Genomic DNA, 71283 nt, shown 5'->3' with positions numbered 1-71283 from the left:
CACAAAGGAGGACTTGCAGACCTGCTTCAGAAGGCAGCAGGAAGGATGGGCTAAGTGTGTTCCAAGTGAGGGAAACATTTTAAGGAAGCGGAGTAATCACCATGTGTCTTTTTCTGTAATGATTTTTAAAATTTAACCATTCACTGTATTTTTTTATCACATTGTATTTTTTTAAGGTCTATGGGGGAAATGAAGGAATTCATCTACAGTCCATTGGTTCCTTGGCTTTGTGATCCAAAATGTAGATCATCATGGCCTGGAGGAGGATTCCAGGAAAACTGGGATGGGTCCTCCCTGAGACAGCAATAACTGCATCGCAGGAAGAAGTAAATGACAGCTGTGTCCTGGGCTGGGCAAAGGACAGCAGGTGACCAGCACAGGCAAAATGGAGGCCCGGCAGCACTGGGCTTCAGGGAGGTGTGCCTTGCCCTCCCCGCTCCTCTCTTCTCCACCCTCTCCTTCTCTCTCTCTGTCTGGTTTTGTTTTATTACAAAAAATGTCTGTGCTAAATTTTTTTAAGTAGAAAATACAGATAAGCAAAGTGTGAAACAAAACTTACAAATCACACTTGATCTGCTACCCAGAGAAAAGCTTGCTGATATTTTTGTGATTATCGGTTGGAATTGCTGTCTATGCAAGAATGTGTGTGTGTGTCTGCACACACATGTGTTCTTGTGTTTTATTGGTGCTCACTACTAATGATGAGCCTCGTTCTGGTACATTGCATATACATGTAACACTGTGATTGCTTTCCTCCCCTCCCTTCCGTCTCTCCTCTCCCTGGGACCACGCTGTGGCCGATGTCTTATAACTCCTTTATAAACATATCTCGGCTCTCCGGAAACCTATTTTCTTCATAAAGTTCCACACATTTTCTAAAGTGTAGCGAATATATATATATATAACTTTTCCTTTAGTGGTAAAATATATACAGTTGTGTTGCTGTGGTCATTGGGGTCTTTTTTCTATTAAATTTTCCAATAAAGCAACAATAGCAACAGCTATTGGAAAATATTGATTTTTGTATGTATTTTAACCAGCTTCCTTACTGTACTCTTGTTAGTTCTAATAGATTTTTAGTTAATTACTCTGCATTTTCCACATTGTGAATTATCTTAGCTACAAATAAAGATCATTTTATGTCTTTTAAAATTAATGGTTCTATTTTCTTTTCTTGGGGGACCTGAGTGCAGGAAAGAAAACCAGTTCTCAGAGGAACACAGCTCATCAGTAACACCCTGGGCTTTCCAGCTCTGTTCCCTCGCTCCCTCGGGGGCAGACTGCTTTGACCCTCAGCGACAGATGCAGACTATTGACTGCCCTCCCTGGAACCCGGCTTCTGCCCTGCAGGTGGGCTTCTGGAAAACTTCACAAAGCTCAATGCCTGAACCATGTTTTGCTCCCTGATGAACTCCAGGTCTCTGTGCCCAGAAGACAGGCTGCCGAGCACCAGTGCTGTGCTCTCTGGTGGGGCAGTCAGTCTGAGTCCAGACGCGTCGAGCTGGCAAATGCTTAAGATGCTTACTGCAAAGTAAAATGCAAGTGTTTCTTCCTCCTAGTGTAACTTTGCCACCCTATTTTCAAACTTGCCAAGTAACTTTGTTTGAATTGTGTTTCTTGTATACAGCATCTTATGTGTGTGAAATACAACATAAAATTGGGATTTTCTCTGTGATCCAAACTTTTGTCTTCTAATGCCTGAGCTTAACACATTTCCCTTTATTTCTATGAAAGATATGCTTAGTGTTAGTTCTTTTTAGCTTATATCTCTGCTTCAAACTTTTGCTCTATAAAGGCAATCACTTGTTCATGACACATCTTGTCATTATTTTATCTGTTCGGTAGCAGCAGATTTTGGTAAATGTTTTTCATCCCTGACATTTCCTCTTTGTTTTGTTACATCTTTGTAAGGAGCGGTTGTTCCAGCGTGGGCTCCTGGGATGCGTTGGGTTGTGCTTTTCCCTGTCATGCAGCCATCCTGTGTATTGTGTGACGTGACTCTGCACCTCTGGACTCCTCTCCAGTTTGATGACCAAATTTGTCTCCAGTTATTTCCCAGTGTCCCCTAAGAGGAAGTATTCTAACTGAAAACTGCGGGTATAGACCATGGGCTCCTTTGGGTTCTCATCTCTGCTAGAGGCGAATAATTCTTCTGTGGAGAGGAGCCGTGCTCAGGAAAGCAGGAATTTTCTGTAAGGCGTGCACCAGGGGGTAAATTCCCGTAACTCTACTGCTCATAGCCTCCTGGGCTTGGCCGCTGTGGGGACTCGCAGTGCAGTCTCTCCCCTCCATCTGCCTTGCCGACAGCAGCCCAGTGAGCTTCTGAAACCAGCACCTGGCCTTGGGCACCCCAGGGAAGGTGTGAGCTCCCCCCAGGGAAGCTGTGAGCTCCCTGTTGGTGCAGACTCTTACTGTCCGCTCTGTCTTTACCGCTCGCCCCGGCTTGCTCTCTCCGCTGTGGTCCAGACCTGCCCAAGTCCTTGCTTCTCTGGGCGTCCAAGTCAGTGTCTTTGCTCAACCTTCTTTTCATCACCTGCCTTCCTTCCCTGCAGCCTTTCGGGCCCCATCTCTGGGACTATCTCCTTGAAAAAGACTTCTCTGAGATGGGCAACACTATAAATGCTCTTAGAAGGTTTAGCAGACACTTGGGCCCATATGCAATTCTGTGGCAGTAAGCTAGCTCAGAGCTCTAAGTCATCCCCCACAAATATCCCCTCCCTACCGCCACCACCGTTCACAACACCCTCCTGGAGCTAGGACCTTGATCAAAGCACAGATCTGAGGACAAGGTAGGAGTATATAGTGGTGAGTGAATGTATAAATGACAATGTCATTCCGGACAGTAGTTTGGCTTACTGAAAAATGAATGGATGAATGATACAACTTCCAGCTTACATCATCATTGAGATGAATGGAGAAAATTATTGTGCTTAATAAAAAATCTGGAGAAATAATTTCTCTGCATTTAACAGTCACTTGAATAATAATTACAGCAAACATCATCGACTATCTGCCATATGCTAGGAATAACAAATGATCTCCAAGGTTAGCAGGTCATAACAACACACATTTATCATTACAGTATCAGTACAGTATCAGTAAGAATTCAAGAGCCTCAGCCTGGTGGTTCTAGCCTAAGGTGTCTAGGTAAGTTGTAGTCAAGCTGCTGAGTAGGGCTAAGGAGAGAGAATCAGATGGTTCTTTGCAGCTCTTGAACGCCACAGCATGCCATGTCCCTTGAATGTCCTGGAGTTCCCACAGCCCATGTGGTCTGCAGGCACAGCGCCAGCAGGAGCAGCTTGCTGAGTGGAGGTCATGGTTCAATCCCAGAAGTACAGCTGGGCTCTACTGACACTCCTTTACTGCCATCTTGTGGTCGTCTCTCACATTGCTGTAGTTCTAAGAAAAAATAATTCAAGTATTCAAGAAGATGCTAACTACAGTACTAAATGCAGTACTTTGAGTGATGTTTATTGGGAGCAGTGCTAGCTACACATCCATGCTAGCTGGATTTAGAGGATTTAGTCCTACTAGAAGTGAGACAGCCCCAGAATTGTGTGAAATTATGTGGCAGTGCATAGTGCCTAACTTTATCCCTACGCGTATCACCTTCACTGCCACCAGCATCATACCACCATCATCCACCACACTGACCACCCCCAGTACACCAGGTCACAAACACCAGCACCATCCGCGCTATCTCTGCCATCACCACCGCTATCAGAAACACCAGTATTGCCAATATAACCAGCACCACTCCCCTCTGTACCTCCACCAGCATCATCAGCTCCCCGTCACTGCTCCCCAGCACTCCCCTCGCTCCTATCATGATCACTAATCTCACAGTCACTGCCAATATCAGCGCACATTTGGACATACCAAACAATGCACCTCTGAAGTGGCACGTTATGGTATCTGTTTCATTTCTGGGACAAAATACCCCACACTCAAAGTTAAAGCAGGAAAGGTTTATTTTAGCTCACAGTTTGTAAAGGTTTCAGCCCATAGGCAGGGTGTCATGGCAGAAGAGCATAGCAGACCATGCAAGGCAGGCAGTAAGCCTTCTTTTCCTTTGTTATTCCATCCAGGCTTGGGACCTATTGGTTGTGCCACATACACCCACACTATGCTAAACCATTCTCCATATGCAGAACCATGCTAAACCAATCAGTGGATAAATTAAAGTATCATACCCGTAACCCAGTGTCACACACCAGTGACCTAGTCACTTCCCATAACCCTCTGCCTGTGTGTGAGACCTGGTGGGACATCTAGATACAAACCATACAGAAAGTTAATAGAATTAATAGTAAATAGAACACGTTAGCTATGAAACTTCATATTTGTACAGAACTTTTCACTTTGATGAGAACGTTCACAAATACTTTATTATAGAAACCTTGCGGTGACCTAAGAAATGAGACAAAGGCTAGTGCATCCTTGTATTTACTTTTCTTTTGAAATTTTTTTGTACAGCAAAGTACAAAAGGTGACAAAACACCCACAAACTTGCTACTCAGAATTAACAAGTGCTAATATTTTGTCATCTATACCTCAGAATTGTTTAAAAATAAAAAAGAACCCTCCACAGATGCGATGGAGTGCCCACTGGATCCCTTCCCATCCCATTTCCTTCCCACCATTCTGAGAAGTAATCTCTTACTTTATAACTTTACATACGGTGTTTTTATAATTTTACCATGTACATTTACAGCATATACAGGTACACACACATTTTTCCGTAAGTTACACAGAATACTGTTTTCTGTATATTTTTAGGGAGTTGTGTTTTTAGGGAGCAATCACACTAGGAAATTCTGTAACTATTTTCATTCTTTGCTATGTTTTGATGTCATTTCATGCTGCTGGGCATCTCCAAGTGCAGGAAAGTATTTCACATATAAGTAGATACATTTTGTTTTATCTGGTCCTTGGCTGAACTGTGTTTCCACCCAAATTCCCATGTTTAGATGCAAAGACCTGGGAGAAAACAGCCCACTCCAAGCCATAGAGAGGACAGAAGGAACCGTCTCTGTGGAGACTCTGAAATCCTGGCTCCAATCTGTGTGCACATTCATTTTTGTCATGTAAGCTGCCCCATCTGTTTGCACTTGGTTATGCCAACCTGGGGATAGAGAGGAGCTTGGCACAGCAAGACACAGCCCTCCAGGGTCTACCATGGTCTGGGGTGAATAGCCAATGACCACCATCACCCCTTCTCTGATGACAGACTCCCAGAGCACCAACTCTTGTTTCCACATTGGTACTTGGAAGTTGTCCTTGGTAAGAGTCCTAGTATTTTTAGAAGTGGTAATGTCCATGTCTCTCAATCTTATAGACCAATCAGTGAGCTCTAGTGGGTGGAGTCTACAGGATTGACCTATCATTTCCTATGGTAATAATGTGCTTTGCTATCCAGCACTCTAGCTAGCCAGTGGGTCCCTGTCATTTTGGTATTTTAATGTCTGCCAGCAAGAGCTACAGAGTTAGGAGAAGAGCCCATTTCCAGTCCATTTTGTGCAAAAGTTCCCTTCTCAGTGCCCTTCAGCTCCTGTCCCTAGTTGAAACTATCTTTGATAGAAATTTTCATCAGGAATGCATGGAAATGATCTTCATTTATTTTGCAAATGAACAAAATGACTTTCATTTACTAGGCATATAGCTTTGGGAAAAGTTTATTAAATTCTCTGTTCCTCAATTTCCCTGATCCATGACATAGGAATAGTTATGTCACGGAGCTGTTGTGAGTGTTAAATGAAATGCCACACAGAAAGCACTTAGAATTCTGCCCGGCACATAGTAAGAACAAACAAGTTTCTTTTGTAGTTATTAGAACTGGTGCAATAGCAAATACCTATCAGGAAAAATAGGGTTAAGACGTATACTTCCTCCTATCTTCCCTTACCCCCTGCTTCTTACTTTCTATTTGCTGTTTCACTGTTTCAATTATTAGAATTTATCAAGTGTATTAGAGATAGATTCTGCACGGTTGCCTGCACTCAGTTGTATATTCAATAGGTAAAATGCCGTCTACCACCTGTGCTTCCTGCAGCGGCTTCTTGCTCTCCCTGGCACGATAGAGCTTATTCAAGAATGGCTCATGGGACTCCATCACCTGGGTTCCTGCCAGTTTTAGACCAGCCACCCACCTTTCTGTTTTGGTTTACTGCAAGCCAACCTCCTTGTAGACCGGATTCCACCACCTTCTCCCAGGCTCTGTCATGAGAAGGTTTGCAATCCCATGAAATCTTTCTCTGATAAATGACTTGCTTTTTGTCTTCTTTTGTTCTTGAATAGCTTTTGTTGATCATTTTACTATCTCTCCCTGACAGTTCTGTGCTACTGATTCTGTTTTTCTGAAATGCAAGACACCCTCTTAAACCGAGGTTTATGTCTTTAGTTTATGAGAGCTTTCTTTTCTGTCTTTGAGATCAACAGTTCTATTTTCTTGAGGACACTGAGAGTCTGTGTGCTGAATACCCTTTGTTGTACAGATCTCTCGGGCTGTTCCTTGTGGGGTGATCTCTTCATCTGTGCCCTGACTTACTTGGGCAGTTTCCTGTGGCCTCTGCTGTGACTTCAGCAGACCAGCTTCTTTTGTGGCTTCTCCAACCTGTCATTTCTGGGGTGGCTTCTTGCCTTTTCCACACAGCTCCTGAGATCTGACAGCCTCCTTTCATCTCTTTCACGGTATTCAAACTGTTTCTCCCATTCCATGTGGCCCTTTTCTGAAGTTTTGTTGCTTTTTCCTCCTTTTTTAAGAACATGGAAAATGAATGCTTACGCAGTTCGGCTCTCTGGGTAACTCTCCTGAAGACAACTATCTCATTAAGTTCCAGACTGTTTCCCCTGATAATAGGCAGTGTGCACGTAGTTACCAGAGGAAGCTGCATGTGAAACCTGTGTCTCCTTTGGCCAAATGTTAGCCTGAGAATGCAAACCTGAGGAAGGGAAATAGCATCAAACTGTGTTGTAATCTCCAGAATTATAAGGGCGCAGCAGTTCTGAGGATATGGAAATGCTCATGCTCTAGAATTAAAGTGAAAGATGGCTGCTTCCCACATAACCCAAAAGTACCAGTGTGCAGACCTCTGCTTGGGACAGCTCGTCTTTTACTGCTGCCAGGGCTGGAAAAAGTTCCCCCCAAACTTGCTCCACAACCTGTCTTTCAGCTGTGTTAGACTTGGCTTGGTGTAAGCTTGGCCAACAAGGTTCTACCTGCATTCTTACAATTTTCCCAAAGAAATGTCCCAGGGGAATGGTGTCACCTGTAGTTCTGCTCCAGCCAGTGTCTGAGCAACCACGCACCTATGCACCTGGCTTCTTGGTGCTCCAGGGGTGACCATTAACACACACAGCTAAGGATGCTCACACTGTCATCGTGAGGTCAGCACGAGGAGTGGAGTTGTGCAAATGCTGAAGTGCAAAGGAAGCTAATCAAGGTGAGACATCCACACAGCAGCGGTCAACCCTCTAGGCAGACCCCAGAAACAATGGCCAATAGACTTCAACTCACCACGGTTTTCCCTGTGAAGCTGAACCTCGGGCAAAGAGGAAGTTAGGCTGCTAGGCTCCCTGTCTCATCCCACACAAGATTAAAGCCTGAAGTCCAACTTTGTGAGCCTGGCAGATCCAACGCTCTTCACCGTGTTCCCAAGCTGTGGTTCAGGACAAGGATTTGGATCTGTGGGAAACTGACCAGGTCCCTGGGCCAGGGAGGAGGCAATCATGGCTTCTGGAAGCCCAGTGAAGGTGAGCTGGGATCACAGTGCCTGCGTGAGGAGCATTTCCTGCTGGCCCAGCACAAATTCCTGATCACAATAAACTGCTGAACTGGTACTGTTTGTACCCTTGGGAGAAAACCAACAGTTTCAAATGTCTCGTAGTAAGGAGGGAGATTCTGGTGAAATATCTATTTGAATGTCTCTAACTCCTGCCCATTCCTGCCAGAGTGCTGCTGAGAAGTCCCAGTTTAATCTCATTTGCAGGGTTAGTCTTCCTCTCTGGAGCCGTTTGGAATTTTCTTTTTGCCTTGGGTATTCTTAGCATCATTGTAATGTGTCTGTGTGGGGTTTTACCTTGTCCGTTCTCAATCCTGTCTGTTGCTCTGTGATTCCTTCCCGTCTGAGATCTTTCACTTTTTTTTTTTAATTCTGAGGAATTTATTTTCATTATTTCTTCCAGTATCTCCTCCTTTCCTGCTGGCATCTCTCTTGCTTTTATCGCTCTTCCTGCCTCCCTCCAGGACGCTCATCATCTGCCCCTGCACCGCCACCTCAGCCTTTTCCTCCTTCCTCTCTGCTGCCTTGGGAAGGTTCCTTAGAGCCGCCCCCTCGCCCCCCACTACACACACACACACACAAACACACACACCGTGTCCCGTGCTGCCTTTATGTCTTCCCGGCAGTCTTCATTTCTCCTGTTATGTTTTTCATATGTAACATCCCCACTTGGTTCTTTCTTATAAGTATTTGTTACAGCAAAGCATTAGTAGTCCTCTTCTTTAGCGTGTTTATCACGTAACCTGCTTCTATTGGCCACAGAGCTTGTTCACTGCCTTCTCTGTGGCAGCTGCTGGACCCTGCCTGTGGCTGGGAGTCATGAGCCAGCGAGTCTGGCAATAGGTATGCAGAAGGTTAAGGGCCAGGCCCTGCCAGGGTCTCCAGAGAGTGCAAGGAAGGGGGGCCCCAGGACACAGGATCACAGTGGGTGAGCGTATTCGCTAACGGTATGTGACAGCTTTGTCCAAAATTCACTTGCCACTTAAAAGAACCCAGCTGGAATGAAAGTAGTCTTCAGCCTAACCCTGTCCCAGGTGTGACGGGAAGGGACTGCAGCAACACCCCAGGTGTGGGACTGCTCGAAGCTGCCCTGAGCCTGTGAGTCGCCCAACAGCTGCCACTATTGGGGTGACAAGAAGACTGGGCAGCCCAGAACATGAGGGCTCTCCTCGAGGTCCCTCCTCAGTGCTGCTTAGAACCGCTCACCTGGGCCAGTTTCCCCAGCCAGGTGTTGAGGCTGCTCCCCAAAGGGTGGCTGTGGTTTCTCCATCTTGAAGTGGACAACGCTCAATGGACAGGCGCCGCTCTGAAGAGGATGGAAAATGTCACACACACACCTCCACACAGGCACGCGGCTCCCTGCTATCAGAGCCCAGGGCAGCTCAGAACTTGTTCCTGAGCGCGGCTGCGAGTGGAGACTCTCCCAGGCAAGCTCCAGACTGTAGGGCTGGGACTGGGTGGTTGCCTTGCGTGCAGGTGAGAATACAGCAATTTCAGTTACTACGCCAACTGCTTGAACTATAACTTTCAAAGTTAAAAGAATGCTTTCAAGTCTTTCACAATTAAAGATGCAACGCAAATATATTCTCTTCTTGCAGGCCGACTGTACAGGGATCCAGATTATAAGTGAGAGGTTGCTTAGTGATCCTAGGGGAAAGCCTGACCTTTTCTCCTCTTGACCACACAAGTCACCAGCCACCCAGGCCTCTGCCTTCTGCAGTGGACATGGTTACCAAGAAAGAGGACTCTCATGGTGAATCCACTTCCCAGAAAAGGAACACAGCGGATTGGCCTTTGCTACAGCCAGCAGTGGCAGCTTCATTTTCCATGAACAGCAAGAAAGCCTCCAGCAACTCATGACCACACAGCAGTTTGTAACTATATTCTACTAGGGTGTGGCTCAAGAAAATGATGTCTAGCTTTAAAGTTAATTACAGTAAAAGACACATTGCCCTCCACGGCCCCCAAGATCCTCCCCTAGCTGCAAACACACATCTCTTTCTTGCTACTTTCTGCAGCAGCTGAGTCCTCGCATGCCTTTCCCGGCACTGCTGGTGCTGCCTTGATATCCTATTGATTGGAAACACTTGATTTTTAAGAGGTATTTTGACTTTGACAAAGAGCCAGAAATCTTAAGGCACCAAGTCTGGTAAGATAAAAGAGGACACACTGTAGTGTTTCCCAGTCTGCCTCTGCGATGGCACCCGGCAGCAGCTCTCACCGCTCTGCTCATGGACACTCCTGAAAGGGCTCTGGAAGGAGCGGGAACAGTGGATCAGAGGGTTTGAAGCCACAGGGAGGATTCTGGGGGGACTGACAGCAGTGTGTCTTACTGTAACAAGAACTTTCATTTTTGAAAAGTCTAAACATCCACTGTATATTTCGATCACACCATGTATAGTTTTTATGATTCTTACATAACCTCCAAATACACAGAAGCATCTCAGAAAAAAATATGACCCTTGCTTGGGTTCAGTCACATTAGCCAAGCACACACATAGGCAACCATTTTTTATTTCATTTTAAAGGTTTCATCACAAAAAGGTAGACTACTTCTCCAATGAGCAGACCACATCATCACTGCGCTCCAGGAGGGCCCGAGGAGCTGCTGGTGGCAGTGCCAACGAGGACGGGTATGAGCGTCCCCTGGCCTCACCACCAGTGCGTTCGGATGTTCAGGTCCATCGTGGCCGGCTGGGCAGAACGAAGAGCAGGAACCGGGTGTGCTCTACACAGGCTGTGCCGGCGCTCCAGGCCAGGGAGCCAGACATTTCTGTCTGCTCTGAGGACCTGCTGCATGCTGAGGCCCATGCCTCCCCGGGGGCTGTGTATCTGCAGTTTTATTCCACTCTCTCACTCTTGTTTATAGCTGTCTCAGTTGTCGGGTTGTAACACATTTTCCCAGGCTGGGTGACTTATAACAACAGAAATACACTTCCTATAGTTCAGAGGCGCAAAGTCCGAGATTAGGGCAACTCAGGGCCACTCTAGTTCCTGGCTCACAGATGGCCACGTCTTCTGTCTTCAGCTGGCAGGAAGGGCAAGCTCTCCCTCTGGCCTGTTTTACGGGATGCCGACCCCATCCTGGAAGGCTGAGACTCCTTCACCTCCCTGAGGCGGAGGCCTCACTCCTACCTCCACCCTGCGGTTTTTCCCTTCCTTCTTCCCTCTCCTTTCTCCCCATTTTGAGACTGTAATGGCAGGAATATTTACAACGGTTGAGGGGAGTGAGGGAAATGAAAAGGTGAAGGTAAAGGCCCAAGACTAGCCACAGCTGACACTGTTCCCAGCCCGCAGCCAGGAGCCGTGACTGCCAGAGCAGACTGCGCAGCTGGTCTGAATTACCCCGGAAGTCACTGTCCTCCCCGTTTGGTGACACTTCAGCAGCCCCTTCGGAATCTGCAGGAAGACTTTTAATTTAAAAACAAAACACTGCGTCTCTGGACATGCCTCCAGGCCATCTGATCCCGGTCTGTCCTGAGCCTGTTCTGGTTTCCACAGAGGACAAGTCTCCTAGCTTGCGGATATCAGCCTGGTCCACCATTCACAGCTACTTCACAACTTGGGTCAGTGTGCGTGTTTCTTGAACTCTCTTTTGAGCATTATGGGCTCCACTTTCCTCATTAATATAAATTTTTTTTTACCTGTGTTCATCTGATGCTAGTATGAGCCTTGATTTTACCCTTTTGTTTTAGAAAATTATCTTTAAAAATAAGAGCAGCCCTCCCCACTCCATTACTCTGTGGACAGCGCCTGACCATGAAGTCACCGGGCCTTGGCAAGGTCCCTCACATCACAGCTGACAGCAGTGGCGGCATTTCAGCAGCCATGTCCTGGTTTAGGGGCCAAGTCCCACTGCATACCTAGCTTCACAACTACTTTCTGGAGAAGCGCAGCTGTTTCCTGAAATGCATGGTATGGAGCAAACCACACTGCATCAGACATTTTCTTGCAACTTTTCTTCCTCTGAATAATCCTGAATTTCAGTGGAAAGCAGAGGTCCCCTCTCTAATCAGGGAGATTCTCAATCGCCTGAGCAAGCAGATGCGCCTCCACCGCTTCAGCTGTCAGCAGCATCTAGGCCTTGGATTCAAATGGATTTCATGGGGGCGCTGGGGATGGCAAAGCCTGTTTCTGCTGACCAGCAATGCTTAGCTCTGGTCCCTGCTCCCCTGGAATACTGCTGAGTCCACCTAACAGGCCCGGAGCTCAGCACCTTGCCTGAGATGGCACATTCAGCATGTGGTAGACATGGATTCGAATCCAAGAGAGGCCCGATCCAGTGCCCCCACTCAAATGCCAGTACTCAACATCCCTTCCCACCAAGGTGCCCAGACTTAAGGGGAGTGGAGCTCCCAGGGAAACTGAGAACAGAGCTGTCATCTCCTCCCTGGGACAAAAATGACTAAAACCCAGGGCTTAAAGCAAAGCTTTATTTTGGTGCACATTTTGAAGTTTCAGTGTTTGCACAGCTGGCAGGGTAGAAAGGCAAGGCAGAAGAAAGCTGCTCCTCTCAGTGGCCAAGAAGTGGAGAGAAGGGAGGCAGCAGGGAAAGGTGTGCACCCGTCCTAGTTACACCTCCAGGGACCCTGGCTCTGCCACAAAGTCCTGCCTCTTGACGGCGAGTTTAAATGGTCTAACCCTCCGGTGAGTATCCCACTTGTGACCCAAGCCCTCCCCAAAGCCACTCCCATGACTACGAGAGGCTCTGGGGCACATCTGGTTCAAACCAACAAGAACAAAGCAGCACCCTTTCTTCTTGAATACCCTCCAAGAGATACATAAACACTTGACATTTCTAAGGTGATGTCTACAATTTTCATCATGAATGGGAAGGAAATAATTTCTGGCATATTTTAAACTTGAAAGTTTTTTGTTTTGGGGTGGGTTTGGTGGTACTGGAGGTTGAACTTAAGCTTGAAATTTTAAAAGTCACATCTCTCCATCTAATGATCACATGGTTTAACATCTACCATCATCCATAAATACAAGCTCACAAGTTTCCATCTTTCCCTGTCCCTCTTCAATTCAAAGACAAAGGTTCAGCACTCAGTGCCTTGCTCTGAGCTGAGAAGGCCCTGGGTCCACTCAGTCCCTAGCACCTTATCCCCCACAGAAATGAGTTTATGTAAACCTTACCTGTTAACTCAATGACTGGGGCAGGATTTCCCCACCAGTCTGTGTTTTTATGGATGAATGATAGTTATATAAATAAAACAGGAAGTCACCAGCAATTCTTTTTTTTTGTTCCCATGAAACAGTGAACAGTGACATCAGGAGCTTTGAGTGATGCTGTGTGCAACCTTCTCAGTGGCTGAGATACCTCTTCCAGGCAGGAGGTTCCCTGGGCAGGGGGAGGGGGTAGTGGGAAGTTAGGGGCTTTGAAAGTAGGACCGTGCCCTGTGGATCGCCAAGGGGTGGACGGGATACACAGGAACTCCACAGTGCCTTCCACTCTACTCTGGACAGTTAACAGTCTTTTCTATCTACCCAGTGTTTAACTTTACAACAGGAGACAGGAAAGAAACACTGTAAAAGCACATGGAAGACAAGCAGTGTCTATCTTCCAATCAAGTCAATCAGGTTATGGATGTCTTGGGATAGTTTATTTTGCTCTTACTTTTTAATTAATTTTTTTTTTTTCCATAGCGCAGGGGACTAAAGCCTGCTCGGACCTCTTTCCCCCAGTGCACTACCAAGCACCTGCCAGACAGCTCCGGTGTCAGGCCTCTCAGCAGGTGTCATGTAGAAGGCGGCACACTGTCCTTCCAGACCTCGGACAAAGAGAGTTCGTTCCTCCCTCTTGGCGCAGGGAGGTGGTCCTGCATGGAAACCCAAGGGAGGGCTCTGTCTGGTCAGTGGCAAGGCCCAGTGGGCGGTGAGGCACAGGGCAGGGGTATTCCCACGGCAGGGCTGGTGACTGACAGAGCAGAGCCTTCCTGTTCCGGTCCCCATTCCTGTCTGGGAGGAGTGACTGAACCGGCCCGGTCCGCACCTACTGGCCCTGTGTCTGCACATCCTGTGCTCCCCTTAGGGCTCCAAGCTCTTCTGGGAACAGGAAGAAGCCACACCCATGTAGGTGCTCACAGGTGTCTTTTATTGGCCCAGCCCCACCTGAGAGATGCAGGGCCGGCCAAGGCTTACTCCTCACCTGGGTCCTGCCTGTATGGCTGACATGGCTGTGCCCAGGATAGGTGGATGTGTGTGGCTGCTTCAGGGCCCGGCTTCCTCAGTGCAGTCTCACAAGAGGAAAGGCCAAAGGGGAGAGCTCCACAGCTCTCCAGAGAACCAAGGCACCATGGAGCAGAAGCCAACCCCTAAGTGGTGCTGGAGGCCCCAGGAGGGGCCCCGAGGTGCACCCACTGCCCTCCCAAGGCGTGACCCCTGCCTGACTGTAAAAGGTCCTTCCAGTCAGCACTGCACAGAGAATGCACGCGACGCCAGGAGACCACTGATTTCTTTGGGCTCTCGGTGGGGTGCGAGGATGTGGTGTGCAGAAGCCTGGCACCTAGAAGCTGCTCCAGCCCGAGGTCTCGGCTAGGAGTGGACCGCACGGTGAGCAGGCCTCTTCTCTGTGAAGAAGCTTTTCAGCAGCAGCACCTGGCTGAAGCTCACCACGAACAGGGCGATCGTCTCACCGATGGACCAGTAAGACACTCGGCTGTTGAGGTCTTCAGCTCGGGCTCGGTCCTGCGCCTCCCGGAGCCGGTAGTGAGTCTGGGAGTCGATGACTGTCTTCAGGGCCTCGTGAATGGTCACACAGGCAGACTCCATCTGGGTGGAAGACATGGCAGTCACAGTGCTGGCTGAGACATGGGGAATGCCTGCCCGCGGCCCACTGTTATGGATATCAGGGGAGCCCTGGGAGTGCTAACGTGGTATTTGTGCAAAGGGTCTAGCAGTCCTGTGTACCATGAGGAGAAAGTGCACCTGAGGCACAGAGAGGGCAAGAGACTTGCCGGTGACACCGGCAAGGGAACAGGTCAGGACCTGACTGGGCTGTGTCCTGAGACCATGCTGGTGAGCACTACCTTCCTTCTTATTTAATCCTTGTAAAGCACAGACATGCAGGTCATTGCCCCTGTTGCTAAGCAATACTAGCTATGCACCTGATGTGCTGATGGGGAAACTGAGGCTGGAACTGGTCACATAAATGGCCGGGGTACAGGACTACTGCAGCAGAATGAAGCAGACCTCAAGCATTCAGATTCTGCCTCTCCCTCCCTGTTGTGTAATGGATGCCTATGGTTTTACACATTAATGCAGACTGGAAAGGAGTCCTCTTCTCATGTCACAAACACATGAACATACAGGTACACACACACACCTGTGTTCACACCCTACCTCCTGTTTCTGTTAAAATACCGTGTGAAGAGGCGGACTCTGAAAACGCCAACCAGAGCCCCAAGAGCCCCACTCCACACCCAGAAACCCCGAGGCCTCTGCTCATACAAAGCAGCTTCCTCCAGCCAGCCAGGGAATTGCCACTTGTGGGGCTAGCAACCACCCTGTGAGCATGAAGCAACTGCTCCCCAGGGCCTCAGCGCAGAGCCCCGCCTGGCCTCATGGGACCTTGGAGAGGGTGTACCGAGATGTCCACTGCCCACGGCCATGGGAGATGAGTAGGCAGCCAGCTGTGTGTGGGGGCAGGGGAATCACTCAGTAGCAGACAATGAGAACACCATGGCCCTGAAACCTTGGAAGCCGCCGGCATGCAATCCTTCCCAGCCATGACGCCAGACTGCAGACATTACTACGCACTGCACCCATAGTACCTCAGACCCAGTCTCAAAGGCAACCTGCTTACAGTGCACGCATGAGAAGCTGCAGAACCTGTTTCTCACCAGGCTGCCTTTTCTCAAGTTGCTGGCACCTTTTCCTCTGGCCCTGTAGGAGCTGCACTGTCAGCCTCTGTGCTACCAAAGCCAGGGCTTCCTCTGTGGCTGGCCCTCTGCTGACTGTGGCTGGGAGGGGGGAGACAATGTCACCTGCATAGAAAAGCAACATGATCTGAAGGGTGGATGGGGCACCAGCAAAACCCAGTGAAAAGGAGCCCAGGTGCGCTCTGATGTGACCTCTAAGGGAACCTGTACCTTTCTTCTCAGCAGCTTCTAGAGTGTCACGAATACCTACCATATACCACACGTGACCCTCTCGGGACTACAGATGTCTGACACTGAGACAGGAACAGATGATCCTGAAGGGCTCCTGACACAGGGCTGACTACAAATATCAACCGCCAGATAGGGTCCTCAGTGCAGACCAGCCAGATGGTGAGTTTGCCGCCTGGTCCCTCGATAACCATGCCAGGGCCTACCACGGCACATCACTGTCACAGAGATGGAGTAGGGCCTGAGCAGGGAAGAAACTAAGAAGAGGCTGCGCTGTGGGGTCAGGCTCTGGAAACCTGCATCCAGGTGAGTCAAGGGGAGGTGTGTCAGAGCCCCAAGGACCAAGGTATGACCTGGACACAGGCAAAAGGCAAGGCAAACTCGCTCCAGACATACACCACCCAGAGATCCTGGGAGACCAGCACAGCAGGTGGGGCTGTGGCTGCAGAGACATGAGGCTCCAGGCGTTTCCAACCAGGCTCAGGTCCACTCGTTCATTCAAACCTCATTAAACGCCGCTTGTCTTCCAGGCACTTCCAGGTGTGAGGTTTGGGGAAGCCAGACTCAGCGAGACAGTCATTCACAGATAAAAGGAAAAGCAGACCAACTGTAGTGAAAAATGGAAGCACTCACCTGAGGGGTGTGCAGAGCTGCAGGAACCCCCAGGAGAAAGCAGCCGATCCTACCAGAGGGGAAGAGAACCAGGCGCAGGAAGCACAAGCTGCAGCCTAACAGGGGGGCGGGAGGCGCTCCAGGTCTCAGAAGCACCAGCAGCACAGGCCTGGAAATCACCAGGTCACCTCAGTCCTGCCAGAGATGAGACCCCCACTTTTGGGTACCACATCAGGGAGAAGCAGATCTGGGGTGCTGAGATCAGGGGAGTCGACAACAAAGGAGGCCTCCTGCCATTTGTGGGAGGGATAAACGTGCGCACCAGCATGCCTGTTGTGCACATATGCATATGTATATAAACATGTATGTATACACATACGTACATACACGTGCGTTTTATTTCTGCAAGCCCAGAGCCTCAGGTCCAGAGATGTGGGTCCTGGCTAGGACACAGCAGTGCTGGCCTGCGACTTCTTGGCCCTGCTGCCCTGGAGGCCTCCCAGACTACATTCACACCCCAAAGAAACCCCGAGGCAGCAGCTTATCGAAGGGGTCACAGATGCCCCAAGCACAAATGCCTGCTATTTCATCATCTGCTGGGACCCTGTCAGAACGAGTCAGAAAGAGACCTCTTTCCCTTGGTAGCACAAAACAGTCAGGCAGACTCCCCAGCCTGCTTCAAGGACTATGGAGACAGCAGTCACGGGCTAAAAGGCGACCCATGCCCAGATGACCAAAAAAATGGTCAAGGCCTTCCTGCCCCATGACCAACACAGTCCCAGCAAGTCTGCAGCTGACTCTGCCAGGAAGCCTGTCGGCTCTCCTGCAAACATGGATCAGACCTCCTGAGACCCCTGGCCCCTCAAGCTCCGCCCTGGCAACAGCGCCACAAGCAAACTGGCCAGCAAGGCCACCTCCCACAGGGCTGAGGCCAATCCCACCGCACTTCAGGCCCCGTAGGCAGGTGGCATGAAGGCCTGCAAGCAGCAGAGATGCCTCTCCTGAGGCTAGGCAGGAGCAGGGAAGTGCTGCGGGATGTGACAGGGCCAATCTGCCTTGCAGCAGAGTCAGACCCTAAAGCTCAGACTCCAGGAGAGAATTCTCCACACACCTCGCTCCTCACACCCTTCTCCACCTAGCCTGGCTAGGGCAGATTCAACAGGACTTTGTCTTCAGTTTGGACCTGCAGCATCTTCCACGTGCAGGCTGCGTTGAATGCTACATGCAGCCCCTACCCTCAGCTGGACACTCTTACTCAACCAGTCCCACCAGCCATCTGCAGTCACCTGCCACCAAGGATGACACTCCCACAATGGCCAGTACAGAGGGAGAAGGGCACCTCTACATGCCTTAACTTCAGGGAAGAGGGAAGACCTGGCAACCCAATGATGCCATGATTATGCCCCAGGCCACAGAGGAGCAGGACTCAAGGCCACCCTGGAGGGCAGCCAGACGTGACCCAGCCTCCAGGGCCTCCAATCACCCTGGCCTTGGCTCTGAACAAACACAGCTAGGGCCAGTTGATCCTGCCATACAGGTTTCTCAGGGCCCTGACAGTCACTCAACACCTGGTGAATTGTTTTTAGCACCACACCTTCTGCACAGGGAGGATCCAAGGTAAATTCCAGGGCCCTAGCCCCCAGAACTTTGGGCCTAAAGATAGAGAGGAAGGAGGGATGATTAAAAGTAGGAGGCAAGATGACAAGGATGGCAGGGTCTGGTCCTGGCAGAGCCCAGAGCAGGCAGGTACAGAGGTGGCTGGCTGAGCTCCAGCAGTGTCCACAGTGCACCACAGTGTGGAGCTGCTGCTGAGAGGCCACTGCCAGTTGGGACCATTTCACCTGCCCAAAGGGACCGAGAAGTGACACATGTGACTACTTGAAGACCTTTCTTGTTCTTCCCTCCTTTTTGTGGCTACAGGCAGAGAATCTTGAAGTCCTGCAGGGCAGAAATATGAGGTAAGAGTCAAGCCATGTTGGAAAGCCCCCACCAGTCTCTCTAGGTTATCAGGAGCAAGGAAAACCTTCTACTGTGAATGCACTGACACTGGGCTGTGCCACAGCAGCTGTACTGCCCTTGCACAGCAGACTTTGGCTTCAGTCTCTGTGGTAGGCATGTCACACAAGCAGAGGCACAGGACCTGAGGACTCTGAAAGGGGCATGAAAGACAGACTGATGGGAATGATGCAGAGGGAAGCTGGATGCTTGGGGACTAAAGAACAGCTTGGGAGATGGGAAGAACCAGGTCCTTTAGGCTGGACATGTGGCCGTCATTAAGAATTGGGGTTTCACTCACCTGGGTGAGAGCTGTGACCTTGTTCCCCATGTCTGGGAGAATAGGGGGCTCATCGCCCACCTGGAAGTCAAAGTAGACGGTCTTGTGCGAGAAGGTGGAGAACTCATTGCTGAAGCAAAACTGGTAAACGCCCCCGATCTCAGTGCGGTAGGTAAAACTGTCATACTGCTTCTTGGTTTCCCTGTAGATGACGTTGCCCAGGGGATCCTCCACATAGCAGTCGACATCATAGTGGCCTCCGGTGATAACCTGACACACAGACAGTGAACTGTCACTGAGGGACAACCAACACATACATACTGACCATGCACTGAGGTCGGATACCACAGACTCCTGTCACTTAGTTTTTGCCACACTGCTTCCAAGTGGTAGGGCTGAGTTTGAATCCACAGCTGCCTTCTCCAAAGGTTTTTCTTTGCAAATAAGAAAGAAGGAAGGACGAATAGGAAGGAGGAGAACAGGAAAGGGAGAAACAGGAGGTTCACCCCGGGTCACCCGCCTGCACCTGATAGTCGAGCGACAGCCGCACGCCCTGCTGCACCTCCTCGTGGAAGCACTGCCGCGCGCTGTCCGGCAGCTCGAAGGTGAGCTCGGCGCCCTGCAGCCGCTCGGCACGCAGCAGCAGGAGCAGGAGCAGAGCGGCGGCGGGGCGAGGGGCGCGGCCCATGATGCTCAGCTGGGTCTGCAGGGCCGCACCAGGAGAGCGCGCGGGAAGACGTGGCACTGCTGCGACGCTTCCGGGAAGGCGGGTGCCAGTGCGCAGGCGCGGGGCGGGACCTGGACAACTGCGCGGGTGCGCGCTCGCAGCTCCGGGCGAGCTCCCGCGGTGAGGGGGGTGGAGTCAGAGCCTCTGGGCGCATGCGCAGCTCACCGCCTCGGGCGGGGCTCTGCGGGCGGTGCTGTCGCGCGGTGACACGCCCAGCAGTCTCCTGCACCTGTCTGGCGCTCAGACTTCTAGTCGTCCAGACCTAGCGCGCATTGCAGTTAGGGTAAGGGGACGCGCGGACCCGTTTACGCCTTCTGCCTTTCTACTTCACTCCTCTTTCTTCCTTTCCTGTTCTCCTCCTTCCTCTTCTTCCTTCCTTCCTTCTTGTTTGCTAGAGATTGAACCCAAGGCCTTGCACTGGGTGACATCCTAGCCAGTTCTCCACCCACCTTCACCCCCACTCCCGCCTTTTTTATTTTCCATTTTGAGGAAGGGTCTAAGTCACTAAGTGGCTCAGGATGAACTAGGACTTGTGACCCTCCTGCCCCAGCCTCCCAGAGTGCTGGGATGACCGACCTGCACCGGGAGGCTTGGGTAACAGTTCATCCCCATCTTTTCATCCCCACCCCTTTCCCAAGGCAACAGTGTTGTAGGTGTGCGGGGTAGGGGAAGAGTAAGACCCCATGTTGTGCCTGCTCTGAGGAAATAGCAAGCTCAGCGGTCTCATGGAAATGTGCATAAAGGCAGACGCCTCAAATTATTTCGGCAGTCAGGACTGGTTGAAATTCTTTTTTGATAAAACTCAAGTTGTTTTCTCTTTCATTTCCCAAAACCACTGAAAAACTGATTTACCATCTATTCATGAATACCGACTTAAGATTTCTCAGTGTAATTGTAACCACAGGGTTATCTGTGTTTTTCCTCCCAAATTCATTTTTATTCAGGTTTGAAAAGAGTAGGAGTAGGAGGAAAAGGAAAACTACAACAAAATTTCAAAACATGTCAATCAGGGGCAACATTGGTACGTACATTGCGCACTGTCATCCCCAAATTATTCACCCAGGACACACGACATCTGCATTCAATGTCTGAACGATACCAGCATGAATCTTTCTTTTCAGCAAACTCAAAGCAATCAGTAGTATAACTATCTTAACTATTTTTGTACAGGTATCCATGCACATATACGTTTTTTTCTTTCAGCTTGTCACACTAATGAAACAATGTGATGTTTACAGATGTGTCTTAATTATTTCACTGAGTATGTTGTCAAGTTGTGTCCATTTACTTATAAAACTGTCCAGTTTATCTTTCTCTGTAGCTGAGTAGTGCTCCATTGTATAAAAAAATACTGCAACTTTTTAATGCATTCCTCAGTAGATGGAGTTGTTTATAAGATCTGGCTATTATGAACGATGCAGCTATAAACATGGGACTGTGTTTTTACTGTCACTAAAATCCTAGAACCAAAATGGAAAGACACTGTGGTATTGCTAATCACTGAAGAATTTTTTCAGAAGGTTATTATATGCAGTTGATTTCAGCAAAGAAATGCTGTACCCATGTGTTCCTTGTGTGGATAAGACTGAAGAGCTTGGCAGCAGGTGCATTTGTCCCTGTACTAAGGACTACTGGATGTGAAAGCAGCCTGTAGACTGCAAAACAGCACACACACATAACACAGTTATTGTCACTGAATCTTCTTGCACCTTGATTTTGGTAAAGACAGAAGTGCACCCCTTTGTGTGTATATGTGCACACACATGTAATCCTGACAGCTTTACCAGCAAGAGAGATGTATAAGAAAAACCTGTGAGTACACAATAAAGGCATATTTGTACCCAAACTTGACATTTTTTAGATAATGTAAAATGAGAGAACATGCCCTAGATTATTCTAGGAGGCTGGTTGAACTTTTTGTCAAAACCAGATTGTGTTAGTAGCTTTACATCACTGTGGCAAAATACTTGAGCCAATCAATGAAAAGCAGGAAAGGTTTCTTTTGTCTAGTTATTTTAGACATGTCAGCCCATGGTTTGTTGGCTCCATTGCTCCTGACCTGTAATGAGACAAAACATCCTAGCAGGGACCATGTGGTGGCACAAAACTACTCACCTTATGGCAGTCAGGAAGCAGAGAAATGGAGAAAGTCTCAGCATCCCCTTCAAGGGCAAGTCTGCGATGACCCAAGCTCTTCCCACTCTGCTCCCTCGCCTCCCCCAGCTGCATGCTAGGACCAAACCTCAACACATGAGCCTTTCCAAGTCACTCAAGGTCTGAATATATATATATATATATATATATATATATATATATATATATATTTGTGTGTGTATTATGAACCAATCTCCTTTGTATATAAAAATACAAAAGTTATGACCAAAATTTGTCTTGCATTTCCATTCATGGTTTTAGCTGTATGCTATGAAATAAAGATCCTATTTTGTTTTTATTTCATATAGAAAACAAACACCATTAACTGACATACAATTTCACCTTCATCACTCATAAATTTTCCATGGATGTAAGGTTCTGTTCTGTTCTGTTTTCCTGAGTCAGTTTATCTAGTACATTTTATCATTCTGTTTCAATTGCTATCACTTTTTAAATCTTGTCATCTTGTACCATGATCTTTTTATTATTCTTTAAAGCTGTATTAGCTATTTTTAGTCCTCATTATTCTATATGAATTATGGAATCATTTTGTCATTTTAAAATAAAAAATCCTGTTGGTATTTGCATTGTAATCATATTAAAGAAAACATGGCTTTTGCTACGTACCAGCAATACCTGATGGTATAGGAAAAATATCATATTCACAATTGCAACAAAATTATAAATTAACTACTAATGGAATAAAAAAATATATAATATTTTTATGAAGAGAACGAAATATTTGAATGAGGAACAAAGATAGTGAACATTTAAATTTTTAGAGAAACAATGTTTTTCTGTATTGAAAGATTTTATTTAAAAAACTATTAATATAAAAGAAACTAAGTAATACAGGATCTCAATCATATCCCAGAAAATTTTAATATTTCTTGATGTGATTCAAAAGAATAATTTGTCCAACAAGTAGAATTTAAAGTGGGCTCATCCCACAATTTGTGAAAGTGCATTAAGACTCTGGAATGGTTGAAATATTGTGCTGCCATACTGGTACAGAAAAAGAAATACATCAGTGGCAGCTAACGTGATAAAATGGAATGAAACGAGATGAGGTAAGGGGCTTGGGAGAGAAAGAGATTCAAAACTGTGAAGGCAGGACTCCATGTCTGGACTAAGATGCTGCAAGGAGAATGCTATGTGTTTGTTTGTTGGTTTATATTAGATCGCTTAGCCAATCACTGGTGAGAAGAATGGGATTGCCATGATCAGTGCAGACCAATCAGGATATCCCTCTGGGCAGGGGCCAGGCTCAGTTTCTCTATCCAAAGGGCTGCAAGAATATGGGGCTGCTATACCCACAAAGTCAGGATTAGATGGGGAGGGAATGAACTGTGTGGGCAACTGGCTACTGCTGCACAAAGAATGGATTAAATGCTTACTAAATCATGATGGGATGACTAAAAATTTGCTTTAGATCCTTTGCTCTTTTTCTCTGCCCTGGATCAGAGGTGCCTGGTGGAGGCCAAGGACTCAGAGAGAAGCACTAGGTCACATCCACCAGGTTGTTCATTTGGGTTGTGAGGTGGATTAAAAACTGGTGGTCAACTTAAACACCAGCTGAACTGAATCAGCATGGTGCTGAGTGTAGACAGATCACCTGAGGAAAGCTGCCAGCATAAAAGGACACATGGAGAGGAAGTGTTTAGTGTTGTGGGTTCTTCTATGCATTGTTGTTGTTTGGAGCTGTTGGTTCTGGAGGAGCTTGTCATGCTGGCTTCCCTGAAACGAACTCGGCTGTTATCATTGGAGGAGCTCAGGACTTGTCACTGAGAATGACTGTGTTTCACTTTGGGGGAAGCTCTGGCCCTTACTTTGAGCATTACTTCCTGGCTCAGGAAGGGAAGATGTGTGCTGTTTAAACACCAGAGAAGCTTGTCGTGCTGGCTTCTGGATATGTACTCTGGTGTTATCATTGTTGGAGGAATTTGGGACCTCACTGACACTGAGGATGACTCTGGTAGTTTTCAAGGGAGCCCTGGTCCTTATTTGGAATGTCGCTTCTTGGTTTCAATGCAGAACCTTCAAACTGCTGGCACGTATCTTTCAACCCACTGGCATAGACTTTCTAGCTGCACTGGCCTTTGATCCTTCCCAGTGCAGATCCATGACACAGACTTGCATGAGTCATTGTTGTGGGCTCTGGGCCTTCAACTGGACTTGTGCAGGGCATTGACATTGGCTCTAGGTCTTCATTTGAACTCATATGTGATATTGCTATGGGATATAGGCCCTCAGCTGGATTCTCTAGGTCATTAGTGTGTGGACAAATTTCTTGCGCTTCCTTTGTATTTGACTCTTTGGTGACTGTTATGGATTAAAAGCTGGTCAACTTAACACCAGCTGAATTAAATTAACATGGAGCTGAGTGTAGATGGCCCACCTAGAGAAAGCTGCCAGCATAAAAGGAGACATGGACAGGAATAGTGAGGTGTTGTGGATTCTTCTAAGTGTCACTGTTTGCATCTATTGGTTCTCCTGGAGGAGCTTATTTTTCTGGCTTCCCCAAAATGAATTTAGCCATTATCATCAGAGGAGCTCAGAACCTTGTTGCCGAGGATGGCTGTGGTTCACCTTGGGATCCTTACATTGAGCATCACTTACTGGCTCCAGAGAGGAAGATGTGTGCTGTTTAATCTCCAAGAGAAGCTTGTCACACTGGCTTCCTGACAAGTACTGTTCTTATTGGAGAAGCTTGTGATCTCATCACTGAGGATGGCTGTGGTACTTTTCAGGGCAGCTGTGGTCCTTGAGTGTCACTTCTGGGTTCCAGTGCAGAACCTTCAACCTACTAGCACAAACCCTTCACCTTAGTGTCATAGACTTTCTGGCTTCCACCTCTGACCTTTGGGCCTTTTAACACAGATCTGTAAAACAGACTTGCATGGGTCATTGTTTTGGGCTCTAGGCCTCCAGTTGGACTCGTGGGCGGCACTGTCATGGGCTCTGGGTCTTCAGCTAGACTCATTCAGGACATTGCTGTGGGATCCAGGCCCTTGGCTGGATTTTCTAGATCTTTAGTGTTGTGGACAGATTTCCTGTACTTTCTTATATGTAACTCTGGGTGATATAATAAAGTAGTAGTATAAATTCTGTGTCCTGTATGTAATTGTTCTCGTTATAACTCCTGACTACAACAGTGACCATTATAAATAATACTATAAGTTGTGTCTTGTATGGAATAGTTTCCTTGGATCCCCTTACAACACATTGGTTCCCATTGGTAGATTCTTGACTCCTTGGACCTCATCTTTTTCTTTTCCTTCACTTCTTCCAAGCCTCTCTCATAAGATTGCTCTTTTCTACAATAAGCACCAGTAGATTTGCATTCTGTGATTCTAAGACACCCTTCCATACCCCATCTTCTGGAACTGGACTCCAGGATCACCTTCCACAGGAGCCTCTGTGAGAGTCTTGACTCTTGTTGTTGTATTGACTCAACTGGGTGTCACACAGCCCTGAAGCCCTTGTCTCCTTGTCTCCTGAGCTCCTTGTCCTCACTTTGACACCTTTCAGCAGGAAGGTAGAACTGCAGCTCAAGATTCTGCACTTCCTACATGCACATCCTGTTTTGTTATTTGGTCACAAATGCTGCAAATTTCTCTGTTGCTTTGAACATATGTAACCCCATATTACTTTTCTACATTCACTAAAATTGATCCAGGCTCCCCTTTAACAAAGCCGACAGGGAAATCTACCTGGATCTCTGTGGAGCTCTGTGTAGTCACAGGTCCAAGTGGCCTTGACCTTCACACTTGTGGGTAATCAACTGCAGTGCTCATTGTCATGCCATGGGTTCTTCACGCCCTGTGCCTTCCTGCCCACCATGGCCAGGCTCCACCTCCCAGCATGAACCACGGAGCCAGTCCTAAGGATTTGCTCTGGAAATGAGTATGTTTGCGTATGTTTGAGTATATCAAGGGACCACAGACTTCTAAGCCTGCTGTCAGCCTTACAAATGCAGCCCTTCCTCCAGTACCAGCTGTCCTGCCCCAAACTTTGTCTTTCTCCTCCTCTGCCATCTTTTCCTCCTCCCTTTCATTTCACTTCAAAGGACTTAGAATAAATATTAGCCTCCTTTGCTGAAGGCAGAAGTGGGAAGAGACATCCTAAAATTATTTTTTTCCTGTTATTAACCAAGTTAATTTCAGTAGTCTAGAGAAAAACTTAAGGGCAGTTTGTTCACAGAATCACAAGGTACTAGAGTTTAAGGCACCAGAGAGACCTTCAAGCCCATTCCCGCTCTTGCCACTCTGTCCTAGGGTAGAGGAATGAGGTCACCTGTGGACACAAGGTCAGCAGTGCTCCAGGATGCACAGGGCTTGTGCATCTGTCCTGCTGCTAGGTGCAGCCTGGGGACAGCAGCAGGGTGATGGGACATTCACCCTTTCTCAACTCTCACCTTGACATTCACTGTGCTTACATACTGGGAGAGGAGCTTTGGTGTTTGTAGTTTAACATCAGTTTAAAATTGCCTGTAAAACATCAAGTGCTTGGTAAGGTTCATGTCACTAGGCAGTCATATTGATGCCATCTTAAAGAAAAGGTAATTGTTATCCTCAAATTTCACTGAAGAGAACGAGTACTACTGAAGGTTTGCAGTAAGTCATTTATTGACATTAGGTGGTTTCACTACAGGGACTTTGACACATCTTCAGGTGTACCCTTGGCTTGAGATTGGGGCGGGGCATTGTGGAGGGCTGGACAGCAGCACAGGGCATATGGGGCACCCACACACAGGGAGGAGCTCCAGGGCCCGCATGTGTGTGACTGGCCCTGCACGAAGTTTCAAAGGAAGCTACCAGGGTCGGTGGGTTTCGTTAAGGCTTTGGAAGACCTAGAAATTAAACCAAAGTACCAGACTTTACACATTAGGCTCACATTCTGGATTATATTTTAATAAACAGTCTAGAGGATCTTACATGGACAGATTATTGAAACTGTAGTTTACAGCTAACTTATATAGTGACTCTAGGATTCCAAAACAAAAAGCTAACCTCTGATCTAGAAAGCATGTTTGAATCTAAAATTTCTTGTGAGGCTCATTGATGTGGATGAAATCGCTTATTTATGCACAAATCACGACAAGGTTTGTTGGCAGTGTGGAACAAGCCTAATTCAGCTAATGCATTGTCAAGTAGTGATGGAGAGGGTGCCGCCCTGGTGCCTGCCAGAGGAAGGCTGGGGGGAAGGTCATGTGAGATGCAGGAAGTTAGTGACTCTGCCTCTTCTGTTCCATGGACCAGCCACCCTGACAAAGTGGCTTCCCATGCCTGGTGCTTTTCCTGAGCTTATCACTACAAATGCATCCAGCTCTATTGCAGACAAATCAGCCTTTCAAGTCTTGGCTTCAATGCAAAATGCTCCTATGCAAGGTCTTCCTATCCCCATGGCAGGGTAGTTTTAACTGGCACTGACAATAGGTGGAAAAATACTTAAAATGTGCCGTGTGTGTGTGTGTGTGTGTGTGTGTGTGTGTGTGTGTGTGTATGTGTGTGTGTGTTGAACTCCTAGAAGCAATGGTTGTACAATTTTTTGTTTAATATTGGAAGCTGCTTCTTTACCTATAATCAGGTCTTCCTGGTAAGAACTGCTAACAACTGAGTGGTTCTGAAAACAAGGCGGGGGTCCACACTGAACCAAGTTCTTGAACTGTACATCTTCACCACTTGGTGTGCTTTTCTCCTCACTTTCTGCCTATCCCCCAAGTACACACACCCTAAGTGCTTGTGTTGTGTCTGCCTGCCAAGGGTCTTGAAGGACACATGTCCAGTTGGCTCTGTGGTTCTTGGCACATTTCCAGCACTTACACAGCTGCTCGATAAGAGCACAGTGACCTGCCAAGGTGATGCTGCCCTCAGAAGGCACCTGTCAGCTCTGTGATGTTTTGGTTATCACACTGAGGAGCAGAGTGCAGCTGCCATCTGCGAGGCTGTTAAATACCCTATGATGCACAGAATCGGTTTCCTCACCCAGCAAAAGCCAGCCAGCCTCAGCTGTCAGTGGTACTGAGGATAACAGTGTGTATGTAACAGAAAGAGTACGTATGTGAGAGAATCCCCAAAATAAGCACTTTATAACTGTCACTAATGTTTTTGTTGGGATTCAGATACATTTCTAGAAATGTCCTTATAGAATTGGTGTGATATGCAGAACTTACGTGGCAGGATGTTTTACTTTATAAATGAGCTTACCATCAGGATTTACGGAACTTGTGGGAATCTTGATGGGACACTGGGACCTCTCAATTGGACTTGACTCCATTGTGTACATCATCTATGAACTGAATTTTGAGGTTTCAGAGGTTTCGAAAAATAAATTTAAATTAGTCACCTTGTATCCAGTGATGTCTACCTGTGCCTGGCACAAAGCACTTTAATATATTCTGCCACTTCATTCTCACCAGAACCTTGCAAAGCAAACAATACTGGTCCCATTTTGCAGATGAGAGAACAGAAGCTCAAGATGAGGAGCCACTTTCTCAGGGTCGCTCTGTAGTAAATGATAAGACTGGGTATGGACCCAAGCCTCTGCTCTTCTGTCTGCAAGGTTCCATCCCTAGGAACAGCTGGACTTTTCAGCCATGAAACAAGTGCACCTCGGTTACATGAGAGGAGAAATACATGGGAAGAAAATGAGAATATTTGCATCTAATTTAGCAAAAGTGCTAAATTTCTGCTTCCTTCTTTGGATTTCTTCAAAGTGTTTAAAGGGTTCTATGGATTTTTTTCATTAAAACTCTCATCACCCAGGTAACTCAGGCAGAGAAGAAACCAGGTGTTTCTTGAATCACTCAGATCCCTGAAAGGAAACCACAACGTGGATCTCCTCACAGGTTCAGGCCACAGTTCTAGCCTGAGGAGTATCTGTGCAGAGCCTGAGTTGCCCATCACTCTGGTGGATCCCAGCAAGTTCTCTCAAGCATAACTGGGAAGAGTGTTTTAGTCTTTTGGATTACATGGTGTGCAAATCTGTGTTAGCTAACTTTGACTTCACACAGGGCTTGTGCTTGCTCAGGGACTGGGGAAAGTTTTCTTCCAGGCCCAGGCTCCTTTCTGTGGTTGGAACAGGGCACACAGAGGGATGTGGGGACTTCCAACACACCATGCTGGCATGTGAGCAGAGCCTGTTGCAGGAGAGTTGAAGGACCTTGGCCATGCTAGGCAGTGCCCACAAAAGACAGTGCTACAGGCCAGACATTCTCTGTTGGGAGAATTCTGCTTCTACCCCACCAGGTGAAACCATATATAGCAGCTCAGGGTTTGAGGTTTTGCATATTCCAAAGAATGTCAAAGCCATGTTTCCTTTTTAGACACTTACAGATGACCAGTGACATCCTTCAAATGACATCTTGTGATCTAAATGTGTGTTTTCTTTTTGTTGTACAGAAAATAACTGGTGTCTACAACTTCAGTCATTGGGCTTGCTGTGTGACCTCCAAACTGCAAGGATTCTATTCTTTCAGAGAACTTTTTTCTTGTAATTTTCTCTAAAACCTAATTTTCCTGAGCACTTTTCAAGTAGGCCTATAAAATCGCAGGGACTATTTCAGGAGTAAATTCCCTGAAACAATCCCTTTTATTTCAGAAGCAAGGCAGCACGTCTCCATATCCTCAGATGTGGCCACACCAGCCTCAGGGAATGGTCAGGATGCAGATACCCTGCATGGCTGTGTGAAGGTCTGGATTTATAGTCCCTTCCATGAAATATACAGACTTGGGAGAAAAGCTATTCTACAAGGTGCTAGGTCATGATTTCTCCAAAGCCAGATAGCTGCTTCATCTGCTCAATTTGCATGGAATGCCTTCGGAGGAGCTTCTTTGTACTTTTCAAATCAGCTCTCTTTGGTGAGCTTGGAGCGATGGGAACCATAGATTTTAAGCCACTAGAGAGTGGGGAAGAAGGTTTGCCACTAGGTCTAATATCTGGGATTGGTGGGTTCAAATTCACATTTAAGGGTGGAAGGAAGCCAGGCCTGGTGTGAGCAATTCGGTCTAGGAGCAGAGTCCCAGAACCTCGTCTTTCTAGAAGGTGTGGTGGGTGACGCCCTGAGCTGGGGGAGGAACTGGGCATAGCCTCTAGGGACTCCCCGGAGCCCTGGAAAAGGGACATGGAACCGTTGAGCTTTTTTCTATCTGAGGGGCATTTGCCTGACTCGAGGGGAATAGGGTTGGCAGGGTCATGCCCCTGGCTGTAAGTCTAGGTTGTAGAGGTCATTTTCCAGTTGTTTGAGGGATGCTGGCTCTTTGAGAGAGGAGGGTCCTGATGTATTCACACCACCCCTCTCTTGGTCGACAGGCAGGGTTCCTCTCCGAGCCAGGCGAGGGTGAGGAGCAGAGCCTTTCCAGGAAGCTGGTGCTGAGGGCGCTGCAACCTTCAGAATCTGCTCCGTGACAGTGGGGAAGAGGTCTTTGCCATCGATGCTGTTGGTTCTGGACAAGGGCCCCCTCTTCAGAAAAGACATGTCACCTAGGTTCCTTATGACCTCACTTTCTGTGCTGGCACCCTGCATTTCATCCTGATGTATGGAGGTGGCCAGCACAGAGGGGGCAATCAGGCCCCAGGGCTCAGACTGCAGCCTCTTCAGCTGGGGCAATCTGGCCCGCCGGAGAGTACCAACTTTCCTACTGGGTGATCCAGGCTCAGTAAGAATCTTTGCAGCATTACCACCATTTGGATGTCCTGTTTGGAGGCTAAAGAAGTCCTCTTCTTTTTCACTGGCTGGAGCCTTTAGCTCAGTGTTGCAGGGGGAGGCACACAGGGGAGGTGACTGTCTCTCGTCCACTTTGGGTGAAGGAGGGACATTTATATACTGTTTGGTGGTTTTGGTGCCAGAAGAGGACTTATCTGTTGTTATGATAATCACTTCCTTCCCTTTGGCTTTGCAGGCCTCGAGGAGATGTTTTAGCGCATCCTTGTCATCTGCATTTATTGCGTAAACCAGAGCAGAGGCCCCAGTGTGATCCTCGAGGCTGGGGTCTGCTCCATTCTCCAGCAATAAAGAGACCACTTCTCCCCCGGCCCTCCTGATGCAGGCGTGGATGAGTGCAGTCTTGCCAGACTTATCCTGGATGTTAGGGTCTGCCCTGTTGTCCAGCAGGTACTTCACCATCTTGGGCTTGCTGATGCTCTGCTGGTCCACGTGCTGTGTGATGCATGCCACCATCAGGGCAGTTTCACCTTTGTCATTGCTCTCATTGATGTAAGCGCCACCTTCTAGCAGCAGCCTGGTCAGCCGGAGCCGCCCCAGCCACACAGCCTTCAGCAGAGAGTTTCCATCAGTCCTCAATTCAGTGTCGTTGTCCATCATGAAGCCAGAGAGATGAGCAGACCTAGCAAGAGAGAGGCAGGGAGTGTTATATATTCTCTCACTGTCTGTCGGCATAACTGCTGCAGGGCCTGGTATAGTCAGAGCCCAGCCGGGTCCCAAGCTATGTTACCTCTGCTAAGTTATTCAACACAGGAGTCTCCTCATTGGAGACATGGGGGGGGGGGAGAGTATTGTGTGTATGTGTGTGTTCTATCTCATAGAACCATTGTGAAGATTTCGTGACATGGAACAAACCACTTAACCTGTCTCATTGTAATACTGTTCATTTCTCAGCAGTCCTAGCTAGGACTGTTGGGTTCAAATCTTATGCATCCATAAGTTTCCAGACCTCCAAGCTCAGGAGACCTGAAACAGGAACTCCAAGGATTAACTCATGAAAAAGAATGTCCATTTAAAATGTGCTTCTTTCCAACCCGACCTTCCTCCCTGGCCTCCCCTTTCCAACATCGTCTCCTACATCGCCAGGCCTCACACTCTACCTACCTTGAAATCAACCTTATTATTTCTCAAAGGCACCACTTTCCCTCCTGTTGACACTGCTTATGTTTCTAATTATAAGGTCTTCCTGCTCTTCTTTAATTATTCATCATCCTTCCAGCTGTGCTTCAAATGTTACTTCCTTTGTAATCAAGAGGAAAATCTCTCAAGCTCCAAGAGGGAGATTGAGTAAAATTACAGTGACTCATATCCAGACTATATAAAGAACACCTACAAATCACTTCCTTCAAAAGAGGATATAGAAGTGACCAATAGGCACATAAAAAGGTACTCAGCCTCATTACAACTCAGAGAAAATCAAATTAAAGCACAAGATGCCACCCCATTTTCTCCAGGATGGCTAGAATTAGGCAGAGTGACAGCATGAAGGACGCGAGACCGATTGGGAGGCTGAAAGGCCCACCTGGAAGTGTGAATTAGACCAAAGTAAAACCAAAGGCCCAGCAACCTCACTCCCAGGTTTGTACCTGTGGTTGATTGTGAGACATGGCCGCAAATCCTTCCATCCCAGGGTATGTAGATGATGAGGTGGTCCTAACACTTGCTTTGATAAATGTAATTAGGCAAAAGTAACTTTGTGTGACTGCAGGCAAAGATTTGGAAGGCCTTGTGACCTACAGCTTGCTCCATAGCATCCAGCTGCAGGGTCAGAAAGCCTGGACCAACCCCCATGTCTACCTTGCTGTCAGAATGCAAGGAGGCTGTCTCAGGCTGTCTCAGCCCTAACCAGCCCCTGGATGACCTCAGCTGAGTGACCAAGCGAGGCAAGCATAAGAAACACCCAGAACCTGGCCTGGACTTCAGGCATAGGTGGACATAAACAGCTGTCTTTTTAAACCATTCATGGTATGGGGATGGGGACACTTCACAGTAACAGATTGCTAATGAGCAGGTAGAGCAGAGCACATAGGCAGCACTATTCACAAAGGCAAACACGGGGAGACCCATGTCACACCCCTGTGAGCCTTACTGCTTTGCAACTTCTCTGCTGGAGAACTGATCTTGTTAGTCATCTGAGTTGGCCCCTCCCAGGAACTCTGACCTACAAAGATAGGTCTTTTCTCTCAATACAGTAGAATAATGAAAAAAATGGAAGAAAGGAGGAAGAGGAAAGGAGAAGGAATGTGGGAAGGAAGAGGGACAGAGATAATCGGGTTCCCCTTTAGGCTGTGTGGGGTGCACATTACATGCCTCTCACTTCAAAGTAGAGCCAGGGAGGAAATGAAGGTGAGAATGATGGTATCCAGGGCTTCGTTTAAAATCGGTGTCCTAGTCGTTAATCTGCCGTACTCATCCCCCGTGCCTACAGAGGGTGCAGGGTGAGGACGGCATCCTAGCCCTTCTCTGTGGCTGGGAAGGTCGAGCGCACCACAGACATAGCTTTCCTCAGCCCAGTGCTCTGTTTCATGGGCCTCACCTGAAATCTCTTAAACAGTGACAACACAAGACAGGGGACAGAGTCAGGTCCTGAACTCACTCTTGCAGTCCAGATAAAGCATGTTGGGTGGGCTACCATTAACAGCGGGCATGCTGCATTCAGCTTCCAATTTTCATTTGAGTGCCGATTTTACAAGGTTTCAGTGTACCTGGCATGTAACTGTAGCCTTACATAGGCAGCATCCCCAAATAGCAAGCCTCCTCTACTTCCCCCTCTTTGTGTGTTGGCCACCTGTCTTGCTTTCTTCCCAAGTGGGCTTAGCAAAAGCAAACCTCTCCACAGCCCCAGGGTCTGGTCACTGCTGCGGGAAGGCAGGGGCAGAGGCACATGCCCGGGTTCCTTGGACCTGGCCTGGCTTCTCTCACAGCTGCATGGGGAGCCCGGGGGGAGGCCCAGCCTTGGGGGAGTTGACATGCTGTGCAGAGGCTCACTGCGGAGGTGGTGGGTGGGAGGAGATATCTGACAAACCCTTCTCTCTCTGCTGTATTCTGTGCATCCTCCACAGAACAAGCCACCGTGCAGTGTCCTGGCCCTGAATCGTGGACACTCTGAAAGCTCCTCGTGTCTGCTCTTCCTTCTTCTTTGCCACACGTTTTGTTCTTTTCATCCTTAACCCTTAGAGTTTTACGGACCAATGAAGTGCTAACACATTTGGTTTTAGCTCAGCTTGCTGGGGCACAGCCTCCTGCCACAGGCTGGAGTTTTAAGAACACAATGGTAATGTGCTGGCTGGACAACATGGGCAAATTTCTCAGCCTGTCTTGTTCCAGTTTCCTCATCTGCGAAATGGGAATAATCATAATACACAAACAGTACACTCACGGAGTACTATATGAATTACACAACCTCGGTGAAGCATTCTGCACGGGGCCCTCTGTAAGCACTTTATGAATGAATGCTGGATGGCTGGGCGAATTTGGATGCATCTCCCAACACCCAGGAGGCCGCACCGTTCAGTGGCGGGTTCGCAGGACTCCAGTTATGTGGATTGAGGGTTTTACTCCGCCTCTTCCTTCTGCAGTAGGAAGCTGTCAGAAGCAGATCAAAAGCTGAACGCCACAGCGGCTGCAGGAGCCCTTCCCCGCAGGCCCAGCCCAGCGCGGGCCGGGAGCTGTCCGCGGTGCTGACGCGGCAAGGCCGGAGCTCGCCGCGGAAGGGGTCTGCGAGGCCGGCGGTAAATTCTCTGCGACCGCGGCCCAGGCGTGCTCAGATGCGCGCTCCACAAGCCTGCGTAGACGGTCAGGGTCACAAGCCCTCACCACCATGTGGATTTCTGCAAAGCTCGGGCTGCCGCGCTCTCTCCGGTCCCGGTCCCGGCAGATCCCAGGGCGCGTGTCCTCCCGCCCCCCGCGCGCCCCGCGGTAGCCTGCGCCCCCGAGCCGGACCCCGCCGTGCCGCGCAGCCCCGGACGCGCTCACCTGGCGGGCTGCTGTCCACGCGGGACCGCCCGGCTCCCCGCTGCCCGGCCGCATCACCTCCGCGTTGGGTCAGGGGACGCCCCGGACCTCCCGAGGCGCGGCTGGGCGCGCCGGGCCGGTGCTGCCCAGGGCTCGTCCGGAGCTGGTGCAGGCTGCATGGATGCACCCCCGTGTCCTCCTCGGAGCCGCCCTGCTGCTGCAAGTGGCGCGCAGCGGGCTGCGGTGGGGGCGGAAGTTTTCCTTTTTCCTCCTTTTGTTTTTGACAGAACCGTGAAGCGGACGGACGGAGTCTCGCTCCCAGCCGCGCCCTCGCCAGCCGCCTCCTGCGAGTCCTGCTGCTGCGGCCGCGGGCACCCACGTCTCCAGGCCTCGAGGCGTGGGCGTGGGCGGGGCGCGGATCCGGTCAGAGAGGCGGGGCGGCCCCAAACCTGGCCGCGGGGCTCAGGCCGGGCGGAGGCTCGAGCCCGAGTGTGCTCCCTCCGTGGTGCCGCGTCCGGGTGTGGCAGGGAAGGAAGGAGAGCGGCCGGCGAGGGAGGACCTCGCGGTTTAGGGGCGATCGGTGTGAGCCGGGGCTCTCCGGCCCCTCCGAGGCGCTCCCCGTCCTCTCCGGCCCACGCCCGCAGCTCCCCGGGAGCAACCTTGCTGCCCTTTCACAGGAGGAGCTCACCGAACTGATTCCTAGCGCGCCCCACTCACGAGCGGGGGTTTCTGCAGGGCCCTCCCTCGCCTCCGCCACGTTTCCCAAAGCGACCTGCACTTGTATCTAGGCGTACATATTGGCTCTGCTTGTCCTACCAAAACCTGTCCTATTTTTTCTTGAGTCAGTTAGTAACATATTTTCCTAGAAAATTTGTCCATTCCTTTTACATTTCCAAATGTGCAGGCCCTACGTTGCAAGTAGCGTTGCCGTATAATTCTATACCTCTGAAACTGTTCCGTAGTCTTCTGCATTCCTGATTTTATGTGTGCCCCCAGGCTTTGTTTTACCAATTCACTGGAGGGTTCTCAGTTTTATTTATTTTTTATTTTTAAACAGGGCAAAATTAAACAGAACAAAACAGATCATAAGAGAGCAATGTAAGAGACAAGATTTCAAAGCAAGACAACGGAGATCTTCACCGTCTATCACAGTCTCTTGTTTTCTTCCAAATAGTTGTCCATATCTTCACTTACAGTGAGTTCATACAAAACAAAGTAGTAGAGAACTGATGAGAACATCATGATGAAGGCATTTTAGGTCTTCAAGACCAGACAATAAGGAAGTCAACAATGGCTGCCATAATGGTTCTCATTCTCTTCAGAATAGCTGTCCATACTTTCATATATGTTGAAATTAAACAAAACAAAACACACTAAAATCCCTTTGAACAAACAATAATAGTATTGCTGGATGTCACATCATGACACTATGGAATCAGTACCTTAGTGTCTCTCTTTCTTCAAAGTAGCTGTTCATTTCATCGTGCATTATATAATCATTTCTCATAAACTTTTTAGAAGTTCTATGCATGCATGAGTCTGTTAATGTGTACCTATCTTTTCTGTCTTGGAAAAACGAAACAAAACAAGGCAAAACAAAACAAATTTCCAGAAAAATACCAAATGAAAAAGACATATAAACAATAACAGAGAGCCCAGAACACTGACAATGTCAAAACAAGGTGGTAGCAGCGTAACTAGGGTTGTTACTTTATGTGATGATCTTCAAGAGTTCCTCAGTTCACCATTCAGTAGCATGCACAATTGTTTCAATCCTATGAATGACAACTATTTTGTTCCAAGAACTTACAGTTTGTAGCACAATCATCTTAGCTATCCTAAGTGTGTTTATATCATTTTAGACATTTTTTCCCTTTTTCTTTTTCTTCATTTTCTCTGAGATATTACTTTTTCTCCTTTAAGCAGATTCTTATCCTTTCACTGTAATTATTGAGTTTTGTGTATCTTATGTACTCTTACCATTTCTTACACTAGGGAGACTACAGTATTTACACATGTGAGTTTGATATATTTCACTTATGGGTATGGTGTTGAGTTGCATCCATTTACTTATAAATATCTCAGTGTGATCATTCTTTATAGCAGAGCAGTACTCCATTGTATAAAAATACCACATCTTTTTTATCCATTCCTCGGTTGATGGGCATTTAGGTTGTTTCCAATTACAAGTTGTGCTGGTATAAACATGGGTGTATGTATATCACTGTGGTATGGTGTTTTCAGCTCTTTTGGGAATATGCACAGAAGTGGGATAGCTGGGTCAAATGGGACTTGAAAACACAGCTTTTTGAGGAACCTTCAGATTGACCTCCACAGTGGTCACACTAGTATACACTACCACCAACAGTCCTAAATAATTCCTCCTTCCCTGCAGCCTCTCCAGCATTTGTTGTTGGTAGTTTTTTTTTTTATCCTGCCCATTCTTCCTGGAGATGAACCTCGGTGTTGCTTTAATTTGCATTGCTCTAATGAGTAATGATGGTGAACATTTTTTCATGTATTTATTTGCCATTTGTATTTCTTCATCTGAGAATTCTGTGTGTGCATCTTAGATGCCCATTTTTGGAATGGGTCATTGAATTTTGGGAATCTGATTTTTTTTAATTCTTTATGTATTCCAGACAGAAATCCTTTGTCTGAGGTACAGTTCACTAAGATTTTTTCCCAATTTGCGGGTTTTCTTTTCACTATGTTGGAGATTTCTTTCAACATGCAAAAACTGTTTAATAGGACACAATCCCAGTTATTGATCCTGTGAAGTATTTCATGTGTGGTTGGATTCTTGCTCATGAATTCTCTACCCCTGTGTCTTCAAGATTTCTACCTGCTTTGTCTTCCAAAAAATTTAGTGTTTGTGTTTTAATATTTAGATCTTTTATTCATTTAGACTTTAGTTTAGTTCATGGTGATAGGCATGGGTCTAGTTTTAGTTTTTGGCATATGGAGAGCCAATTTTTCCAGCACCTTTTATTGAAGAGACTGTCTTCCAGTGGACATGTTTGGTCCCTTTATCAAAGATGAGGTGGCTGAGTGTGTTTGTATTTGTAGTTGTATCTTCTAATCTACCCCATTGATCTTCAGGTCTGTTTTTACTCCAGTACCATGCTGATTTTATTACAGTAGCTTTGTAATGAAACTTCAGATCAGGGATTGTGATGCCTCCTGCCTTACCTTTGTTACTTAGAAGTGCCTTTGCTATTCTGAGTGTCTTCTGGTCCAGATGAATTTTAGGAGTGATTTCTCTAGATGTGTGAGGTATGTTAGTGGTATTTTGATTGGGATTGCATTAAAACTGTATAGCAATTTTGGGAGAATTGCCATTTTCACAATATTTGTTCTTCCTATCCATGAACAAGGGATGTCTTTCCATTTTCTGAGATCCTCTTCAATTTCTTTTTTTCAGGGTATTATAATTTTCCCCAAATAGATATTTTCTTCTTTTGTTAAATTAATTCCCAAGTATTTAATTTTGTTGGATGCTATTGTAAAGGGTGTGGCTTCTCTTATTTCTCTCTCAGTGGTTTTGTTGTTAGTGTATAGGTGTGCTATTGATTTTTGAGTGTTGACTCTGTATACAGCTATGTTCCTGAATTTATTTATTATACTTAGGAATCTTTTAATGGAGTTTTGGGGGTCTTCTATGTAGAGTATCATGTCATCTGCAGATAATGGTAATTTAACTTCTTCTTTTCCTATCCTTACTCCTTTTATTTCTGTCTCTTGTCTAATAGCCCTGGCTAGTATTTCTAGCACTATATTAAATAGGAGTGGTGATAATGGACATCCCCATCTTGTTCCTGCTTTTAGGGTAAGGCTTTCAGTTTTGGGCTGTTTAATATGATGCTGGCTGTTGGTTTGTCATACATGGCTTATATCATACTGAGGTAAAGACTATTCCAATTTTCTGTAAGGATTTTTATCATGAATAAGTATTGGACCTTATCAAAAGCTTTTTTTCATCTATAGATATGCTCATGTGGTTCTTATTTTTGGCTGTGTTGATATGGTGGATTACATTTATTGATTTGCATATGTTGAACCATCCCTGCATTCCTGGAATGAATCCCACTTGGTCATGGTGTATAATCTTCTTGATGAGTTGCTGCATTCTGTTTGCCCAAATTTTATTGGGAATTTTTGCATCTATGTTCATTAGGGAGATTGGCCTGTAGTTCTTTTTTTTTTTTGGTTGGGTCTTTCTCAGGTTTTGGTACTAGAGTAATGTTTGCTTCCAGGAATGAGTTAGGGAGAATTGTTCTCCTTTCAATTTCATTGAAGAGTTTGAGGAGTGTCGGCATTATATCTTCTTTGAATTTCTTATAGAATTCCACAGTGAATCCGTCTGGACCTGGGCTTTTCTTTGTTGGTAGGGATTTAATTACGTTTTCAACTTTGTTAATTGAAATTGGGTTATTCAGTTTTACATCTTCTTGACCCAGCTTTGGTGATTCACATGTTTCTAGGAATCTGTCCATTTCCTCTGTGTTATCAAGCCTATGAGAGTAGAGGTTTTCAAAATAAGTAACTGATCATCTTCTGTGTTTCCACAGGGTCTGTAGTGATTTCACCCTTTTCGTTCCTTATTGCATGGATTTGAGGCTTTTTCTTTTTAAAATAAGGTTGGCTAGAGGCCTGTTGATTTTATTTATTCTTTCAAAAAACCAACTTTTTGATTCATTGATTCTTTGTGTTGTTTTCTTAGTCTTTAGTGCATTGATTTCTGCTCTGATCTTTATGATTTCCTCCCTTCTTTTGGCTTTGGGTTAGACTTGCTCTTCTTTTTTTAGATATTTGAGGTGTAATATCAGGTTGTTTATTTACATTCATTCTGTTTTCCTGATGTGGGAGTTCAGCACAATAAACTCTGAATACTACTTTCAATGCATCCCACAGGTAAAATGTATTTGTATTTTCGTTTGCCTCCAAATATTAATTTCTTCTGTGACCCACTGATTGCTCAGGAGTGTATTATTCAATTTCCATGTGTTTGTGCAGCTTTTGCAGGTCCTTTTATCATTGATTTCTAGTTTTATGGCACTATGATCTGATAATATGCATGGGTTAATTTCAGTTCTTTTGCATTTACTTAAGCATGTACTGTGGGCTAGTATATGATCTATTTTAAAGAATGTCTCATGTGCTTCTGAGAAGAATGTATATTCTGATGTTGTTGGGTGGAACACTCTGTATACATCTATCAAGTCCATCTGTTCACTGGTGTGATTCATTTCTGTTATTTCTTTGTTGATTTTCTGTCCAGTTGATCTGTCCCTTTGTGTCAATGGCATGTTAAGGCCTCCTCTTGTAATTGTGTTATTGCTTATTTGAGTTTTTGTTTCTGTTAATATTTGTTTTGTATAGCTGGGGTGTTCCCAAATTTGGTGCATATATGTTTAAGATTGTTATCGCTTCGTGCATTGAAGTTTTCCCCTAACTAGTATGTAGTGGCCTTCTTAATCTCTTTGGATGATTCTTTGGCTGAAGTTCACATTGTATGCAAACAGAATAGCTACTCCTGCTTTTTTCTGGGATCCTGTTGCATGGAGTATTACTTTCTATCCTTTGACTTTCAATCTATGAGCTTCCTTTTTGGTTAGATGGGTTTCCTGTATGCAGCATATGGTTGGATGTTGTGTCTTGATCCATTCTGCTGGTCTGTTTCTTTTAATTGTGAACTGAAGTCATTTACATTAATGGTTTAAATGATATGTATATATATATTGGTTTACTTTTGACATGTTATCTTTCTGTTGTTGATTTTTTTTTCTTTTCCACCCTGTTTGTTTGCCTTGTTTAGGGTTTTTTTCCTTTGTCTGTCTAGAATGTCTTTCAGTATTCTTTACAGGGTTAGTCTGTGGTTGTGAAGTTCATCAGCTGTTCTTTGTCATGGAGGTATCTTATTTCTCCATCCATTTTGAAGGACAGTTTTTCAGGGTCTGAGTTGTAAGTCATTTTCCTTCAGGATCTGAAATACTTCACTTTATGCTTTTCTTGATTTCATTGTGTTGAGAAGTCTGCTGTGGTTCTGATAGGCTTTCCTTTATAAGTGAGCTGTTTCTTCTCTCTAGCAGCTTTTAATATTCTTTTCTTATGCTGGATTTCTGGGGTGTTGATTATTATATGTCTGTGTGTAGTTTTATTTTGGTTATAGTTATTTGGAGTCCTGTATGCTTCACTGATCTGTATGTTAGTTTCCAGTCTTATGTCTAGGAAATTTTCAGCTATTACTTCTGTAAATAGCCTCTTGCTATCATTTGTGTTGGCACCTTCCTTTTCACTTATACCTATCAATCTTATGTTGTTTTGCTTTGCATCATCTTGCATTTGTTGAATTGTTAATTCCTGGCTCCTTGTTATTTCAAAAAGATTTTTCTTTCCTGTTCACTAGCTGTAATTATATCTTTGAGGTCTGAGATTCTATCTTCACTTTCATTGAGGTGGTTTTGCTAACTTTCAATGGGATTTTTGATTTCCTGTATATCTGAATCTGCTTCATGCATTGTTTGTTTCTTATATTCTCCATTCAGAGTTTCCATCTTTTTGCATTGTTCTTCTAATTTTTTAACAATGTCTTCCTTAGATGTGTTCAGCATTTCTTCATTACATTTATCATTTATTCTTTTACCTGGGAGACTGTATCTGATTTGAGCTCTTTTATAGCTTCCCAGAGTTGTTTCTTTACTTCAGTTGGTATCATTTCAGGCATTTCAGGTGTATGGCCTGTAGTTTCTTCTGTGTCCACGTCTCCTAGGCTTGCTTGGGTTGGGCTGGAAGTTTGAGACTGCATTTTGCTCTTTCATTTTGTCATTTTCCTATATTTCAGTGTTTTGAGCAATGTTTCAAGGCTTCTCCCATGTGCTGAGAATCACCTGGCCCAGTTTTGGCTCCCAGGGCAGACAGCAGATAAAACTAACTGCTTGGAGTGCACTGGGTGTGGCCCAGGTAGGCCTGCTTCAACCTCTCATGTGTCCTTGGGTGATTTCAGATTCAGAGTGTGATTTTACCACCTGGGAGCAAAGTTCCAAGGCTTCCCTGTGTGTGGGTTTCAACCTGTGCACACTGTGAACCCAGGACTCAATTTGGGCCCATGCCAGCTGCTTGGAGTTCGCTGGATGTGGCCCAGTTAGGCCTGCTTGGACCTCCCATGCAAATTCCTGTGATTTCAGATGTCGGGTGTGGTCTTACCACCTGGGAGTGAAGTTCCAAGGCTTCCCTGTGTGCTGGATTTCAACCCGCACATGCTCTGGGCTGGGACTCAATTCCAGGGCTCTCAGTTTTACTACCTTTCAAAAGCATAAATATTGTTTTATAATGTTCCTTTGTTGCTGAGTGCATCCATAGTGTCCCTTACAGAAATGTACCCATGAAGGACTGGATGCTGCTCATGGGGTGGCAGCAGAGCAGAGTCGTGTAGCCAAATCCACAGTCTTCTCTCTCGTGGCATCTAGATTTCTTATCTTGCTTATGGAGGCTTCCTAACTAGACAAGAACCAGGAGTTTTGGAACAAGTTCTAAGAGCTTACAGATTTGTTGTCCTTTAGTATTGGTTTGTCTAGAAATTATATTTGTGCACAGGCACGGACCTACAAAGATGAAAAGTGAGATTTCTCAACACCAATTCTGAAAAACACTTCTATTCACTGATGTGAAGTGCTATTTTCAATTATACTATGTTATATTTCTCAAAAAAAAAACACCTCTATTTGGTCTGTTTCTGTTCTTTGGTGGGTTAGAATCATTTATTAATGTTAGGGTATATTTTGTTTTACTTGCATCAGTAAATTATATTTTGTTCTTTTTAAAGAGATGGTGTGCTTCTCATTCATTGTTGGTACATGCCTATCTCAATCTAGAATTATTTTTGAAAGCATTCTAATTTTTATCTCTGGAATATTTAAATTATTAAGATACCTATCTTTTATTGAAAGTTTAATAGAATGCACCAATAAAACACCAGCCTGATGAATTTTAAAGACTAGATCTTTGATTTCTGTTGAAATTCATTGGTTTTTCTTACTTTTCTTGAGTTAATTTTGGGTAACTTATATTTTGTGTAGTAAGGAATTCATTTTGTTTGTTTATTTTACTGACTTACAGTTACAAATTGTTCTCTATTATTTTTTAAGTTCTTTTAATCTGACCTTATACCTTCCTTTCCATCTCTGACTTTGTGATCTTCTCCTTCGTTATATTTGGTTCTTAGATCTAATATTATTTTGCTGTGGTTGAATTATATGATCTAAATAATTTCTTTTTGTGATTTATTTTATGATCACTTAAAATACTCAGTGATACTCTACCATAAACAAGGATAAATGAGCCATTTGTAGGAAAATGGATACACTTTGAGATTATGATTTTACATGAAATAAATCAGAAACATAAGCTTAAATACTGCATGGTTTCTCTTACATGAAACATCCAAATTATAAATAAAGAGCAAAATAAAGATAAATGGGAAAGAATGGTGGGAGGGGGAAGAAGGAGAAGGGAAAATGTAACCAGGAGAGAGGGCAGGGAAAGAGGACATTAAGGTGAAGAAAACTACTTACTAAGATGTGTTATGTATATGCACCAAATCCTCACAATGAATGAAATTATTGCATACTGCAAACATGTACCAAAAATCTAAGTAATAAAAAGCATCTTTCCTCAAGTCAAGTAATAAAAAATATGTTGTGTTTTTGTGTACAAAGAACACAAGTACTCTTGCAAACTTCATTGTGCAGTAACATTTTCTGTCTTTGCCTTGTACTGCCAAGCAGTAGAGCCTATAGGTTAAGAGCACAGGCTCTGGAGTGATCTTGCATATCTTTAAACCTAAACTCTACCCATGACTGGTCACTAGCTGTGGGCTCTCTAGTTAGACACTAAAACTCCCTCTGGGCCTAGTTTCCCCTCTATAAAAAGGAGCTAATAATAGTATCCACGTCACAGAACTGGGGTGGAGGTTGCTGAATTAATGCATGTGAAACGCTTGGCGCTTGAAAAATGTGTCAGCACAAATGTATCTAATCAAGCTGTGTGACCCGACCTGCTTTCTTCGATGTGCTGGAGCCTCAGGTGGGAATGAGACACACATTGCTCTTGCAGAAGGACCTTCCAAAGGCTTGTCAGCATCTCCTTGGTGAGAGGAGTGTGCACACATATATTTGTGCATGCACGTGTGTGTGCACACCTGTGTGAATCAGTGTCCTGCTATCCCATGCCACCATCTCATATTGCAGTGTACAAAGTGAAGGTCTTATGCAGCTCATTCTAAATTGCTTTGGGGTGTCTCAACCAATTCCTTTATGATACACCTTATGTGCTGGACCCACATGATTAGCAATAACAGTAATATTTTGAAATATACTAATAATAGCAAGAAAAAAATTACAATACTCATGATTGCCAGTGCTCATCTTAGTTTTCTCTTTCCTGAGACAATATACCCAACCTCCAAAGTTAAGGGGGCAAAAGTTTACATAGCACACACTGTGTAGAGGTTTCAGTCCATAGTCAGCTGGCTCTTTGGCAGAGAGGCTTGGCAGAGAGGCATTACAGAGGGGAAAACAGTTCACGGCAGGCAGAAGACAGCAAAAACAAGCAAGCAAGGAACCTTAGCAGCTATTTTCTGCACATTTTGTACTCTGTCCAGGCTATTGGGATTAGGTGGTGCTGAGCCAATCATTGGGCTGATTTGGTGATCATCCAACCTTAATCCCAGCAGCACACACTCGAGATTCTGCCATCTCTGAAAAAGCCCCACCTAAGTCATCACAGTGCTCTGGTGGCCAGAACCCCCAGGAACACAGTGGTGTTGGAGCTGTTAGCAAGGAACCTCTGGGGTTCTCTAGCCTGGGTGCCTGAGACCTGGAGGGAGTTGTGCTCTCCTGGGGGGTCTCCTCTGGGAGTGGCGATTGCCTCATGTCAAGCAGCAGATCAGCAGGGCACAGGCTGTGCACCTCAGGGACTTGCATGTGCATGGGTCGTGCTCCAGAATGTTAAAATAACCATTGCTGTATTTTTTTCAGAAAGTGTTGCAGATGTACACTAGAAAACAGAGTAAGCCTAGGCATCTTCAAGGCCTTCTGGTCTGCATTGTTATTCACAAATTAGTTTCTGGCAAATATTTTTATTGCACATTCAAATCAGCCCACGATTCTGCAAGTAACAGAAAACTCCATTTAAAAGAGAATGGCTTTTTTTTTTCCTTTCCTTGATTGTTTTGTAAATTCTAGTATGAACATTTAACCAGACATCTACCCTCATAGCACATTTTAAGTGAGTAATACAGTGTTGCTGCCTACAGGTATGCGGATATGGACTGGCTCCAGAGAGGGCTTTGCTTTCCACCATGGGGAAGTCTGGGGGCCTGTGCGAGGGTCAGGATGGCCAGGAGGCTCAAGGCTTCCAGGACCAGCATGGGTGCTGCTGGCCTCCCCTTGCATGTGCTGGAGGCTCCTCTGCAGCCCCCTGAAACACCCACACTGTGCCTCAAGATCCAAGAGGGGAGGGCGGAGCCCTCCAGAACCCCCCTCTGCCCCTGCACCTCGAGCCTGAAGCTGCGCAAGGATGTGAAAGGCCAGAGTGCTATGATTGGTGAGACCAAAGAAGGATCCTTTCCTTCTTATTTCTTGCTGAACTTATCCCTTGGTATTTTGTTTTTTGCTGCTGTTAATGATGCCTTTTCTTCTATTTTCTAACAATACCATTAAAATGTGAGTTACTGATTTCTGCAAACTTCTTTTATAATTTGTTGATTTGTTGATACCTTAATATTTCCATGAACTCAGTGATCCAGGTATACAAGCTTGCAATCTGCATATACTTCTTTTTCTTCTGTGCAATATGTGTATTTTCATATTTAATTTCTTACCCAGTGGCATTGCTTAGAACTTTGGAAGACATTATTGAAAGAAATGATTGTGGAAGTCTCTTCTCCATTGCTGGTTTTACTAAGAAAATGGGTTAGGCCTGTCTGAAATCACTGTTGTGTACAGAAGAACCCACGAGGGTGCACAGGTGGTAGCCAGGAACCTCTGAGGTGCTTTGTGTGGTTCCTAAATGACAGCACGGTCTTAGGTGCAGACCGGAAGCTCTTGAAACAGGCATAAAAGTCACATCATGAGTTAGAATACGGACCACACATAATCTTTCGTGCCTCTAAATTAACAGATGACATTTTAAAATCAGTGTTTTCCTTCCTGCTCACCATGACCCTGTTCAATAATCTCCTCATTGCTAGGAATGAACTTAGCTCTGTTCTACCCAGATTTGCACTTGGCAATGAGCAGCAGGAGGCTCACCACAGAAGAAGCTTTCTGAGGAGACAGACCTCCCTGGTACCTTGAACATCCACAACACCAGCCTGCGAGAAGCAATGGCGTGGATATCAGACAGTACCTTGAGGACCCTGGATATGGATGTCAGCTTCTAACACATGTTGTAAGTAGGAGTATGAATGTGCAAAGGCCGACTGCTTTTCCATTTAGACATGGCAAGCCAGGGTGGATAGCACTTGAAATTCCTTTTTATCTGTGCCCCTGCCTAACCAGCTCCTTGGGAGCAAGGGCTGTCTTTCCCAAACTGTGATGAGAACTGCCTGAAATCTGGCTGCTGAGAGCATACCTGGTGAGAGCATGTTGGATGACTCTGTGCATGCTGCAGATGCCACGGCTCAGACAGAACAGACAGGATGTGACCACAGAGAACTCAGGCCACCTGTGCAGCCCATTTTCCAGAAAGGAAGCTTGGTAGAATTTCTTCCCAGAGGAAAAGTACCTAGAGATGGCTTCTCGTCTTCCTCCCTTTGATTCCAACAACCACCTGGGCAGTCTTCTCATGCCCACACTCCCCAGCAGCGAACTCTAGAAGACCTTTCGTAACTCAGGCCCTGAAGTCCCGGAATCCCATACTCAGCTTCTGTCTGACTGTTCACATCGCGGGTTCTGGCATCCACCTGGGCCCCTCGGTGTGGATTTGGAAATCTCCATGCACTGTGGCTATGCCTCTGGAAACAAGTCTCTCATCATGAGCCCAAACAGAGCTTGTGAGCATGTGGGATCATCAGGTCTCATGGTGTGCTGGCTCCCCTGGAGAAGCGGATGTGTACATGCACACAAGTGTGTCTGCATACACGTCCTCATCCAACATACACAAAAGTTACCCTTTGCTGATAGAAGGGCACCTGGTGCACTATTTACAAATAATAATATACAACAGTGCATTTATAAATTCCATCTAATCCATTGATTCTCACAGAGTGGTTCCATTGATTTTTGGAGGAACTCTTGTATTTTTTATGAAGCAGTTAGGCCACAATTTGATAAATGCAGCTGCATCCCAACCCTAACAGGCTCACAGTCACTACATCAGACAGGTGACTTTGTGTTACACTCACCTTCTCATATGAACAACATTCATTAGACTAAAACCTGCTCTTCTGCATTAATTTCAATGCATTATCAATATTTTCTCTATTACTTAAGTATTTCTATTACTAAGTATTTCTCTATTACTTTCTAAAGTGTAGAAAATCTGCAAGGTGATAAGTCCAGTCCTGGCTGGCTGCACTCATGCTTTAGGTTCTTCTAGCAGAGATGATTTTGAGCTATCAGTAGAGTATCGCTGAAGGCAGAGTTGGGGAGAGCAGCAGTCATTACCTGGTATTTGCACCATATGGATGCAACAGTCCTGCAACCTACATGTCATAGTAAAACACACGAACTACCAGAGGGGATGAATTTTGAGTACTGAGCATTTCTCTTTTTAGTAGACTTTATTTAATTGTAAGTTTACAAGATAGTCTAAGATAATGGCTGTTTTGACAATAGACTGGAATAATTTCAGAAAACCTAACAGTAAGATCTCACACGCTATTAGGAGCCAGTTTCAACACACTGCTGTCCAGCATCCTCCATATCACAGAAAGGCTAAGCTTGAAGAACCTTATCAAAGACTTGTACAATTTATGCTTCTTAAGGATGGAGAAACTGCAGCCTCAGGCTGTCTGAGAATGAGAGGAAGTCTAGTGTTCTGGGCAGCTCCATGACAGGTCCATGTCACCTGCTCTGGGCCTTGCTCCTTCTTGTGTGGCCCCAGTAGGTCTTGGGAGCCAATGGAAATGCAGAATCTCAAGTCCTACCCAGACTGCCAGGGTCAGGATGACAAAACCTCCAGGTGATTCGTATACATCAGCATTTGAACTGTAAACCCGTAGCTCTGATACAGGCTATCCATGTGAATCATCTTTATTGGGGGTTATGAGGGACTGACCAAGTGCCTTTGCTCTGAGGTATCCCTCAGCCCTTTAAAAATCTTTTAAATTGTTTTTGTTTTGAGACAAGTTCTCACTAACCCTCTAAGTTGCTCAGGCTGGGCTCAAATTTGTCCTCCCAAAGTGCTGGGATTACGGTGTGTGCCACCAAGCCCAGCTACCTGGGGTATAAAAATTCTCACACTGTCCCACCCTCTGAAGTTGCCAAGCCTAAGCATAGATGTTTTTAAAAGGTGCCCAGATGATTTCTCTGTGGAGTCTGGGGCAAATTCCCTCCAGGACTCCCAGAGCTGCTGAGGCTGACTTTTCCAGAGAAGCGGGATATGGTGAACATACCTGAAGGTGGACCAGGTGGTGGTGGCTGGAACTAGGTGGGGAAGCTGCCTGGAGCAGAGTCCCAAGGCCTGGCCATGCCCAAGACTCTCAGAAGCCCTGTCTCCTCCTGAGCAGCAGAGACAGCGCTCTCAACATGTCCACACCAGTGCCCTGTGCCCCTGGGAATCGAGCAATGGGGAGGCCGCAGAGGCAGTGAACAGACAGTGGTCTCTTGCCGATGTATGCTGCTGTCTCTGCACTGCTCCTCTGTGTTCATTCTAAAGAGGTCCCATTGTAGGTGTCTTTTCCACATAAAGTAGCAATATTTCGATTACTGTCTTCCTATCCTCCTCTAAAGACTCATAAGGAAATGGGTTTGTCTTTTAGATTTAAAGCACTTTATAAAAATACTCAGCAAGTATTTCAGCAAAAACAAATATCCCTAAATAGCTGCCCCATGCAGTATAAGTCATGATCACCCGCGTTCCTTTAAAATGCTGAAAATAGTCTTGGCTCTTGGCTCCCTCTGTGGAGTGTGCTTATTTAGCTAACCTAGTTAGAAGCTGTGAGCTTATGCTTTTGGGTCCTGTAAGAGCCTTGCATTTTTAAGATAATCTTATCTAAAAACCCACTCTTCTCCCAAAGGAGGCTCAGAATATGCAAACCTCCAGGAGCTGGCCCTATGCCTGGGAGGGCACGTAGTGGGTTCAGACCAGGGCAGGGTCTGCACAGATGGGCTGGGGTGCCCCCTGATGCATCCACTGGGTTGCATTCACCTGCTTGACAGGATGGCATCACTGTATAAGTGTTCCCCAAGGCAAAGTCCCTGAGTTTTCTACCACTCCGTTAGAACAGCAGATGTGGTGGGCCAGTCCTATATTTCAGTCTGATTCCTGTCATGACCCCACAGCTCTGTCATTAGTATGTGGAGTGCCAGCCATGCCCAGCTCATTGTAACCTGCTGAGTCAGATGGACGCAGTTATTCGCCAACCCCAGTGGGATGATGGTTGGGGTGGGAGACCCAGCTATTGGTTAAGGTCCAAGTCAGAGCTATGACAGGGACCACTCAGCAAGGGAACCAGCTGTCGGGGTGCTGGGAGCTGACACTGGAGCAGAAGATAGCAGGTGGATGTGGTGTGGAGGAGCAAAGGTGAAGTAGCCTTGCACCCGTGCATCCTTGGCTAGGCTGCCTATGCGTGGACACAGGTGGGCCAGGCTGCTCCTGGCAGGCATGGGGCTCTCTGAAGAGCTAAGGGCAAAGGATCTGTGAAAGCGTGGCTTTCTTTACCACAGGCATAATACACCTACAGATAAGAAAATAGGAAAAATGGACAAAGTATACAGAGTAAAATATGACCTAAAACCACCACCCCAACAAACCATTTTACACATTAACCCCTCAAATCAGAGATTCACATGATCCAATATCAGAATAGATATGCTTTTAAAACATTGCTCTCTGAATGTAATCAAAAGCAGTTGACATTTTCACCAAAGATTGGCCTGAAAAGCCAAAGGGGTCCAATTTATAACATAGAAACACTAAGTGAACTGTAATACCTCAGGCATTACAGATGCTTCTAGTGCACCCAGTGTCCCTCTCATCACCTTAACACTACCACAGACCTCAACACCAGGTGTCCACTCCCCAGCCCACTTTAAAGCTTCTCTTTTCTTCTAAAGCATAAATTCTGTGCTCTCATTCCAGTATTAAATTATTCAAACTCATCCCTCACCTCAGACTCGTGATTTCTTCCTGTGCACTATGCAGTTCTGGCCGGGAGTTCTGTATAACAAACATTCCTTCTCAGGAACCTGGGGAAGCAGGAGGATTCCCCAAACCAAAGCACCTAATGACAACGTGAATATTCTTTCATTATTTTCCTTATTTTATTAAAGGAAGTAAAAAACATACTGCAATTGCACATCATCTAACATCTTTCAGGAAAAACATCTACAAATTTTTATATGCATTTTTTTTTTACAAAATTGAGATTATACTGTACATACAACTCTTTCTATTGTGGTCTGTGAACTTTGTTTTATCTTCTTTCATCCATCTATTCATTCATTTGTGTTTTTTTAGCAAATACTTATACATTTGATCCTAACCAAAAGGCCAACAAATGATATAGCAAATATTTATTGTAGGCTTAGTATGTGCCAGGTATTGTCACCAGGGACTTAGTGATGAACAAATAGACCCAAACCAATGCCTGCTTAAATCTCAGTCAGTATAAAGAGCTGGGCAATGTGAAGGGAAGGGTATGAACATACCATGTTAAGCAACCTAGCAGTGATCAAGGAGCTCTGCGCTGAGGACTGGCTGCTTCAGTGAGATGCAGTGAGGACAAAACTGGGCCGAGCAGCCTGAGGTCCAAGAGGAGACCACTCTATAGGTAGCACCGGCAGAAGAAAAGCTGGAGATGGACTTGGCATTTTCCCGGAAGTGTAAGCAGGTGGGTATTGCCAGGAATGGCGTGGGGGCAGAGAGAGAGAGAGAGAACTCAGGGTGGTCAGAGCAACTGAACCCTGGGTGGTCAGAGCAACCTGAGCCTGTGCAGGACACCGGTGGAGAGCAGAAGGGGCTGTGGGCCTTGATTTCAGATGTGTTAAGTTAGACTCTTTAGCAGCCCCAGTGGAGAATGAAGAGGTGTAGTTGAGAACAAATTCTCCTATGTCAGTAAATATTTAAGAATATTGTTTCACATTCAAAACACATAGAAGTCTTAGTTACTTTGTGCTCGTTGCTGAGACAAAATACCTGATGCCCAAGTTGGGAAAGGAAAGGTCTATTTCTTACAGTTTTTGGAGGTTTCAGTCCACATTTAGTTGTCTCCAAGACAGGCAGGCATGGCTGGGCTGCAGTTCATGACGGCCGCCCACAGCAAACTCGAACCAGCAAAGAGAAAAATACACCTTCTTCCTGCCATTACATTACATTCTGGTTCCACCCCTATGTGGGTGGAGCACTGACACCATCAATCCAAGCACTATACAATGAACCATCACAAATGAACAATGCAAACTCATGAGTCCTGGGCGACACAAACACAAACCATGACAGAAGGGGACATAATGAAAATTAAGTTTGTTTCCCGTTCCTACCCGCTCAGCCACGTCCCTGATCTGGATGCGTTCTCTACCAGTGTTCTTACAGCGGTCCGGATGCTGCAGGTTCCTTGCTTAGGCTCGCGTTTCCTTTCACCCTGACCATGTGAACACAGTCTCTGCCACACACCTGTCACCACATTGCGTGTCTGCCAGTGTCCCGCAGAAGAGGGTGAAGCCTGGCATTCTCTAGAAAGTTACACTCTTTCCATAGTTTCTGCTTTATGAATATGGATGAAGTGTACACACTTTTAACAAACCCAGTTTGCAGACTTTAAGTTGCTATTCCAAAGCACTATTGAAATATACTATGACCTTTTATATATTTCATTAAATATCCAGTTACACTTATAAAATATTTAAAACGGATATTTGTTAAGTCAAAGGGTAAATGAATTTTTACTTAGCTTGTTATTGTTGAGTTTTGACATGGCAGTATGCAGGAGGATTTGTTGGCTCTCACCTACTCCAGACAGCATTACCAAAATTGGGGTCATTTCCTATGTGATATGGTATGATCAGAGAAAGTATTTATGCAGTATCTTACAATCCTGTTGTTCATGGCTTCTGTGTCATAATTTGTTTGGTTGGGTTTTTGGTTTTTTTTTTTTTTTTAAGACAGCCTCACGATGTAGTTCCAGCCGGCCTTGAGCTTGCTGCTATCCTCCTCCCTTGAGCCTAGCAGCAAGCTAGCCTCCTGAGTGCCCGGATCACTGGCGTGCACCACCATGCCAAGCTCCTGTGTCATACTTTGAAAGGTCTTCTGAGTTTTTTTTAAAAATAATTCCCACATGTTTTCAAGTATGTTTTTTTAAGTTAAATATTTTATTTGGTGTGAAATAAGGATCCAGTTTTTCTGCCCAAATGGCTATCCAGGTGCCCAATGCTGTCTATTAAATAATAAACATGTATTTCTCCTTGGTTACAATTGCCACTTCCAAGGTATAACAGATTCTTGCATACTTGGGGCTTATTGCTAAACCTTCTATCCTCTTGCACTGTCCTATCTAGTGACATAAATTGTTGCATAAATTTCCTGAAAAGAGGGTACCATCAGGCACAGGACAACTCGGACAAGCGTAGGCTGGTGAGTAACTAACTGGGTTTATCAGAGTGATAGACAGTTGTGGGCTCCAGTGCTACTGAAGTCACCAATCCCTCTGGGCTGGACTACCATTGTTACAGAGCATGACTTGAAATGGCAAAAACAGGACCAAAAGCAAGAAGTGTCCTTGGGGAAAGCTATAGGTTCTGTGCTTCTCCAAAACTAAGACGTACCCAGAAAACAAGCGCTAGCCAGCCATTACCCATTGCCCAGGGTCTAGAGGTTGTGTCTCCTTATTCTCTTGCTTGCTCAGTGGCTTCTCTGTAAGACACGTAAGACCAGGATAAACTGGCTGTTGTGGTCCCGGGTTTTGAAGGCTGATTATTTTCTGGCTAGGTCTTATTTTCAGGAAAACTTGGTACTCTGCTTTCATCTCACCCTTCGTAGGGAACCCTGGATCTCAGCAAGCATGATCTGCCCTCAGAGTGGACAACCTTAAACCTCAGGTTGATGACCTTGTGCTACAGGCTGCACCTCATTCTCACAGTCTGGTGGGTCCCTGGGATCCACTGAACACCTAGACTGGGGAGGGCTGCCCTCAGGATGGAATTACTCTGATTAGGGTGTAGAGGACAATTGTCTTTTCAACAAGGCTGCATTCATTACTCTCACTCTACACATTGTCTCAATATTTAATACAATTAGTCCCCTCTTATTACTTATTTTTTACAAGTTTTCTAGCTTTTCTGGCTTAATAATGTTGTGTTAATGTGCATTTTATTCTATTATATGGGACCATAATCTCTGATTCCATCATAGTTAATGAAATAAAATATTGCTGGCAGCTTTGGTGCTTGAAACTTTTTTCTGCAATAAATTACACTGAACTTTTTCCATAGCTTGAATTATTACTTATTGACAGGCACTAAGAATGGGGCTATTGGCTTTGAACAACTGGGAAAGTCTTGGTACACTAACAACTTTCTAACGAAAAAGTGAGTGACAATTCATATTCGAATAAAATGCCTGTCTAAATACACATCTATGTGTACTAAATATTTTAAGGATTAAAAAATTTCCACTTCATGTTTGAAAAGAGGAAAGTATCTCATTTTTCATAAGTTTATGGAATGCTAGTATTTCTCTGTGAATCAAGTTAGGACTAAAACCCACTTTTACATTATGTGTACATCATTTTTCTTAGATCATATTGTAAAGTTACAATTATAGAATAGCAAACTTACAAATATTTTACAGCAAAGTTAAAAATCAATTAGTGCCCTCTGTCTGTGCTCCTGCTGCTTGTCACATAGCCTGCTAAATTTAGCAGCCTTGACTGTCCACGTCCAACTACTTCTCCGATAACATGCTGGTCAACATGACTGCGTCCAACTTGTGTTTTCCCTTAGTTAGAAGAATATATATTGCTTCTGACTTGCTTCAAGGACTTCATGTCTGGGACAAACTGGCCCAGCCAAGCACACTTCTAACTTTACCTGCTCCACTCAAGCCCCTTCCTCTCCTCCCCAGGATGCTCCTATATTATGGTTAACAATTCCTTTTAAGTGTATCTATTTAGAACTAGCTTGCCTGACAGTATGTGACTTAATTCATGTAAGCAATCATGTAGTAACCTGCCACCAGCCTTTTACTTCCTACTTTCAAACTGTATTTAAACTGAACTCTAAGCTGAATCCTGGCTGGTGATTTGGGGCTGATTCCTAACAACCTGCTACTCTTCAGTGCAAAGAGACTTCCATTCAATTTGATATTGGTTTTTCTGCAACAATACAGTAAGCTTACGAATGGGAGTTTAGAAAGAAAACCCATAGTGCTTTCTCTCTGAAGCAAGTGCAGAACTGCCCAGGGGCCTCACCCCCTCTTATTCATGCGAGCTCATGGGTAAGAAGCGAAATGCCCTTGGCACAAGCTCAGGGTTGAGACCGTCTGGTCTCTTCCTTAAAACAATGCTTTTCAAGAAATAGCACTTCAGCAAAAGCTGTTATTCTGTATTTTTTCCATATTCTCATGAAAAATGAACTGTACTTGGAAAAAAACATGGAATGTGAATTGTTTTTTTTTATTTTAGAGAGATACAAAAATTTCAAAACCCAAGTTAGGGGTAACAATGGTATACACAGTGTGCATTGTTATCTTCAAGTCAGTTATTGAGAGTGCAAATATCTGCATTTAATTATCTGGACAATACTAGCATAAACTTTCTCTTCAATCAGTTCAGAGAAAATCAGTAGTGTAACTATCTTAACTATCTTTTAGGTTTATAGTTTCTTCAGCTTCTCACACTAGTGAGACAATACACACTTACACATCCATCTCTGATTTAGTTCACTAAATCAGTATGTTCTCAGGTTGCATCCATTTAGCTATAAAAGTCTCCAGTCTATATTTCTTTATGGCTGAGTAGCACTCCATTGTATAAAAATACCACATCTTGTTTAGCCATTCCTCAGCTGATGGGCATTTCAGTTGTTTCCAAGATCTGGCTATTACAAATTACGCTGCTATAAACATGGGTGCACATATATAATTGTGCTATGATGTTTTTAAGTGTTCTCAGAAGATACTCAGGAGGCTATCTTCAATGAGACCTCCAATCCTGGCTTTCTGAGGAATCTCCACACTGATTTCCATAGTGGTTGCACCAGTCTACACTCCCAATAGTGGAGATGAGTTCCTTTTTCCAGTGTTCGTTATTGGATGATTTCTTAATAATAGGTGGATTTCTTTCTGGGTTGAGATGGAATCTCAGTGTTGTTTTAATTTGCATTTCTTAAATGACCAGTGATTTTGAACATTTTTTCATATATTTATTTGCCGTTTGTATTTCTTCATCTGAGAAGTGCGTGTTCATCTCAGATGCCCATTTTTGGATTGGATCTTTAAATTTGAGAACACTGATTTCTTTTTAGTTCTTTATGTGTTCTTGATAGTAATCCTTTGTCTGAGGAGCAGCTGGGAAACATTTTCTCTCATATTAGGGGTTGTCTTTTCATTCTGTTGGTGGCTTCTCATGCTGTGCAAAGACTTTTTAATAAGATGAGATAGATCCCAGTTGTTGATTCTTTATGGCAGTTCCTGTGCAATCAGGGTTTTGTTCATAGTATCTTTACCTACATCTATGTCTTGAAGAGTTTTATTTACTTTATCTTGCAGTAGATTTGTTGTTTCTGTTTTAATATTTAGGCCCTTGATCCATTCCAAATTTAGTTTAATTCATGGTGAAAGATATGAGTAAAACTTTAATCTTCTGCAGAGCCAGTTTTTCCAGCACCATTTATTTTTTTAATTTATTTTGAAGAGAATAAAGCCAAATGAGAGAAAACAAAATGAGGTCAGTCAAAACAAAAGGATGGACATAGTACATAACTTAAGACCAAAATACAAGGTGATAAGTAATAGTTACCATAATGTCTCTTGTTATCTTCAGTAGAATTGCCCATATCATCAGGCATAATAAAATTGAACATAACAGTGCAGAATGAAATCAATAAAAACAAAATATTGGATACATTATAGGACTTCAATAGAAGATAATAGTCAAACCAAAATGGGTATCATAGTAAATCTTATTGTCTTCAAAGTAGTTGCCTATACCCTGAGGCTTGATGCTATCAGACAAAACAGATTCAAGTAAAATCAGTCAAAACAAGACAGTGAAAGCAATACAGGGCTTCAAATTAAGTTAATGGGAAATCAAAAATGGTTACTGTAGTATGTCCTGCTATTTTGGAATAGCTGTCCATGCCATCATATGTAGTGCAAGTAGACAGACTGGAACAGAATAAAACCAAACTAAGCAGAGCAATGAAAACAATATGGGTTTCAAATCATGATACAAGATTAACAATGTCCACTGTCTTTCCTTTTTAGACAATTCCTCCCCTTTAACTTTCACAGGGTGTACTGTACATTTTGTATTCCACTAACTCCTTTAGTTTTTAGATTAGGGAGCAACCCACTATTTATTTAAGTGATTCTGGACCTTTTTACCCCTGAGCATGATCTCAAGTTGTATCCATTTACCTACAAGAGTCTCAAGGTTTTCTTTCTTTATAGCTAAGTAGTCTTCCATTGTATAAAACTGTCATGTCTTTACAACCAATCTGCAGCTGAAGGGTGAGCTACCTCTCTTTTTTCTGGTTCTCTGTCACATAGAGCATTGTTTTCTCATCTTTGATTTTCAGTCTATCAACTCTCTTTCAGGTTAATTACATTTCTTATATAAAGCATCTTGATGGACCCTATCTCCTGATCCACTCTGCCTGTGTTTCTTTTTATTAGTGTATCAAAGCCATCTGTATTAGTGATTATGGCCAACCTTCTCTGCCTCATCTCTGCCCTGATATTTTTCTGCCATTGGTTGTCTGTTCCCCTTCATTACAATGTCTGCCCCATTGAGTGAGCCCCCTCTGCTTCTGTTCCTGAAATCATGGTATTTTTTTTCTCTGTCTAGAATGTCCTTCAGTACTTTTTGTAGGGTCATGTTAGTGGTCATGAACTCCCCCAGTTCCTCTTTGTCATGGAAGCATCTTGTTTCTCTATTAATTTTAAGAGATAGTTTTTCAGGGTACATCAGTGTGGGTTGGAGGTTATTTTCTTTCAAGTCTTGGAATACTTTACTCCAAGCTCGTCTTGATTTGATGGTTTGTGATAAGAAGTCTGTTGTGATTCTCATGGGTTTTCCTTTACAGGGGATCTGTTTCTTTTCTCTGATAGCTTTTTATATCCTGTTCTTGTGGTGAATTTCTGGGATCTTGATTATGATATGTCTGGGTGTAGATCTATTTTGGTTATAGCTGGCTGGGACTCTGTATGCCTCATATATCTAAATATCATTTCTTTTTCCTATGCTTGGGAAGTTTTTAAAAAATTATTTCTGTAAATAGCCTTTGTCTTTCATTCGTGTTTACCCTTGCTTCTTCACTCACATTTTTAATTCTTAAGATATAGATCCTCTTGTCATCTTTTAGCCTTTGTATTGTTCCTTCTTGGTTCCTTGTTATTTTTAAGAGATCTTTCCTTTCAGGATTGCAAGTTGCAAACCTGTCTTCAAGGTCTGAAAGTCTGTCTTTAGTTTCTTTTGAGCAGTTTTGCCAGCTTTCAGTGGAGTTTTTAATGTCCTGGTGATCTCTTTGAATCTATTTCATGTATCCTAATTTTTTTTATATTCTTCATCACAGGTTTCCCTCCTTTTTCTATGCTCCTCTATTCTCCCAATTGTGTTTTCTTGAGAGGTACTTAGCATTTCTTTTACTATTTTTCTTATAGCTTCCTTTAGTTGTATTAGTATTTCTGTTTTAAGTTCTTTTATAGTTTCATGAAGTTGTTTCTTTATGTCAGATGCTGTTGCTTCAGAAACTTCAGGTGTGCAGCTCCTGATCTCTTCTGTGTTTACCTCTCCTGGGCCAGCACTGCTTGGGTTGGAGGCTGGAGACTGCTTTTTGCTTCTTCCTCTTGTCATGTCCCTGGTTTCTTCCAGACAAGTGGGTAGTGGGGTCCCTGGCACTTCCTGTATTGGTTATAATTACTCTGAGGCATGCTGGTTAGGAATTGCTGCCTTCCCTAATCTGCTGGTGACTACTGGAATATAAGCAGGAGCAGGGCAGGCTGGCCCCTCCCTTCTGAGCTATATAACCACTAGGAGTCTTCACCATGTTTGTGTGTGCTGCACAGTTGGAGTTCGCCAGGGATAGCTTTAGGGAAACCTCAGCCTTGGCTATTGGATCGCGCACAGGGGCAGGACTTAATTCAAGCAATTTTCACCAGTCTGCTGTGTTAGGAGAGGCTGAATGAAGCCAGCTGAAGTCCTGGGTTTATCCTGCCTGACTTCAAAATGGTGCCTGGTCAATTGCCCACTCCCGTGGGAGGACTGAGTCTCCCACACTTACCACGGAATCAGTGCAGTTCTCCCATCTGCAGCTCTCCTCTGTGATTCTGTCTTCTCATTGAGGCCTTCTGGCTTGCCAGCCCCAAACCATGCATCTCCAGATTCCAGTGGTATTCTGTACCCAGTGGGATTGGCTCCAGTGAGAGCACATCTGGTTACTTCTGTTTAAGTTTGTCTCTTTCTTTCTTTCTTTCTTTCTTTCTTTCTTTCTTTCTTTCTTTCTTCTTTCTTCTCTCTCTCTCTCTCTCTCTCTCTCTCTCTCTCTCTCTCTCTCTCTCTCTCTCTGTCTCTTCACTTTAGTTTCTTCCTGGGTTGAGAGGACCCATTTCTCCCCCTCCGGTGTTCTCCAGGATGCTACATTCCAGCATCTGGGCTGTTTCTCTGACAGGCTTTTCCCTTTGCTGCTTGCTGTTCTGCCGTCTTTCCATGTCCAGCATCATTTATTAAAGAAGATTCTTCCAGTGAATATCTTTGTCAAAGATAAGGTGGGTTAGTGTGTCGGAGTTGTTTCTGCATCTCCTAATCTGCTTCACTGGTCTTTGGATATGTTTTTTATTCAGTACTATGCTGCTTTCATCACAGTAGTTTTATAATATGATTAATTTCAAGTCATGGGTTATGATACCTTTGTTTGCCTTTGTTTCCTGGGATTTCCTTTGCTATTCTAGGTCTCTTCTAGTTCTAGGTGAGTTTTAGGATTGTTTTCTTTAATTCTGTGACATAAGTTATTGGAATTTTGATTGGGATTGCATTGAATTTGTACAACAGTTTTGAAAGTATGACCATTTTCACTATATTGGTTCTTCCTACCTAAGAGCACAGAATATCTCTCCATTTTCTAACATCTTTTTTCAGTCTCCTTTTTCAGAGTACTGTAGTTTTCAAAATAGAGTTCTTTTACATCCTTCATTAAATTGATTCCTAGGTAGTTCATTTTTGGGGGTGCTATTGCAAAAGGTGTTTCGTACCTGACCTTAACTTTGTAGCTGGCTATGCTGCTGAATTTGCTTAATAAATCTATAATTTCCTTTTTGGAAAGGAAATTATACTCTTCTATGTAGAGTAGCATGTCATCTGCAAATAGCAATAGTTTAATTTCTTTCTTTCCTATTTTTATTCTATGTATTTTTCTCTTGTCTAATTGCTTTGGTTAAATTTTTCAGTACTATGTTGAACAAGAGTGGATACAGTGGAATCCTCCTTGTCTTGTTCCTGATTTAGAGTAAAAGCCTTCAGTGTTTGACCATTTCATATAATGGTAGCTGCTGGTTTCTCAGAGATAGCTTTTAACAGATTGAGATAAAGACCATCTATTTCAGTTTTACATAGGGTTTTTAATCATGAATGGGTGCTGAACTTTGTCAAAAGCTTTTTCTGCATCTATTGAGATGATCATATAACTTTTGACCTTGGCTCTCTTAATATGGTATGTTATATTTATTGATTTATTTATGTTGAATCACTCCAGAACCCCTGGGATGAATCACATTTGATCATAATGTGAAACTTTCTCGATGATTTGCTGTATTCTCTTTGCCAGTGTCATGGTTTATGTCTGTGGCCCCCAGGCCTCATGCATTTGCATTGTGCATTTGTGATTGGTTCATTGTCTAGTGCTTGGATTGATGGTGTCAGTGTTACACCCACATAGGGGTGGGAGCCAGGATGTGATGTAATGGCAGGAAGAAGGTGTGTCTTGCTCTTTTCTGGTTCCTGTTTGCTGTTTGCAGCCGCCGTGAGCTGCGACCCAGCCATGCCTGCCTGTTTTGGAGCCAACTGAGTGTGGACTGAAACCTCCAAAAACTGTAAGAAATAAACCTTTCCTTTCCCAACTTGGGCATCAGGTATTTTGTCTCAGTGAGGAGCATAAAGTAGCTAAGACAGCCAGTATCTTAGTGAGGATTTTTGCAACAATGTTCATTAGGGAAGTTGGCCTACAATTCATTTTCTTAGTTGGGTGCTTTTCTGGTTTTTGTATCAGGGTAATGCTTACTTCCAGGAATGAATTTGGGGGCATTGCTTCTCTTTCAATTTCATTAAAGAGTTTAAGAAGCAGTGGTGTTAAATATTCACTAGATTTCCTGTAGAATTCATCAGTGAATTTATCAGGGCCTGGACTTTTCTTTGTTGATAGGTTTTCAATTGTATCTTTAATTTCATTTATTGATACTGGGTTATTTAGAATTTTTATATATTCTTTATTCTGCTTTGGCAATTCATATATATCTAGGAAATGCCCATTTCTTCTATATTTTCCATCTTGTTAGAATACAAGTTTTCAAAGCAGGTAGAGATGATCTTCTGGATTTCTGCAGGTTCTGTTGTGATTTCACCCTTTTCATTTCTAATTGCATAAATGTGAGTCTTTTCTTTTTTTGATAAGGTTGGCTAAGGACGTATCAATTTTATTTAATCTTTCAAAGAACCAGCTATTCAATTTATTGATGCTTTGTATTGTTTTTTAGTCTCCAAGACATTAATTTCTACTGTGATCTTTATAATTTCATCCCTCATACAAGATTTTGGCTTAATCTGCTTTTCACTTTCTAGAAGTTTGAAATTCACCAGTAAGTTGTTTAAATGCACTTGTTGTTTTCCTTATATGGGTATTTACTGTTATAAATTTCCTTCTTAGGACTGTTTTCATTGTGTTCCATAGAGTACAGTATGTTGTACTGTCATCATTTATCTGTAAAAATTGCCCAATTTCTTCTTTAATTCTTCTTTAATTCTGTCTAACCCATTGGTTTTTTAGGATAGTAGTACTTAATTTTCATATGTTTATGAAGTTCTTGTGCTTTCTTTTGCCATGTATCCAATTTCAATGCATTGTGGTCTGGTAGTATGCACAGGATAATTTTAATTCCTTTGCATTTACCTAAGCATATTGTATTTTGGAGAACATCCTATGTGCAGCTGAGAAGAATGTGTATTCTGATGTTGTGGGGTCACACACTCTATAGATATCTACTAGCTACATTTGTTCAAAAGTTTGATCCAGTTCTAATATTTCATTATTGATTTTTTGTCTAGTTCATCTGTTTTTGTGGTAGTGGGGTATTAATGTCTCCCAATTCAATTGTATTAGGACTTATTTGATTTTTCATGTTCATTAGCATTTGTTTTATATAGTTGGGTGCACTGGTATTTGTTGTATACATATTTATGATTCTTATCTCTTCCTCTTGGATCATTCCCTTTATGAGGATGTAGTGACCTTCTTGGTCTCTCTTCAGTCTTGGTCTAAAATTCACTTTTTCAGCAAATAGAATAGCTACCCCTAGTTTTTTTCTAGGTTTCTGTCACATGGAGTATTGTTTTCCAGCCTTTGATTCTCAGTCTATGAATTTCTTTTTGCATTAAATGTGTTTCTTGTGTGCAGCATATTGTTGGATCTGGCTTCTTGATTCATTCTGCCAGTCTGGGTCTTTTGATTGAGATCATTAACGTTGATGGTTATAACCATCAATATGTATTGACTTGTCCATGTCATGATTTTTCCTGTTGTTGGCTTCGCTCTTTTTCTCTTTCCTCTAATTATCTGCCTTGCAATGGATTCCTTCTGTTGAGGTTCATGGGGCTGTAGTCCTTATAATCTCTTTCTGGAATGTTCTTCAGAACATTTTGGAGTGCTGATTTGGTGGATAAATTTCCTCAGCTGTTATTTGTCATGTAAGTATCTTATTTCTACATCAGTTTTGAAAGATAGTTCTGCAAGGTGCATCAGCTGGGGTTAAAAGTTGTTTTCCTTGAGGTGAGAGTTTCTGCTAAGAAGTCAGCTGTGATTCTGATGGACTTTCCTTTATAGGTGACTTGTTTCTTTTCTCTCACAGCTTTTAATATTCTATTTTTACATTGAATTTCTGGAATTTTGACTATGATATGCCTGGATGTAGATTTTTTTTGGTCATAGCTAGTTAGATTTCTATATGCTTCACTTACTTGTATGTCAAATTCTATTTCTCTATCAGGAAAGTTTTCCATCATGATAGCTGTGAACATTTTCTTGATGTCATTTGTGGTATCTCCTGCTTTTTCATTGAATCCAATCAATCTTGTTAATCTTCTTTGTCTCATCTAGCAGCTGCTGAATTGGTTTCTCATGTTCCTTTGCTAGTTTTGAGAAGTCTTTCATTTCCTGGTTACTCACTGCAAGCCTGTCTCCAATATCTGAGATCCTGTCCTCACACTGGCCTAATCAACTTCAAATATTTTCAAAGGAATTTTTGTTCTCCTGGATATCTGTATGAATCTGTTTCTTGGGTTGCATTTCTTTCATTTTCTGAGTTTTCCTAATTTTTTTGAGCTCATCTATTTTTTTTTTTGTTTGTTTGTTTATATCTGGTCTAGCACCACTAACCATGTTCTTTATTTTGGATATCATCTCTGTAGTTATCTGAGAGATTATTTCTGATTTTATTTTTCCTGAGCCTCATTCAATTGCTTTTTTGTTGTTACTTCAGAGAGGCCTGGTGGGAGGCTTTCTGATCACCTCACCTTATTACCCACTGGATTTGCACTTAGCAAACTTGATGTCTCTGGTTGCATTTTGTTTAAGTGTCTGCTTGTTTTCTCTTATTTCTTCCTTTCTTTTTTTAAGTTTCATTCTGGGGGGATGCTCATAAATTGCCTATAGTAGGTTGTTTTATTGCTGATATTTAGAATCCTTATGTGATGACTACTCCTCAGAGGTATCTTCTGGGTATAGTTGGTTTTTGGGTTTTGAGTCTTTTAAAAGATCTTAGCTCTTCAGTTTGTTGGAGATGAGAAGTTGTTTTTTTGGCTCAGCCCCTGGTTCTTTGGCACTGTGCCACAGTATTTTCTGTGACCCTTAGTCAATTTTGGTTATGGAATACCAGGACCAACAGCTGTTTAGAACTATTAAGCCAATTTTGGCTGTAGTGGTACCAACAGCATCACACAGCCTAGAAAATAACAGACTGAGATAACCCTTAATTTGCCATTTTAACTGTATGAACTAGATCTATGGTTATATAACACAATCTAAAACAAACCAGAAACTTATATGCAGTATACAATGATATGTCAATTGGTATGTCAATTTTGCCCTTGGAGGTTAAAATTTAATATAGTTTAAGGAGAAAACAGAGAACTGGAAGACAGGAAGAGATTAAAAGTAAAGTGAGAGGGCCAAGGGAGATCACACGAACTTTGGGAAGCTGGTGTAGAAGACTGAAGGGAAAGAATGCAGCAAGAGGTGAAAAGGACAGAATGGAGCCACAGGGAGGCTAGAAACCATGTTCACACTTATATAAAATAAGGCCAAACATGGAAGAGAAAGAAAAAAAAACAATAAGCAAACAAAAACTAAGATTCAAAGACAAGCATGAGAGAGCGGAGGGAGAAGACAGAAAAAAGTCTGCTTCCAGGTTTGTCCAGGTCTGTCGCTGGCAGACAAGCTGTGGAGACAGCCTTGATCCGTGTAAGTCTGTCCCAGCACACCAGCAGCAGCTTTTTGGTGGGGTGGTGCACTTTCTGGTGGAGACCAGTTACATTGGTTCGCCTTCTTTCCAGCACTTTCCATGCATCTGAGCCCTTCTGGGAGCCACTAGAGGGAGCCAGTTCTGAGTTCTGATCTCAAGCTGCGCATCTCCAAGATGCCTCCAGGCCAGCTGTTTTCTCCTGCTGCAAGAATGAGACCCCTGCATTCCCCACTCCTGCATTCACCACCAGTCAGTGCAGTCCTTCACGTCCTCAGCTCCCCTCCACATCCACTGGTCCCCTCAGTGCTGCACCTCTCTGCAGAGGCCTCTAGGATCACCAGCTGTCACCGTCACCATGACTGTGCACCCACAGGTTTGAACTGCTCTCATGCAATGAGTCCTGTCTCAGGGACAAGACACCGCCAGCTACCTCCTTCTTCACTGAAGTTTCTCTCTTTACTTTCTCCAAGGGCTTCAGTTCAGGCCTCAGATTCTTCCTGAGTCCAGGGAACCCATTTTCTTCCTTCTTGTCCTTATGTTGCTATATTCCAGAGTTTGGACAGCAACTCTCAGTAAGGCTGTTGCCTCTGCTGCTTACCGCTCTGCCATCTTCCCAGACCAGAATCTGGATTTGTGAGCATCTATACCTCCCTAAGGCTGATCTTATCAGAAGCAGCCTCATCCGCACATTGGCAGAGCCTATTACTCTCAATATTCTCTGTTCCCTGGGAAGACATGCTTTGTCTGTGTGTAGAAATTAGGGCTAAAAGGGCCTCAGGGATTTGTTTCTCCCTAGGATCAACTAAGGTCCTGGACCCAAGGAGGAAGTGGCCCCAGCCTGGAAAAGCAGCACAGACCCAGATGCGCTCTGGGCCCCAGCCTTGGCCCATCTTGTTCTCCACAGTGAGCTCCAGTCCCACCTGCAGCTTCTGGAGCTGTGAGCCAAAGTAAACCTTAAAGGTAACTATCTCAAGGACTTTGTTATAGGGGCAGAAAGCTGACTCACACAGTTCCAGTTTCAAGGTAACAAGAAGCAGATGACTGAAAGAGAAAAAGCAAATCTCCATGCTAAGATTCCTGACTAAATCAAGACACAGGCTGCATTCATGCATAAACCCTAAAACTGTCAGTAGAGTTTTGGGGACTTTTAAGGTTGATGGTCTATTTGTCCACACAAACTCAGGAATAAATCTCAGCATTACTGAGAAAACTGGGCAACCAGACACTATGGAGATGTAGTAAGAAATACTCTGCTTCACTTTTGACTTATTCTTGCTGGAACTGAAGCTGAACCTAAATTAAAAATCTGCTGTTTCTTGCAGGTAGCACATGAAGAGCAGTGGTTCTCAACAACTGGGAGTGATGCTGGCTCGCAGAGAACACTAGGCACATCTAGAGGTGTGCTGTTGTCCTGGCTGTGGAGCGAAGGCACTGAGGCCCCCATGTGTGGGTACCAGGGCTGGGGCTGTGCGATCCCCACAGGAGACAATCTTACAGCAAGAATCACCTAATGCAGTCACCAGCAGTGTGGGGTCGGATACGTGTGTTCTACAGCAAGCTGAACCCTCAAGAAATATGAGAGCTGAAAAACCCTGTTAAATGACACTGAGATGCCATCATGATCCACTTTCTTTAACAAACAAGTGGAATAAAAATGGGAGGGGGGGACACTTAAATCGACCTTTTAGAGAAAATAACATGTGTGGACATCACTTGAATTCTGATTCAAAATGACTGTAAAGAAAATTTTTGAGGTATCAAGGGAAATTCAGGCATGGCTGTTATTAGATAATACTAAGAAAATTGCATTAGATGTGATATTAATGTAGTTTATTTTATGAAACATTAACTTTTTATAAGTGAATGATACAAGAGAGGGGATATGCTTTTTTTAAAAAGCACTTCTCAAAGCACAGGGAGCCCCGAGACTCTTTGCAGGGATTTATGTTACGGTATCCTTTACCTTGCTGACCACTTGACATTGGACTGATGGTGCAGAACAGTGAACGGCACTGCTGATGTCTCTGCAGACACCAAAGTGGTCTCAGGGACCATTCCAGCAGCCACGGACTCTACAGCACCACCTGGTTTGAGGAAGAAACAAATTAAAAATGAAAGGCATCCCGCTGCACTGAAGCTTGCACTGCAGCATCTTTTGCTCTTTCTCAAGGTGTGACAGCAGCACTTCACCTAAGGGTGGCTGTGGTCTCCAGAGGTAGCAGGTGTCTGTTTTTTGGGTTCAAGCAGAACCAGATGTTTTTGCCATGGAACATGATGTTTACTTGAAAAACTAACAGGTGAATTATGGTCAATTCAGACTTGGGTATTTTGGCAGGCATTTTTTTCAAAAATCCACAGTCAAGTGTTATTTTAAATAAAATGATGAACAAAATTTGTGTCCAGTAATAAAACTGAAGCTTTCAAATGAAAATTCAAATTTGATAAAAGATGTATTTGAGAGCTTGCCATAATATAAAGGTGTTCTGATGAGATTTTCTACATTAACAAATATAATTTTTGCATCTTGCATCATAAATAGGCTGGCATTTGGAAGGGCTGTAACCCCAGGCCAGCCAGAGTTTTCCAAGTGGCCAATGCATGAAGAAACAAAGTCATGCACAGGTAAAAGATCCCCGCAGAGTGCAGCAAATACAATGGATTTTCATAACAAAGTATGAAACCTCCAATGTCATTTAGATTCACTATTGCAGATGCCACCAAATGAAGAGAAAGAGTTTACTGGGAAATGTTCTGACAAAGTGGGAGTTTGGTTACTTTTCTCATTACTGGGACAAAATATTTGACACTGACAAGTTAAAGAAAAAAGTTTACTTCAGCTCACAGTTTGTAGAGGTTTCAGTCCGTAGTGTGGGTTCCAAGGCCGGTGGCGTGGCACAAGGGCACTGCAGAGCAGAAACAGTCTATGAAAGGGCAGGTGGGAGGGAGAAGGCAGTGGCGAGCCTGCCTCTTTCCGTTCCTTTGTGTTCCATCGGCTCAAGCCTATTGACTGGTGCCACCCACACCAGGGTGGGTCTTCGTCTTCAGTAAACAGCCAGTACTACGTAATCCAGACGCTGCATACCATTAATCCCTGTATCAAATGCTTAGACCCAATTACCTTCCAAAAGTCCCACCACTGAGCTCATGAGGCTTTGGAGAACATCTAGATACAAACCATGATGATGCCCCAAATGTCAAGTTCTCCTCCCCAAGACAGGTTCAGGGCTTTGATAGGGCAGAGGACGAGGGTACGGGGCAGGGTGACTGGAGTCAGGAAAGTGAAGGGCGAGGTGGCCAGCACTGCCTGGCTCCTCACATGCATGGGCAGAGCGCACTTGGCTTCCTACATCAAAAGGTCACCTGTGGGGCCCAAGTGAAGGCTCAGCATTTTAACCGTTTGAGCTAGTTAAGGTGACTACTAAGTTTGTTACCACAGTCTCATCATGTACAGCAAAGCCAATCAAGCCCGTGACTTTACTGCTGATATAAATGACTGCTAAAATCAGCCATGGAACCAATAACTAGCAGCCAGTGCTGCTGGAGGGTGTGTGCAGGTTTCCCCGAGGTTTCCAAACCAGCAATTCAGATACTGCTGCATCAAATCCAGTGTCAAGAAAAAATATCCACAAATATCTGAAAAGACAACTAAATATGTCTCATTTTCCAGATGCATATCTGTGCGAGGCCAGGTTTCTCTATTTATTTCAAACAACAAATAGTAGCTAACAATGCAGAAGGGGACATTAAGAACCCAGTGTCTGTATTTGACTAGACGTTGAAGAGATTTGTAAAAGGTTAAACAGTGCCACTCTTTTTGTTTCGTAAAATATAGTTTTTATTAAAATATGTCATTTATATGAACAAGTAATAGATGTGTTATTGTTAAACATGTTAAATATTTTAAGGTTTCTCAGTTTTATGAATATAAAATCATCAGCTTTCATGAACAAAAGCTCTTCAGGGTCTCATCATTTTGTAAAACTGCAAAGGAATGTTAAAACCAAAATTTTTGAGAAATCCTAATTTAAAATAGTCTAGATGTAAAATGAAACTAAACCAAGACAACCACAACCCATGACAGGGAGAAGACAGGCACGACCAGCCCAAGCTGCAGTTTCATGACAGCTCTGCAGATTCACTGTGCTACTCTTTCTCCCGGGCATGCTTTGTATTTCTGAAATAAATCTTTTATTAGTCCACATCTGAAGGTTGTGATGGTTGCACCCATCGTGGGAGCTGGTGAGTGTACAAAACACTGTTGTCACCTCCCCTTCTCCACCTCTTCCCTCCCTCCCTCTCTCTTCTTAGTCCCCTTCACTTTGAAAAAGATATATATCCCTGTTTCCTATTATCTTTTCTTTTTTTAAAATGTATTTATACTTTGGGTTTCTCCTATAAGAGAAACCATGCAATGTTTATGCTTGTGTTTCTGATTTATTTCACTTAATGTTATGGTCTCAAGATGCATCCATTTTCCTCTGAATGACTCAGTTTATCCTCCTCCATGGGACAGCAGTATTCCATCAGCCACTCTTTGAGCACGCATCTTGCTGTAACACGGTGGGGAATCACCCCCAGTTAGGAAAGTCCTCAGTGCCCAAGGTGAACCCTTCTTTCCCTACAGGATCTGAAGAGAGGCTCTGGAGAGCACCAGGAGTGTCAGGTCCCAACCTGAATCCAGCTGAGACTCTTACCAAGACAAAGATGTCTTGGTAGCTTGGCCAAGTGGCCCCAGGAGAAATGGTACCATTTGTATGGTAAGGGGCACAGTCTTCTCTGTACCTCTGGAAATGTGCCAAGGGACATAGAGCCCTCTCTGGCTCCCAGCTGTGTCAGATGATTTTTAAAGTCCTTGCAGCCAGAGCACCCCATGGAAGGCAGTAAACCCATATACTTAATTAGTAATTAATCATGCTCATCTGTCTATCAAAGCATCAAGGTCACCTAATACAGACAGCAGAGCAGCATCTGCAGTGCTGAGGACGTAGGAAGCCCAGCTGCCCTGCATACACAGCCTTCAACTGTTGTCGAATCCCAGTCCCAAACCGAAGGAAGACACCTTGTACCAAGGAGCTGGAAGCAAGCTTATTACACCAGCAGGCGGGCAGGAAGATCACTTCTAAATCACCAGTCATGAGTCTTCTTTGGATTTGGTTTATACAGGATTTGCAAGCAGGAAGTACAAAAGTTGATAGCAGATTATGATATAATAGATTACATGAGATAAGTTGTATATTATCTGGAAGATAATATTTTAAAGGAAGATCTACTTTAAAGGAATTATCATAAGACAGGAAAATTCTGGGGAGGGGTGCTGAGCACAGTGGGTGGAGTTACATGTGTCCTTGACTGGGTTCATCTGGTCTAGGCAGAAAGGCCTTGAAACAAGTCAGAAAAACAGGGTACATTGTTAGGTGGGAAAACACAGACATTGCCTCTGGACTGGGCCAGGTTGACCAGGTATTTGGGAGCAACAACTTGACACAGACAGTCAAGGCTGATTAGTTTAGCGCTCTAATGATGTGATGGCAGGATGAGCACAGTTTATCTCAGAGCATTCCTGTCTCCATATAGCAATAGGCTACTAACTGATTCAAAGTTTTTGCTAATTTTCTATTACATTCACATTTATGTTACACAACTTCATATCCTATAGCCCAACCACTAATGTAACTGCTGCTGGAGAGAAGGCTCTAGCCTCTCCAAAGACAGAAACCAAAGCAGAGGGACGGATCTTTGTGAGACTTACTGATGCAAAAGTTCTGTGCGATATCCAGTTGGGCCCATGGATCCGGAGCCCAGGAGAGTGGTGTGAGAGAGAGATTTGGAAACTGCCCTCATCAACAAAGCAATGAAGCTGTGGGTGTGGGAGAGTCCAGCCAGCATCCCAGAGAGCAGAAGAGACTAAGAAAGAAGACAGAAAAACACTTTCACATAGAAAAGCCAGCTGGGCATGGTGGCACATACCTGTAATCCCAGCATCCAAGAGGGCTGAGTCAGGAGGATGGGAAGTTTGAGCCCAATTGGGCACTTGACCAACTTAGTGAGACGGTGGCAAAAAATTTATTAAAAATTACTGAAGCATCCACAGAAAGTATTGTTGCGACCCCACCTAGCAATATGGCACACAGATGCAAAGTAAAGACAAAAAAAAGAGTTCTGCAGGTGAGGAGATCTGGGGTGACCCAATGTTCTCTGTGGAACAGCAAGTCCTGTCTTCAAAAGCTCATGTTTTTGCTGGTGTCATCGAGGAGATGGGTGGGGTCCCTGAGAGCACGTAGGGAGCAGTGTGGTGGCTTCTAACAAAAAATGAGGAGGAACATCCCAGTGTGGAGGCCTTGGGCTCAATCCCCAGTAAACATAGAAAGCTGTACGTGTGATGCGGGGAGAAGACCGCAAGGGTGGGCAGAAGGGGCAAAGCGAGACCCCGAGGCAGGAGAGCACCCATCAGGGAGGACGAGGAAGAGCATCAGCGCCTAACGCAGGGCGGGCTGAAGGCAACACCTCGCGGCATCCAGGTCCCCGGGGACTGGGGGCAGCAGCTAGGCTGAGGTAGGATAGCTGTGGGTGCAGGTGGTGGTGAGGGAAGCTCCTGGGAGCACAGCCCGCAGAGGACAGGGCTCGGCCCGCAGCAAGCTGCGCTGCTGGTTGTTCAAGAGCTGGCTGCCTTGAGTGTTTGGTAAGTGAGCATTTTAATTGTCTTTAACAACTGGCTGGAAGAAGCCAATACATGGAATTTGAAAGGACAGTGCAGAAAATGGGTAAAGGGCAGGAAGAGTGAAGACAAGGGAGCCAGCTGCAAAAATACAGCCCATGAGGAGCTGGTAGCACATGCCTGTCTAGCACTCAGGAGGCCGAGGCAAGAGGACTGCTGCAATTCAAAACCAGCCTGTGCTATGCAGTGAGTTCAAGGTTGCCTTGAGCTGCATGATGAGCTACTGTCTCAAAAAAACCAAACCAGCGTGGCTTTTTACAGATTAGGAAACTGAGGGACACAGAGTTAGGATCACAACCACACAGGAACAAAGAACAGCCAGGATTAAAGCCAGGCAGTCTGATGACTGACTCTGAGTTCTCATTTAATATGATGCTTTTTTCCTAAAAGTATATATTCATGGAATAAATATACGTTTCCACAAATAAATACCCCCCCCCACGCACACATATGAATGGAACTTCCAAACTAGTCTTCTGAGAAATCTCCACACTGATTTCCACAGTGGCTGCACCAGTGTACACTCCTACCAACAGTGGAGCAGTGTTCCTTTTCCCCCACAGCCTCACCAACATTTGATTGGGGAGGCAGTTGATCTCTTGATGGCAGCCATTCTTTCCAGAGTGAGATGAAATCTCAATACTGTTTTAGTTTGCATTGCACAAATGACCAGTGATGTGAACATCTCTTCATGTATTCACTTGCCATTTGTATTTCTTCATCTGAGGACTGTGTGTTCATCTCAGATGCCCATTTTTGGAGAGGGTCTTTGAGTTTTGGAGGACTGATGTTTTGAAATTCTTTGTATTAGAACAGTATTTTTAAAACAAGCCTGGGGAGGAAACTGGATGACTTGCGTGCAAGCTGGGCAGGGTGAATGGGTGACTGGTCCTCGGCAGCCCTGGCAAAGCCTGCAAGTACTTTCGGTTTTCTTGAGGCATTTTCCCTGGGATGAAGGTTCTCTGTCCTAGCAAACCCTGGGAACCACAACACAGGACCTCTGCTTCCCAGGTAGAAGAATTCTTAGGCTTCTCAAGGAGAGATTGCAGAGCAGGCCTCTGGGCACAGGTCTGTGTCTTCTGTCTCTGCAGAGTCCAGTTCAGACCAAAGCTGGCCTGGGCAG

General features: G+C 44.7%; 2 protein-coding genes and 1 long non-coding RNA gene across 6 annotated transcripts; 1 reads left to right on the top strand and 2 right to left on the bottom strand.

Moving 5' to 3' along the window:
- Window positions 1–13365: 13365 nt before the first annotated feature.
- Window positions 13366–19592, bottom strand: Tmed3 (transmembrane p24 trafficking protein 3). Of its 2 annotated transcripts, none has more exons than XM_003461463.5 (3): window positions 19306–19592; window positions 18801–19049; window positions 13366–14555 (listed from the first exon to the last, which is right to left on the bottom strand). In XM_003461463.5, the coding sequence occupies exons 1-3, from the start codon at window positions 19465–19467 to the stop codon at window positions 14319–14321; spliced, it is 648 nt and encodes a 215-aa protein (XP_003461511.1). In that variant the 5' UTR covers window positions 19468–19592; the 3' UTR covers window positions 13366–14318. The 2 variants fall into 2 exon arrangements, with proteins under 2 accessions (XP_003461511.1, XP_063105857.1); XM_063249787.1 differs by lacking the exon at window positions 13366–14555 and adding an exon at window positions 18407–18442.
- Window positions 19593–19666: 74 nt separating this feature from the next.
- Window positions 19667–67635, top strand: LOC111756800 (uncharacterized). Of its 3 annotated transcripts, none has more exons than XR_010047883.1 (3): window positions 19667–19789; window positions 64242–64405; window positions 64768–67635. It is a non-coding gene; the product is annotated as an uncharacterized LOC111756800 (long non-coding RNA). The 3 variants fall into 3 exon arrangements; XR_010047882.1 differs by lacking the exon at window positions 19667–19789 and adding an exon at window positions 42475–45790; XR_002791220.2 differs by lacking the exon at window positions 19667–19789 and adding an exon at window positions 59389–63818.
- Window positions 26271–35100, bottom strand: Ankrd34c (ankyrin repeat domain 34C). Its single transcript, XM_004999638.4, is given in 3 exon segments — window positions 26271–29856; window positions 29858–31007; window positions 34361–35100. Coding segments are annotated over 2 exon segments (1566 nt in total). The 5' UTR covers window positions 30986–31007; window positions 34361–35100; the 3' UTR covers window positions 26271–29418.
- Window positions 67636–71283: the final 3648 nt, after the last annotated feature.

This window comes from Cavia porcellus, unplaced genomic scaffold (genome assembly GCF_034190915.1).
Source record: "Cavia porcellus strain 051 isolate PalLab524CR breed Dunkin Hartley unplaced genomic scaffold, mCavPor4.1 scaffold_6, whole genome shotgun sequence".
NCBI classification, from domain to species: Eukaryota; Metazoa; Chordata; class Mammalia; order Rodentia; family Caviidae; genus Cavia; species Cavia porcellus.
This window is presented reverse-complemented; position numbering and strand designations above follow the sequence as displayed.

What these genes read in the sequence shown, in the direction of transcription:
- Tmed3 (XM_003461463.5), bottom strand. Translation starts at nt 19,467, where the DNA reads ATGGGCCGCGCCCCTCGCCCCGCCGCCGCTCTGCTCCTGCTCCTGCTG. An exon ending in GGCTGTCGCTCGACTATCAG is followed by an intron (nt 19,050 to 19,305) that starts GTGCAGGCGGGT and finishes TCTGTGTGTCAG; the next exon opens with GTTATCACCGGAGGCCACTA. An exon ending in AGGTCACAGCTCTCACCCAG is followed by an intron (nt 14,556 to 18,800) that starts GTGAGTGAAACC and finishes TCTTCCACCCAG; the next exon opens with ATGGAGTCTGCCTGTGTGAC.